This window comes from Adiantum capillus-veneris, chromosome 21 (assembly GCF_014529385.1).
Source record: "Adiantum capillus-veneris isolate H3 chromosome 21, ASM1452938v2, whole genome shotgun sequence".
NCBI lineage: Eukaryota > Viridiplantae > Streptophyta > Polypodiopsida > Polypodiales > Pteridaceae > Adiantum > Adiantum capillus-veneris.
Window position 1 is genome coordinate 106016988 of NC_140951.1, and position 72089 is coordinate 106089076.

The following is a 72089-nucleotide window of genomic DNA, read 5'->3' on the forward strand; positions in this document are numbered from 1 at the left end:
AACAATCAAACTACAAAAATTTAGAACCTAAGTGGCCGGCTAGCCCTAAGCTCCTAACCCTAAGTGGATTGAACGTAAGAGATTGGCTAACCCTAAGTAGACTAAAACAACCCAACCGCCTTTACAAAGCCAACAACGAGCGACCGACAGAGCAACATTGCTTTACCTTAAGCGATAAATTAACTTAACACTATAGCCTAAACCTAAACCTAAGCCGCTAATATGTTGTTTTAAATCAAAATAAAAACACTAATTATAAATATATCTAGATCAAAATAACTCTTTTTTTAATTGCCAAATTTCATTATGTTTTTTTGTAAATGACAATATTTAATCAAAATTATAAATAATCATTTTTTTAAATTTGAAAATGTGTGTCTGTGTGTGAATAGTTTGTTTAATTATGTTCAAATTTATGTCTTTTTTTATTGATATGCTTTTAATTATTTGCATGTGTGTGTGTGTGTGTGTGTGTGTGTGTGTGTGTGTGTGTGTGTGTGTGTGTGTGTGTGTGTGTGTGTGTGTGTGTGTGTGTGTGTGTGTGCGCAAGAGAAAGGGTACTCACATGCAACCTATATGAGCACAAAAAACTTGAAAGTATCCTTCCAAATCTGCAAATTAAAATACACACACACACACACACACACACACACACACACACACAAAAAAAAAAAAACAAAGAAATGTAGCATAAATCTCGAAAACAATCTTACCTTGTTAATGCAAGTGTGTTAGTGGATTTTCCAAGCATGGCAAGATCCACACCAATAGATTTGAAGCAAGAGAGGAGGAGGTCTCATAATAACTAATATCTAATTCTCCTAAATGATTTTCTCATGTTAAATTGATCATTTAATATGGGGAAGTGCGAGGGGAAAAATAGCTAGAATATTGGTTAAGTTGGTAGACCGGCCACAATAGGGATCCAAAGGGGGGGCCATTTGCAAAAGAGCAATGTGCAACAATGGGCTTAAAAGACCCTAAGGTTCAACCCATTAAGACTTCCAAAATGCTAAGGTTCCAAAATTCAAAGGTTGTGTCCAAAGGTCAAACACTAGGAAAATTGGATGCTTTGTGTCTGTACCAAAAAGTCTTCATGCTTCCTACCTAGGAGGGGGCGAGCCTTGCAAGTAGGGATGAGAGAGAAACACACACACACTCACAAGCCTCCTTTACACAAGGGAATGAGGGACACATGTCAGCTCCAAGAGGGGTCGACCAAGAGAGAGAGGGGGCTGATTTTCTCAAGGCATTATTGCACACACTCACACTAGTCCATGTACGGAGTAAGAAGACTCTCTCTCTCCTTCTCAAGCTTTAATGGAAAGCTTATCACGTGAGAAGGGATGCCTACACCAACAACTCTTAGCTTTGTGATGCAAATCCGACCAAGAGTCAAGATTCAATGCATGCTCATCTCCTCTACCATGCTAACATACTAAGCTAATTTGAGTGATTATGTGAGGACATGTACATCTTTCTTGTAAGACTACTCCTTCTTCCTCTCAATCTACTCTCATACCCCGCTAGCTAGCTCTCACCATCTTCAAAGGTGTGCGAGGTCTTGGGTCTGAGACCGTGAGGGAATTGATGGTGTGTTTTATAAGTGTTTTGCTTCGTGCTTAAAGTTACCATCATCATTGCACTAGCTAGTATTGAAGGAACACAAAGCATTGTATTGTAAAATGTCTCTTTTGACGGGAGAAACCATAATACAAATCCTTTTGGAGGGGGGACCAGCTCCATGTAAATCGGGTCCTCAAATGTTGTCAATAGCTTAATTTCTCTCTCTTTTGAAGTATTGTTCATGCTATCTAACTAGGTGTTATACTTTTTGTTGCTCTCTCCACCTAAGCACTCTTGTTATTCTTATTAGGAATCTATTCTAATGAAATGCTCACTATGTTCATGCTATTTTCCGCTAGATACAAGTTACCAGGCCATTAAATGTTACATTGGTATCAGAGCACAAGGTTTCTCTTTTCTTGCTCAAGAGGGAGGTCCTCAAGATAGCTATAAATGGTTGGTACTATTGATTGCATTTGAGTAAGTAGAATGGGGATTTTTTAGCCTTGCAGTGCGCTTGCCTTCGTGCAGATAACGGGGAATCTCCGTCGAGAGCTATGGTCTTAATATTGGAGTCTTACAGGGCTTGCCTACGGCTTAACCACTATTGAGCTATTAGAAGCTTGACAGGAGCCGGTGCTGTTTTGGTGTTGAACAACCCTCTCTTCTTTTCCTTGCAATTAATGGTATTCGACGAGCCACGGGTACAGTAGCTTGAGTGCTTTTTCTAAAGGGGTAAAGAGGAGTAGCAACTAGGGTTGGAAGTGCCAAAGTACACCTAAAAATTTTACACCTAAAAGTTGTTAGAATGGATGAAAATAGTAAAGAGAGTGAAATTAATGTTGATACTATTGATTTTGCTAATGAGAAGGCTACTAATGATGCCCCTACGCTTGTTAACTACCTTATTTCTAGGCTTCAACAAGCCATGGCCAATCCATCCCTCCAAAGTGAAGTGCAACGGCAAATTCGTGCTCATGGGATTCTCCAAGCTCCCCACCATGACGAGAGAGTACCTAGGAAGCCTCCTTGTGATACTTCCAAAAGAGGCCTCTCTCTGATTTAGGAAGAAGAAGAGGATCCATACGAAGGGCTCAAAAATTTTCTTCTTGATGACGCATATCCTTCTCAAAAGAGAACTCAAGAGTTTCCACTGAAGGAACGAGAAAGAAGCGAGTTTCCTGCCACCTCGACAAAGATGGCTCCACGAAGACGTCGGGTTAAATGCTCTCCATCATCTCCAAAAAAGAGAAAACCATCGCACACTTCTCCACACCATAATTCAAAGAGGGATGACAAAAAGCAAGAGAAGAAAAAGGTGAGAAAGAGGACACCCTATTCTCCATCTTCTTCATCCTCTTCCTCTCATGAAAGTGATGGTGCAGACAAAGACGATCAAGGTAAGAGAAAGGCGAGAAAGAGGTCACCCTCTTCTCCATCTTTCTCAAATTATTCATCTTCTGAATAAAGTGATGGTGCAACCTTTGAACCATAAAAAAGAAGAGGCCATAGGAAATCCTATGCCGCGTGGAAGAGGTCGTCCAAGCTCAAAAAGTTCAAAGAGGGAGGAAAGAGCATCTCTTTCCTTACCTATGATGGCACCTTTGGTGCTACAGACAAAGTCTTGGCCTTTATCCAACAATTCAATGCGGCGTTTGGAGATGAGGGCTTCACGGAGTCCTCTAAGCTACGCCATGTAGCTATGCACTTTCAAAAGGCCACCAGGCAATGGTGGTCTAGCCGATGGGCCAACGGTGAAGCTCCACGAACATGGAAAGATTTAAGAGCTTCCATTATGAAGTAGTTTTTGGCCACCAATGCCAAAGACAAAGTACACACTGAATTGCAAAGCTTGAAGCTCTCTCCCTACAAATCCATTCACAAATATGTAGACAAGTTTTGGGACCTACAACTCAAAGCCACACTCTTCAAAAAAGAGGGTTTTGGAGAGCAAAAGCAAAAAATTTGTGCAAGCTTAACTGAAGAAATGGCGAAGTATGTCAACTCCCAAAGGCCACGCACCATATCGGCGGTTATACACCATACTATGGTGGCTTCTCGAATCAATTTCCAAAGAGGGGCTAAAAGAAATTCTAAGCCCACGGAAAACAAGGCTTCCAATGAGCCTAAGGGGAAGGACAATGTCCAAAAGTCTCCTAAGGGAAATTCCAACAAAGCTAAGGAGAAGGGCGTTATCGCAAGGATAATTGATGTTTCAAGTGCGGCAAGCAAGGGCTTGCGTATCGCGCTTGTCCCTAAAAGAACACCCACCATGAACCTCTTAGAGCTACCTTGGTCAAAATCCAAGAGGAGGAAACTCACCCCAAAGGATCTCCTTTATGCCATGGTTGGGAAAGGTAAGAGAACATGATACTTTTATTCTCTTTGACCCTAGTTCTACTGACAATTTCATATCTACAAAGTTGGCCACTAAGCTAGGCATACAAGCTTACAAGATGGAAGATGTCCTACCTGTAGACGGTGCTTTCAAGGGGCAAGAAGCTTCAGTCACTCCCTTAATCGGAAAATTGAGGCTCCATGTCCAAATATATGTGGACAAAGAGGACTTCTTTATCTCTCCTCTCAAGCATTAGGATGTAATCCTAGGGGCACCATGGTTTGATTGCATGGCTGCCAATGTGAAGTTCCTTGAAAGGAAAATCTACTTTAAGTTCAAGGAAAAGCTATGTACATAGATGCTAAGAAAATGGGTAACACCATACCCATTGTACATACACAAGCTTTCAATAAGTCAGTAAAGAGCTCTATTTTCGTGTACATGATTTTTGTTAAAGATTCTCAAAATGAACCTAATATTTTAGCAAAAGAAAATATACACACTCACAAGAAAATAAAGTTATCCAATTTTCTCAAGGGGTTTCAAGATGTCTTTATTGACGATATCCCTTGTGAGCTACCTCCTAAATGAAGCAATGATGACCGTGCAATTGAACTTCTTCCAGGAAGTTCACCGCCTAATAAACCTCCTTATAGAGTTTCTCAATCTCAACAAGAGGAGATTATGCGGCAAGTGCATGAGTTAGTTGAGAAGGGCATGGTTAGGCCTACCTCATCTCCATTTTGTTCGCATGTGCTATTAGTTACACACTCGCAAGAAAATAGAGTTATCCAATTTTCTCAAGGGGTTTCAAGATGTCTTTATTGACGATATCCCTTGTGAGCTACCTCCTAAATGAAGCAATGATGACCATGCAATTGAACTTCTTCGAGGAAGTTCACCGCATAATAAACCTCCTTATAGAGTTTCTCAAACTCAACAAGAGGAGATTATGCGGCAAGTGCATGAGTTAGTTGAGAAGGGCATGGTTAGGCCTAGCTCATCTCCATTTTGTTCTCATGTGCTATTAGTGAAAAAGAAAGATGACATATATTGTATGTGTGTCAACTATAGAGCATTAAATAGGATCACTATTAAGAATAGGTTTCCCGTTCCACGGGTAGAAGGCCTATTTGATAAGCTACAAGGGTCCACCTAATTCAGTAGGATTGACCTAAAAAGTGGCTACCATAAAATAAGGATAGTTGATCAAGACATTGTAAAGACCGCATTTCGCACTACGTTTGGTCTTTACGAATATATTTTCATGCCTTTTGGCTTGACCAATGCACCAGCCACATTCAATTGCTTTACGGAGAAGATATTTATGCCTCACTGAACCTTTACTAGAGTGTTCTTTGATGATATCATCATCTAATCTAATTCATTAGACAAACACAAGCAACACCTCCAAGTAATATTCTAAGTTCTAAGAGAGAAAAAACTTTATGTTAATCAAAAGAAAAGTGAAATTTTCTTACAAGAGATTCAATATTTAGGTCACATTATCTGTCAAGATGGCATCCAAATGGATCCATCAAAATTAGAGGTAATAAAAGGATGGCCTAAACCAAGGAATCTTCATTAAAAAAGAAGCTTTATAGATATGTGTGCATACTATAGACGCTTCATAGAAAAGTTCTCACTAATAGCAGGACCATTACATGACCTAACAAAGAAAAACGTTGGGTATGCATGCTCTGCCAAGGACAAAAATTCTTTCAAAAAGCTTATCTCTCAACCTGTGCTTACATCGCTGGATCTCTCAAAGCCTTTTGAGGTCCAATGCGACGCTTGTGGTGATTTCGTTGGAGCTGTTTTGCTCCAAGAAGGGCAAGCCATAGCCTATCAAAGTCGAAGGCTTGACCCTGTTGGGCAAGCTCTAGGCATATATGAAAAGGAACTCCTCGCAGTTCTACATGCCTTAGACTCATGGAAGCAGTATTTATTGGGGACTCCTTTCATTCTTTGAATGGATCATCAAAGTCTTAAGTACTTCATGACGCAGACCAAGCTCTCCGACAAACAAATGAGGTGGGCAAATTTTCTTTTGCAATTTCATTTTCATACTGCTCACATTGCTGGAAAGCATAATCAAGTTGTTGGGTTAAAGGCCTAAATAACCCCTTTTTGTACATTTTTATACTTTATCCAGGTTCATATTGAACCTAGACACATTTTTTAAAGGTCACTTATAATAAAAGTGGGAAAACCCAAAACTCACTTATTGAGTTTTCCCCAAAAACGTGAGCTCTCTCTCTCTCTCTCTCTCTCTCTCTCTCTCTCTCTCTCTCTCTCTCTCTCTCTCTCTCTTCATTCTGCTAGCGCTTCCTCTCCTGCTGGCTTTCGTCACCCCTCTCTGCACACACACTGCACATCTTCGCGTGCTCTATCACTTGCACACACCGCCGCGCGCTCATCACAAGTAGACAATGCACTCTCAAGACGGCTGAGAGTGAATACAGTTTCCATAGAAACTCACAAAGATCTATTTTCTATGATAGATGAGTATACTATTGATCCCGATTTTACAGATGTGATTTCAGCCCTTGTACTAGGGAAGAAAGAGGAACCATTTACTTTACAAGATTGTCTTCTCAATGGCAATAGACTATGCGTTACTAACTCCCTACCTGAGAAAGTAATGTATGAATCTCATGCTCCTCCTTATGCGGGGCATAGAGGGATTCACTCTACCCTAAAGGGGATTGGAACATATTTCTATTGGCCTACCATGAAGGCAAACATACAAGAGTATGTTTCTAAATGTGTGGTATGCCAAAAGACAAAGTTTGATAGAGGGAAGCAACCTGGATTGCTTCAACCCTTGCCAATCCCTAATTCAGCATGGGAGAGCATATCCACGGATTTTATCTTTGGATTGCCTAAGTCTATCCATGGGAATACGGGAATATGGACGATAGTAGACAAGTTCAGTAAACAAGCTCATTTTATACTTGTCAAAAAGACTATCAAAGCCCATCAAATGGCAACCCTCTCCATTTCACAAATTTTCAAGTACCATGGCTTGCCCATGTCCGTAGTGTCGGATAGAGATCCTAGAATGACCAGTAATTTCTGGAAGGGTCTCTTTGAGAATTTAGGAACAAGGCTAAATTTCTTTTCAGCCTATCACGCGCAAACGGATGGCCAAAGTGAAATAGCTGACCTAACAATTCTCGATCTACTATAAGCCTATGTAACGAAAGTAGATCAAAGGTCCCAATGGAGAAGTACTTACCCTTAATAGAGTATGCCTACAATAACTGTACATACTTTCGCGGGAAAAACACCTTTTGAGGTAATTGAGGGAAGATAAAAAAGTCCCCTGCTACTTAAGGTACACGGGAAGATCTTTGTTGCAGATGAGTATAGCCGAGAACTAAAAGAATCTATTCAAAAGATTAAGGATGCTATCTTTATCTCACAGCAAAGGCAAAAGGCTGTTGCTGACAAGCACAAAAGAGGCCAAGACTTTAAAGAAAATGATTGGGTCTTACTCAAATTTCCCAAGGCTCAATTAAGGCACACGACGGGCAAGAATCCTACGGGACACCAAAAGTACTATGCTAAGTTAGCAAAAAGGTACTATGGTCCCTTCCAATTTCTTAGGCCAATCAATGAGATGGCCTATCAACTCAAGTTGCCCAGCCATTGGCTCATACACAATGCTTTCCATTTGAGCCTATTAAAGCCTTATAAAGGAGATCCACCTCAAGAACCAACTATTGAAGACCCACCGGAGATCAATGACCAAGAAGAGGTGCTCCAGCCTGAGTCCATTCTTCGACATGAAGACAAGGTACTAAGAGGCGGTAAGACTATCCGATGATATCTTATTAAGTTTAAGAGTTATCAATTTGAAGATGCTAGATGGATGCAAGCCATACAATTAAAGCTTAACCTAAACTTTGTCAATGCTTACCATGTTTCCCTAGAGTAAGCAAGTGTACAAATGTTTAAAATGAACAAAGTTTTTGTCTTATAAGACTCTCTTTTTCTTTATTGTGCACAAATGTGAAGTAGTATGCATGCTTAGATCAAGTTTGCGGAGACGGCATCTTCCAAACACCAAGTAGAGCTTGTCACTCTACTATGGAAGATTGATAGGACTAATGTGCAGACATGCTTGCGGCAGCTTAGGCTCTCAAGCACCAAATGGACTAGTCATCCATTCTGGAACGATGTCGTAGGGTAACATAGGGATCCTCTACCTGCTAGAAAAAGGACTAATGAACATGATTTATCTTCTCTACCCCATAGTCGAGGACGACTATGATTTCAAGAGAGAGGTAAAGTCATAATAACTAATATCTAATTCTCCTAAATGATTTTCTCATGCTAAACTGTTCATTTAATATGGGGAGGTGCCAGGGGAGAAAAAGCTAGAATATTGGTTAAGTTGGTAGACCAACCACGTTAGGGATCCAAAGGAGGGAAAATAGGGATCCAAAGGGGGGGCCATCTGCAAAAGAGCAATGTGCAACAATGGGCTTAAAAGACCCTAAGGTTCAGCCCATTAAGACTTCCAAAATGCTAAGGTTCCAAAATTCAAAGGTTGTGTCCAAAGGTCAAACACTAGGAAAATTGGATGCTTTGTGTGTTTTTAAAAGTCTTCATGCTTCCTACATAGCAGGGGGCGAGCCTTGCAAGTAGGGGATGAGAGAGAAACACACACACACACACACACACACACAAACACACACTCACAAGCCTGCTTTACACAAAGGGAATGAGGGACACATGTCAGGTCCCTAGCCCAGATGTCCACAAGGTGTACTTAAATCTTACTGGATGGCCATGAAGGTGGACCAATGAGAATTAGGCTAGAGTAAATCTAGTTTAATTAATCTAAAAACACTTATAAAAGAACCAATAGGAATTAAGCTTTCTAGAAGACTATTGGACAGTCTCCCAAGGGGTCCAATGAGCATTCAGCACCCCAATGGCTTGCCTGATTTCTATTGGCCAGGAGACAAAGGGGTCCAATGAGAGATTAGTTGCATTAATTAATTACCTAAAGCTCTCACAAAAGGGGAAAGGGGGACACATGTCAGAAGGCTATCACTTATGCTCCTTAAATTCCATTGGCTAAGCCTGGAGAGGTCCAATAGGGTGTGAGCATGAGCAAATAGCAAGAGAGATCGACCAAGAGAGAGAGGGGGCTGATTTTCTCAAGACATTATTGCATACACACTAGTTACTAGGCCATTGAATGTTACAGGAGGAGAGCAAGAGAGATTTAGAAAAAATGGGATGAAAAATGTAGCTAGAAGCTGTGGATTTTGGTTTTGCAAGTGACATCAATACGACCCTTAGAATAGGTGTCAATATAGAAGTCTAAACATGCATCGGTATAGCAGACGGTACAACCGTTGGTAAATGCATTTCAATTCAGAAAAATATTTTTAAAAAAACTTGGGTCTCCCTCCATATTTAGCTACACATATATCAACGCACTCCACAAATGATGGTTATTTGGCGTGGGTATTGAATTGATCTCTTGTAGTGCACCCTCAGAAGACCAGATACCCTGCTATAAGGCTATGACTAGAGGCCTACCCTCTGCCACCAGGTAGGATATTGCCCCTTCAAGACCATCTAAGGAATTCGACTTACATCAGATCGTAAGATGGGGGGAGCCCGAAGCTCCATCACCGATCACAAGGGGCCATCCACCAAACAGAACAACCAAACAAGTAGCACCGCAAATCAATTGCTCACCATATCTATCAGCCGAGAACATGACCAACAGACCATTCAAGCAAGATCCATCTAGTTTTTGCCACCCCAAAGTAGATCCGTAACTAACCACCTGTTAAAGTACCAACCTAGCCCACTTCAAACAAGATCATGCAAGCAATTAGCCCTCAAGAAGAAATTGGGTAGCCGCCAAGCCCCTTTATAGCCAAAGCACGTCCTTTCACGAGTTGTTGGTGACCGAGCCCCTCTGTGGGGGATGCTTATCACTGACAGGGAGATGTTAAAAGGGCATGATGGCACTAGGGGGGTGCCTGATCCCCTTAGTCGGGACTTTATTATCACAGTAGAGGGGAGGAAAAAGGCATCTGATTTGATTTGTATGCAAATACAACCAACCCAAAAAAGATACTGAAGCCTTTCTTTGGTGCGTGCACAATGGCTGAGTATATTCTTCATGGTGCAATAAAGAGGATCCAGAATAAAGCAAAATATGGATTCGTGATGCACGTGGAGTTCAACCCAAATGCAGTGCTTCAGAGCTTGATGGCTTGTTGCATCCACTCAATGGTGCTATACTTTATGGGCCTTCATTTGATGACCTAGGCCCTTTGGGAGTGGGCAACAACAACAACAAACAATAAAAAATGCGGTATGTTAGTTCATGGCAGTTGCAAAAGGCTAATGTGGCTTGTTGTGCCTCCGAACAAACTATGTAGGATTTGGTTATGAGAGGAGGTGTCTGGAGAGCTTTGCAATTTGCTTATGCTATGCCTTGGACACCCAAGTTTTGCCCAAACAAAGAGTTTATGGACTTCTGTCCGGTATGGGTGATGCTCAAGGGCTTTCCTCTTTGGCTGTACGACTATGTAGATTCCATTGCTACCTTGCTGGGTAAGATCAGCTTGGACTTAAAAATCTGTGTTGTGTGAAATATGACCAAGCCCATCCCCAAGTATCTAGATCTGAATATGGGTAGATTTGGTGCATTCAAGTAAGATTTAGCTTTTGCCTCATTTCCGAATGCTTGCTACAAGCGTCAAAGAATTGTCAGTTATGCTTGGGATTGCCCCAAAGTGGAAACTACCTGCAGGCCGGGGATTAGCAAAACTTGGAGGCGAGTAGAGGTCGAATCTGATGTGGAGGTATCTCAAACGTAATCAAAGACCAGTGAAAATATTGTGACTCTTGAAGAGATAGCTGAAGGGACAGACTACATGTTAGCTGAGTTTCAAGAGCAACCAGTCAAACACTCTGATGACAAGCTAGAGACTGAAAGCCCATCAGCATATGTGACTGATGAGTTGCAAGTAAAAACAAGGTTGCTTGGCAATTCGGTTGTAGAGGCTCGAGCGGCCAATGACTCTGGTATGTCTGAGGTACAAATAGGTGATGCTCAAAACCTTAAGTTTGACCTCCTCGGCCATTTGGTGACTGTATCTGGCAACATAGCTAGAACTTTCAGTCTTCTCAAATGGAAGAGAAAATGGTGAGTTTAGTTATTGTCTTGTCTCTCGGCAATATCTTTTGTTGCACCGGCTTGGTGGTCAAGGGGTGTGTTGTGGTAGGGCTATCTCCTTGGTGGCAACCCCAAGCCAGTCAAGCCTCCACTTTTGCTATTGATGACTACAGACAACCTCCCACTTAAAGTCCAATGTGGTACTTTAAGTGTGAGAGAAGCTACTATACAAGCTAATATACAAGAGATGTAGAGAAGTGATGTACTACCCTACACCTAACTGCTTGTGAAATTGCGCAAAGCTCTCTGAGGGAAGTCCTTTTGTAAGTAGATCAGCAGGATTTTCTGTGGTGTGAACTTTGACAGGCTGAAGTTGCTTATCCTCGAGCATTTCCCTGATGAAATGATACTTCACATCCACATGCTTTGTCTTTGAGTGATAAACTGGATTGCGAGCCAATGTATAGCACTTTGACTATCACAATATAACACGGGCATCTCTTCTTTGATTCCCAAATCTGTTACTAGTCGATTAAGACAAATTGATTCTTTACATGCCTCTGATGCTGCAACATATTCAGCCTTTGTAGTAGACTGAGTAACACAATCTTGTAATCTCGAACGCCATGATACTGCTCCACCAGCCAATGTAAAGACATACCCTGACGTAGACCTTCGGTTGTCTAAGTCACCTGCATAATCTGAGTCTGTAAAACCCTTTACACTTAGCTCTTGACTCTCATAGCATATATGCATACTCTTTGTAGCTTTCAGGTATCTCAATATTTCTTTCACTGCCTCCCAATGTTTCTTGCCTGGGTTTGACATGTATCGACTTACTACTCCCACTGCAAATGCAATGTTTGGGCGAGTAGCAATCATTGCATACATCAAACTACCCACTGCAGACGCATATGGAATCTTATCCATTTCAGCATGTTCTTCCTCAGACACCGGACAATCTTGTTTGCTAAGTTTCACATATGGTGGCAATGGAACACTCAATGCCTTTCCCTTCTCCATATTGAAACGTTGCAAAACCTTGTCAATATACTCTGTTTGAGATAACCAAATCAACTTCTTTGATCTATCTCTCTCAATGCGCATACCAAGTATATGACTTGCCTCACCCATGTCTTTCATGTCAAACGATTTTGCCATCTTTGACTTCAAAGCTGAAATTTCTTCCAAGTGCTTGCCAGCAATCAACATGTCATCCACATACAAAATAAGGATCAGCCAAATGCCATCCTTAGCCTTCTTTGTATATAGACAGTGATCGAACTCACTACGTTTGTACCCTTGAGAAAGCATAAACTTGTGGGTACCATGCCCTCGATGATTGTTTTAAGCCATAAAGACTCTTTAACAACTGGCATACCAAATCTTCCTTGCCTTTCTCAACAAACCGTTCTGGCTGCTGCATGTAAATTTCCACATCTAAATCACCATGGAAGAACGTTGTCTTGACATAAATTTGGTGCAACACCAAATCTAATATGGCAACCAATGCAAGAAAGCATCTCAATGTAGTCATCTTGACCATCGCAGAGAAGACTTCATCAAAGTCAATGCCTTGTTCTTGCTTTAAGCCCTTGGCAACAAGCCTTGCTTTGTACTTTGACTGACTATCATGAGCGGTGATCTTATACCTGTAAACCCATTTACAAGGTAGAGCCTTTTTGCCCTGTGGTAATTTAACTAGTTTCCATGTCTAGTTTTTATGCAGAGCTGTCATCCCTGACTGCATGGCCAATTGCCAATTCCTGGAGTCCTTCATTTGCACTGCTTCATTGTAACATGAAGGCTCATTGCAATCAGTCAACATGACATAGTTCATAGATGGAACAAACCTATTAGGAGGTCGTGTGATACGTCCAGATCTACGCACAATAGGTGGCTCAGGCTCAGCCACAACCTGTGGTTCCAATCTATCATGTCCTTGCTCCTCTTGAGCCCTGACATTTTGTCTTGCACGTGCAGGTCCATCTTCTTGGAAGACAACTCTTCTAATCTCCTCAACCCTCTCTGGTTTAGAATGATATTTGGATTCATTAAAGTGAACATCATTGTTGTGGACAACCTTTCTAGATTCGGGATCCCAAAGTCTGTTCCCCATCTCACCAGAATTACCATAGCCTAGAAAGATGCACTTTCTACTCTTTGGCTCAAGTTTGTTCCTAAATTCCTTTGGAACGTGAGTATATGCCTCACAGCCAAAGACTCTGAGATGCTTGTATGAGAGCATTTTGCCTGACCATACCATCTCTCGCATTGAATCCTTCTGCAAAACCTTGCTAGGAGATCTATTTACAAGATGAACACTTGTTGATACAGCTTCAGCCCAAAACCCATTTGGAAGTTGTGCGTTAGACAACATACTTCTGACCTTCTCTTGTATGGTCCTATTCATCCTCTCAGCAACACCATTTTGAGGAGGATTGTAAGGAGCAGTAAGTTCACGTTTTATACCTTTTGACTCACAAAAGTACTGAAAGGCCTTTGAAACATACTCTCCAGCATTGTCAGTGCGTAAGCATTTAAGCTTCTTGCCACTCTGATTCTCCACAAGTGTCACAAACGTTTTGAAAACACTAAACGCTTCATCCTTGTGCTTGAGAAAGTAAACCCATACTTTCCTCGAGTAATCATCTATAAATGTCATAAAGTAAGAAGCTCCCCCTAGAGATAGGTTAGGCATAGATCCACACAAATCACTATGAAGAAGTGCCAACTGTATATCTCTTCTACTGCTTCTATGCTTATGTGGCTGTTGTGTTTGCTCACCATACAGACAATGTTCACAGAATTCAAAATCATTAAATGAAAATCCAGGCAAATAACCAGAACGAGACAAGATTTCCATTCCCTTCTTGGACATATGTCCTAACCAGCTATGCCACAAAGAAACGTTCTGCTGCTCGGTTACATTGATTACATTTTTAGAGACATTTGATACATAAATCATGTAAAGTCCTCCAGACTTTACTCCATGTGCTACTGTCATAGAACCCTTGGATATCTTCCACATGTTCTTTCCAAAAGTGGTGACGTAGCCAGCATCATCAAGTAAACTTGTGCTGATCAAGCTCTTTGTAAGTGCGGGAACATGTCTCACATTCTTTAGCGTGAAAGAAGAACCATTCTGAAACTTCAATTGAACATCTCCAACACCTAAGATCTCACATGTCTACCCATTGCCTAGCCGAACATGATCTTTAGTGGTCACATAAGAGGTAAACCACTCCTTGTTTGGAGACACATGAAGTGATGCCCCTGAGTCTATAATCCAGTCACTCAGTGCATTTCCATCAGCTGCTGTAAGAAGAGCTGAGTCCATTGTATTCTTCAAGAAGTAGATGTCTCCTGACACTAGACTGTCATCCTCTGCAACAGTGTTTGTCACATTTATTTCTTGAATCTTCACTGAGGACTTGTTCTTCTCACCATGGCCTTCAGCTTTCTCTTTGCCTTTTTCTGCTTTCCATTCTCTGCAGTCTCTTTTCATGTGACCCTTCTTGCCACAATGGTAGCATTCTATGTCCCTCTTGCCTTTAGCATTGCGGGACTTGCTACGAGACTGATTCCTCTTTCCACCTTTTTACTTTTCTTTGGTCCTTCCCCTGACAACTAAGGCTGTTCCTTTGCCTTTGTCCATTGTCTTTCTATTGGTTTCTTCAGTAAGTAGACTTCCTTCTACACCTGCTATGTTCAAACCATCTGGAGGTGCAGAATTACTCAAAGCTGTGTGAAAAGTGTCCCAACTTTCCGGCAATGTGATCAACAGGAACATAGCTCTAACAGGTTCATCAAACTTGACACCTTGAGCTGACAACTGACTTTAGATTGTATTGAATTCATTCAGATGATTGGACATAAGTGTCCCTTCTTTCATCTTCAAGTCAACAAGATTCTTAACCCAGTATACCTGTGAAGCTGCACTCTGCTTCTCATAAAGATCACTTAGCTTTAACCATGCTTGATAAGCCGACATATCGTCTGCTACATTGAAGTAAACACTTTCTGCCAAAGTCATCATAATGGTAGAAAGTGCCAATTCATCCATTTCGCTTCATTCATCTTCATCCATATCTTCTGGTTTTATCCCCTTGAGATTTATAGGTTTTATCTGCTTCTTTTGTACCAATACGTGCCAAATCTGCTTCTTCCACAATGGGAAATTGGTTCCATCCAGCTTCTTGATATTGTAAAGAGCGGTGTCATGTGATCCAGCCATAGGTATGCTTCACAGTAGTTTACTTTCTTGGGAAAAATTCGACAGAGTTTCCCCTGTAAATTGACCTCTGAACCAATATCAACCTGTCAAACCAAGAAAGCTTCATATTCTGCAGAAATTTTGGCAAGGTCTCCTTTGTAAAATGGCTCTAGTGTACTAAAAAACAGACCAAAAGCAGCTCAAAAAACCACTATCTCTCTAACACTATAAGCTAGGGGTAAACCTGTCCTGCACCTGTACTGTCTCTCACTGTCCTATCACTGTCCTGTCACTGTCCTGTAAGCATAGACTGCGACAATGCCTCAACGGCAGTAAAGCAAAGATGCAATCCCAATTGTTTAACTCACAGTCAATACATCCTAGCTACCTATCTAAGGGTGCTCGAGGGATCGCTCCAAGACCTGTATCATCGAAAGGATCTCAACATTCGAGAATCCCCCAGCTCAATAAAACCTCACTCGACCCTCAACAAAGGCTGCAATAAATCTAGCAGTACATAGACTTCCCACAGTCATACATCCACAAATTTCCCACTGTATGTTGTGACCGCTGCGGCGGTTGTTTGCTGCGTGACTCACAGCCAACAAACCCTCAACAAACATACATCATCTCTGACAATACATCCCATGTGGAAGTACCTGCAATGTCAGGATGAAATCTGGAATATCAAGCAGCAAACACAAGCTATCTGATGAGCTAGTGGATGTCGCCTACAGTCTGTGTGTAGATGCGTCCGTGTCGTATGTGACACGCCTCCAAGAACTATGAGTCGTCCTTCGATGTGTAGACAGCCACAAATCAACACTCTGGGAGTGTCGATATCCTCAGCACCTGCAATCGTAGACCAAAAACCCCAAATTTGCAGAGTCGGATCTGCACCCGCTGAGACCACGTAGTCAAAAATGGCCTGCGCAAAACTTTGTCGAAGCCGAACGGTGGCCGAGATGTCTTTGCCTGTCGAATTTCACTCCAATCTGAGCTCGTGACTCTAGCCTCCTGCAGTGCTGTCCGAGCCTCGATCTGAGCTATGATACCAGTTGAAGGAGTATGAGCAAAAGTGCGACACGAGAGAGAGAGAGAGAGTGCGAGAGGAAGAGCACGACGATATGGTGAACTCGCTCTACTGTAATGTGTAGAGCATAGTGAGTTCTTATTAGGTTTTCACTAAAGAATATGTGTACATACCTTGCGGCCCGCCCACTTACCTGGGCGACCACATTGGGCTTTATACCCCAACAGTAAATAACTCTGTTTTCTTGCAATCAAAATGTTTGCAGTATTATATTTGTTAAATCAGATGCAAACTATTTTTTCCACATTTTGATATTGTTATAATCTTCTTTTTATATAATCCACACAATGCTGTGCATAGCTATGCCTACAAAGTTTAATTTCATGACTACATCTTGCGTCCATGTATAAAGTGTTCAAGAAAATTTAAGATAAAAAAGGGAGCAAGCAAAGAGCAAAGAGCAAAGAGCAGTTGGTAACCGACTTCACTGTTTCTAGCAAAAGGAAAAATCCATCATCATCAAATCAGCCTAGAAACACCTGCAAAACGAAAGTACGATTCACACCCTCAAAGCAAAGCATAAACATCATTGGTGGAGCTAGCAAATAACAATGAATAGAGATTGTTATTTTCAAAACCCAAACTTCTTCAAAGTGCAGAAGAGAAACAAGAAAAAATCCTCCATGCAAGCTAACCCCAATTTTTTGAAGTCAAAACCTTCAATAGATCCCAACACACCAACTATAAATGTACCATTCCGTGAAGGTGAAGAAGTCTCACCACCAACACCAAGAAAGAGCAAGAAACACATAGAACGATCATGGACAGAAGAAGACATGGCAAAGGCTCTTCAAGCTCAAGAAAATGGCCTCATTGCATAAATTCTCCCTACAATTTGGCATTAATAGAGCAACAATTTCAATTGGTAGGAAGGAAGATTCACCAAAAAGAAAACCAAGGGCCTCCCCACACAGCTCAAACCCAAAGAGGAAGAGGATTTATTGAACTGGATTTTCCTAAAGTGCCACTGAGGTCATGGTGTTTCTGTTCTAGATGTCAAACTCAAGGTTGTTGAAACTCGTCAAATGAGGCATACATTATTTTTGAGCAAAATACCGAGAAAAAGTGGGTGGGATTGTTTCTGCAAGTGACATCCAAATCTTGTGTTCAGAGTTTCGAAGGGCTTGGAATAGTCAAAAGCAACAAGGTTCAACGAGATATTTTCAAATCACTTCATGACAACCTACAAAAGTTGTATATGTGAAATAATTATCCACCCTCTAATACTTGGAATGCAAACAAAACGAGCTTTTAAGGTTTCTGAGACAAGGGTATGAAAGTGCAAAGAAGGGAGCTAAGGCTGTCTATGGCATTACATGTGATTCCTTTGAGTGGATGATAGTGTTATGCTATGCTAATGCAGCCAGTGAAACCATTCCATCCTACTACATATTCAAAATTAGCCGCATCACAAGCAATTATATTCAACAATTTGAGCCAGGAGCGGCAATGGCCATGCCAAAAAAAACATGGATGACAAGTAATTGTTTGAAGCATGGCTTGAGCATTTTGACAATGCTGTTACAAGGAATATGGTCAAGGATAATAGACACCTTCTTATCCTTGATGGACATGGAAGCCATGGGTCTCGATGTTGTGGCCAAAGCACATGATGCAAGGAATGACATTATCACTCTACCTGCCCACACTTCCCATAAGCTTCAACCGCTGGATGTGTCAATATTTAAGTCATTTAAGGTTCAATTTAAAAAAGAAGAAGACATATGGAAACAACAAGCTGCCTCAAGACAAGCAACCAAAACTGAGCTAGCTTCATTTGTGGCTAGGGGGCTATACAAATTTCTTTTTCGAAGTAAAACATAAAGGCTAGATTTCGGGCAACATTCATATGGCCACTACATTCATCTGCCGTCAAATTTGACAAAATGCCATGCAATCACATTAACCTCACAAAGGATCCAACTATGGTCATTGAAGAGGACCAATCTCAGGTGCCCATCACACCCATGCAAGACAATTTGAAGATGAGTCAATTTTCCCATTGAACAATGTGGAAACTCAAGGAGAAGCAGACAACATGTTTGCATCTCAAGGATAGATGGAGCATGCACAAGATGAAGGCATCTTTATAGCCCAAGGATAGATGGAGAAGGCAATGAGCTTTACACAACTATTGGCAGAGGAGGAAGTTTCCACTTTTGAAACTCAAGAAACATATTTAGAGACACATGCAATTTGACCTATTGATGCAAATACTTGATTAGAGAAGGCAATGGTAGATATTAATATTTTGATTGCAAGTATTCCAACCTCATTGGGGCCTTTCAATTATATTCAATCTACCTTCTTGGAAAAAAGCTTCTTTTGAGCACTGGCCCGTAAGGGTGCATTTCTTGGGCACTTAAAAATAAGTCTTGAGTGCATACTCCAAAAAAAACTTTTTACAAGGCCAAAAAGACAACGTTTTTACTCTATAATGGAGAAGCATATTCAAGCGATATCCATGTATTTGCTATGCAAGAAATTGAGGCATTACAAACCAAATATTGAAGAGGGGCTCACCATTGCAAGCTCAAATTTGATGGAGCGGAGCCCATGCAGCACGATTGACATCCATATTGCCTTCAATTGCTTTTATGTTGTAGCATCTCTCTCTCTCTCTCTCTCAACTTTGGACTCAAGAGTCTCCTCTCCCATGTCCTTCACCACCAAATTGGCAATGTTGGAATATTTCAACAGATGCTTTTTCAAGAAGGAGATTCTTTTGGAGCCTTGATAAGAGAAAGTGATTGTAATTTTCCCTCCAAAAATTTATTAGATTTTTGTTCACTTTTCATTTATGCAAAATCCGAGGCTATGAACTTCCAAGCTATATCGGGTTAAAAGGCAATTTTGTAAAGTTCCGAGGACACAAGTTTTATTATTGCTAATAAAGAGATAAGGTTTCTCTATACACGGTGAGTACCCTCTTCCTATCAAGATTTCATCTCTTTGCACAGCATTGCACAATTACTCTATCAACAAGCTGAGCCATCAACATGTTAGCCTCAAGGAGCTCTACATGTTGATATCTACATTGCAAGCACTTTGCAAGATTCGAGCATCCACTCCCTTGACCTTCCAAGTGACATATCTCATTATCCAAGCGTCATTTCAGATTCCTTTAGTTGCACTAAATTCTCAAAACTTAGGAGCACCTACTAGGTGTGTCCAAGATCAAATTCGACGACCTCTAATTTTTTTGTTGGAGGGAATCATGATTTTTTCCAATGTGAACTTTTAATTTTCTATTCCATAAATGTTTATGACCTAGTAAGGAATGTGCCTACCAAGTTTGGTATTGATCGGAATTAATTTTTTACAGGTTTTGCATGTGGATTTGTGATTGGATCAAAGAGGTGAAAGTCCATTTTTCCACAGTTAAAGAGTTCATAGATTGTTCCCACGGAGTGTATTATGTTCAAACAAGAGATTGAAAACCTCTTGGCATACCTTCGTGCCCAAGTCAAGTCACTTGCTCCCTTGGATTGACATTTTAGTCTCTCTTTGTGCGATGTGATAGATGTTGTAAAAGCCTCCCTCAGATATTGGAGACGTTGATGGGGAACAATTACCTAGATTACTGGGAACATAGTTAAATCCCATAGAGTTACCTTAAATAGATTATTTAGATAGAGTAGGATAAGAGTGGAGATCCAAGCGTCCTTGGTGATCTTTGCATTTTTGATGGCCCGAAGGATTCACTCCATAAACAAATCAAGACGCCACCTACGAGCGGACAACTTTGATAAAACCCCTATATACGTCAACTCGTATTAAAAAATATAACACCCCTTTTTACATTTATACAACAAGCAGTGAAAAAAACTATCATACCTTTATCTTACATATAAAATTTAGATCTCACGTGATCTAGTTGAGTAAAACTAATCAAAAGGTGTATAGTATAGTTACTAGCAACATACTTAATAACCACTTCTATTAATAACTAGATGTACCCTCAATGTGTCTTGGTTTGACTTTCAAACTATGTACTCGATCAATCCAATTTTTGACTCAACCAAAGCTGATGTAAATCAACCGTTGACCTAGTCCAAATCAACCCTTATTTATGATCGACTTGATGCAAAATTTGATGTGACTTGATAAAAGAATTTCCTTAAAATCATTTGAGTTCTGGTATACACCAGTGACCAATCGTTACAAGTAATCAACTTGAGTCAATCCGCCTGCTCCTATAGTCAACATGACCCCCTTTGTAATGTGTATGGATTGTAAATATTGTCAGTTTTAGATATTTTGATAGTTTCATTTATACATTGACACTAATTTCAAAATTTTGATAATTTCATCTATGAAAATGGAGACTTCTTACGCTATCCAAGGTAGCTATGTCTTAGTGCACTATGACCAATGTGGACTCCATTCATTTTTTGGGAGAGTTATTGAAAGATTCATATTTTCTAGTGTTAAAAGTTTAATGGATTCGGAGTCATTGAAGGATTTTTGTTCTCAAGTTTTAAAAATTGAGAAAATCCATGGAACATCCACACATCTCTTGTTGCTCTAGCTCCTAAGTAACTAATGTCTAATGCAAGGATGGTACTCCAAGCGGTTGCGCATGCTCCACCTAGTAGCATGACAAAGTGAAGCCAATGCTCACACCACTTCCATAACCTCTTTGCATATATATCCCTCCTCGCATGTGCTCTATGCTCATTTCGACTATCACGCGTCCATAACCTACCAATGCGTACACCAAGCTATAGCTCTCTTAAGCCTTTGTATTGCATGTTTCAAGAATCCGCCTTTCTTTTGTAGGCATTCTAAGTCCTACAAATTTAAGTGCCCGTGTATTGGTTGGGGTTTAAAGTGCTACGCACAATGTAGCTTTATGGCAAGCATTCACAAGCAAGTAAATGGATTAAAGTGATAAAGCACAACGTTTGTTGCTAGTTTCTAGCAAAACACATTCAATAGAATAGCTTGTGAGGACGTACATTTTTTTTTTAACATTTTTACATACGATAAAAGGTCATAGATACCGCCAAGTGTCCACGTATTCTACTCCCAATTACCTCCTTTAAAACTACACATGGCCAACATCATAAGTTTATAGATCAACTGTCCTGGAGCTTGTTATACCAACATAACAACCTCCACTTACAATTCAAGACTTATGCTTACAAGATTTCCCTTTTTTTTTCAAAACTCAAACTGTGAGTAACATATTAGAAAGCAAACTATTTACAAAAAGACCCTTCTCATATCGAGCCAAAGAGTCAAATTGACAAACTATAACCTATCAGACTAAACACATCAAAAGATAACCCACTGAGCAAGGTAGACCAAAGGTTGCCACTGATTAAACATGGCTTGCCACATCATGCAAAAAACACCCTCAAGCTACCACCACTTGAGCCATCGTCAAAATGTTATAATGCCAACCAAGGGAGCCACCTTGGACAAATAAAATCCTAGAGAAGAACAAAAGGCCAAAGAGGAGAAATAACGAGAATAAAGCCGAACGAGTGGGGCCCGTCGTCCCCATCACCAACAGAAGCTCCCAAAGGTGCCAATAGAATAGAGTTGCTGCCACCAACAAGCTGCTTGCCTCGAAGAGCCTCCACAAAAGCCACAAGACCCAGATTCACCAAGGCGAGCATGAGCGGACCATAATGTGAGCGCCAACAGAAAGAAAAGTCCATCATACACCAGTTGATCACCAAAGTACTACAACCAATAGATCCACCAAGGGAGCTGACTAAAAAGGGGGAGCCAAGCCCAAGCTGAGAAAACCCTTGCTGCCACCAAGACCTCCATCACCTGCCACTCAAGTGAAGGGCCCGCAAGGGCGAGACATTCACCAACTGGTTTCTAGTTCTCCTCTCGTAGGAGGCGGGAGTACAACCTCTCCCATGGTCAAAAAATATGTGCCGGCACAGGTAGGGCATGGCAAGAGATGGCAATGCACGATAGCTCAACCCAAAGACAACCACGCTTGGCAAAATCCCCACCCCTACCAGCTGGTTTTGCTCAAGAACCCCGCCTCGCCACAGAACTGCCCTGAGCCTCTTGCTCCACGGCCTCGCAGGCAGCAGGGTGCGGGAGCAGAAAGCTCTGAGAACCCTATATAGATATAAAAAAAAGAATGCTTACAAGAATTCCTACACATAGATCACTCAAAATGAAAGTGATTACATCTAAAGAGCACCAAGCAGACAATCTTGACATGCTCGACTAAGAATTCCATCGTTGTCATAGAACTTCCAAAGAAGCAACATATAAACATTTGTAATCGAACTTCCAAAAAAGCAAGAAATCTACAAACACTACAATAATTGAAAAGAGTTGAAAAAAATGCATCCGCTGATGTCTTTAAAATATCAGCCATAGTCACCTAAAACAAGAAACGGGAACAAGATCAACAAAGCCACTCGAGATGAAAACGGTTCTCATTTCACTACAACAGTTTCAAAATGGCTATATATATGTGTATTATGTATAAAATATTTCAAGCTCCCCAAGGAAACAACAAAACAAAAACGGGGAACCAAGGACTTTAGAAACAGAGTTTTCGATCCCATAGGCCCCGAAGCAGAGTTTCCTTGTAGCTATGATATCAACAGGGACACAAACCAAATCAAAGCATCAACATAGATCACTTGACTAGCCCTAAACAAGGTTGAAGTGACTGCAAGCATGGAGTGAATGCTGGACAAAGGAGTGAGCGCATTCCCAAATACAACATATAAAATTGTAGTAATGCAGCGTCCAATGCTAAACAAGTTACAATTTTACCTCTAAAAATATCGTTACATCCTTATAAACCAAAAGAATTTGGGCTACTACATGTTACACAAAGAAGAATTCGTTCTGCATTTAATCGCTAACCTTGCTCTAATTTGAAGCCGAAAAGAGATCTCTTATCTTTCTTGTTCAGGCTGGTGGAGCAAGAACTAGCTTCTTCGATATCTTTAACTTTTTGATGGAATGCCCCTTTTAAGTTTACTCTCTTCAGGGGTAGCATTTGCACCATCACTACTAGCCATCCCTACAGGATGTTGAAGGTCTGTTGTAGCTCCTTCTCGCAAGGGGAAGGGCAGATGCACTCTCTCTCTCTCTCTCTCTCTCTCTCTCTCTCTCTCTCTCTCTCTCTGATGGTTTTTTTTCTCAGTACAATAAATAAGGTTATTCTAAGTCCAACATTTTTTTGACACTGCTACAACTCTCAAACAAAAGTAGGGAGACTTCAAGACTCAAAACTAACAAATCATGTACAAATATCCCCCAACTAGCTGTCAATCACCTGTGCACTCCCATATGATGCAATATTACCACAATTTTCGGGCGATCACAATATAAGATCGATGAGCCCTATTTAAAACTCCATCAAAAATTTCTTCAGAAGAATCACAACACCGTGAGCGCAGAAAAAAAATCTCCCTAAAGAACCCAGACTCAATCGTGAAACAAAGGACGCCTGGGCCATAGCATCTTGCAATGGCTGGAGACTCCAAACACAACATTGCTCCTCGATTCCTTGAGACCCAAGAAGCTGGAGCACCAAGTGAGCTACTAACGAGCTCAGATGATGTGGCCTTGCAGAGGCAAGGAGCATTCGGAGGGCAAGAACTGTTGCATGCCTTCTGCAAGAAAGAATCCACATACCTTAACACCGAAGAAGCAGGTCTCCTCATTTGCCTCCTCTCTCTCTCTCTCATGTACGTGTGACAGACGCAAAGCTTGGCTGAATAAGTAGTAAGGAGAAAGAGAAAAAACTAAGATATGCATAAGGTCAGAGGAAGAAGACGAGCAAGGGGGGAACATCACCATGACTGCAAGGAACTTCAGTAGAATCGGATGGAGGGTCCATGAGTTACAGATATGTGCACGCCTGCAATACTTTGGCCCGTCTTGCAGTTTAGAGTTCTCCCACAAAATATGAACCCTAACAGGGTTCACTTCACACTCAACTTGGAATTTGGCGGTACTAAGTACTCAAAAAACCCCTCCGTTCCGCCAACGAATTTTGAAATTTACCTCTAAATTTAGATTTTGAAATTAAATTTTAAATTTCAATTTAAAGGCGGGAAAAGTGGACCCTTGAGCACTGTAAAAACCTTCATCTAAAATTATCTGTGTGGGTTCTCTACAGTTTTAGAAAACACTTTATATCGAGCATTGCATTGCACTACCACGATGGTGACAAGGTAACTTTATACCATGATTCTCTAGGGCTATCAGAGCATCATGTGGCATATGCAAGATGATGATGTGGTCATGAGAATTCACGATAATATTAGTAGGCAGGCATTGTTTTTTCAAAAACGTCCAACTTGGCATTGCCTTGGTCTATATCTATGCCAAATGTGGTTTATTTACTTCGAAAATCACAAGAAGTGCTTAGGCAACTTCCTATCAAAAGAAAGAGAGCGAGTCTTTCTTTTGTGACCTCACTTAGATATTGTGTGAAGAAGAAACAAGGTTGTGGGATACATGTTGACATTCATGATAGTGGATTCCTTGAATAGAACACATACTTAGGCAACACGTTAGTCACTATGTATCTCAAGTGTGATGCACTTTTATTAGATCGTAAGTCCCTAATAAGATTCCTATCCAGAATGTGGAATGCCCAACATGGGTAGGCAAGAAAATTTGAGCTGCTTGGATGCAAATTGAGGGCATCTCTTCTGATGCAATCACCTATTCTTGCACCTGACGGCATGTAGCACTCTGCAATATGAGCAAAGAAGAAGGATGTGTACCAAGGCAATAGGATACATGTTGAACTCATGGGCCATAGTAAGTTGTGCAAGTGGTTCTTCTCTCCCGTGTGCTACCAAATAGGCCGCCATAGCCAATTTCGTATGCTTTCATAAGGAGACACCCTTGGCCACCTCTTTCAACGCTATTGGTCAAGTTTATGGCTTAAGGGGATTCCCACAAGGGGCCACAAGTTTTAGGCAAGTTTTGAAAGCCTTAGAGAAGCCACCAAAGGAAGTAGAAAGGAGGGGTCATCAAATTTTGGGTTTTTGCATAATCTTTTTTTTGACTTTTTTTACAGAATTGCAACCAAAGCTCCATGGTTATAGACCTAAGCTTTACATAGGTTGACAAAAGCAGGAATTTGTGAGCAAACACAAGCAAAATTGATTAGTCAAGGGTTTCTTGCAGCCCCGCAAGCTTATGGAAGATTCCTACTTAGCCACACGACATAGAAGAGCTTTGAGCTGCTCACAATTCCTCAATGCAATATTTCCCTAAAAAGGGCAAATAAGCTTGTGTAAAATTTTTACTTAGCCATAGAATAGAGAAGAGCATTGAGGTGCTCACAATTCTTCAAGGCAATATTACCCTTAAAAGGGCATACTTGAAACTCTCCCAATTTCTAGGATTAAATATGAGTGCACACTTAAAACTCTCCCTCAAATGTGAGAGATTTGCAAGATTTTGCGCTAAAACTTGTAGAATTTCCCCTTAAGGAAAGTTCAAAATCTAGCTAGGAATTGCAGTTAAATTATGTTAAACCTTCGTTTTTCCATATTGCTTGGCACAATCTTAATTGCCAATGAAACCTTCATTTTTCCATGTTGATGAGCCTTGTAGCTGTGAAATTTGTAGCCTCCTAGAACTACCACATCGGCCTTAGTAATGATGTACATAGTACACTAAAGGTAGTTTTTTTAAGCATTGTGCAACACGAGGGTAGAGTGTTCAAACCTTAGAATGGAGCATCTACTTCTAGTGAGCAAAAGTCCATCTCCCATTGGGAAGGTGCAAAAATTATGGCCTAACCAGATGATTGCAAATTTGAAGATAGGGGATAGTTTTTATCAAAAAAAGATTTAAGGGTTTACCCCCTCCCCCCCCCCCCCCCCCCCCAACCTATGGTAGATATAAAAAATAAGTAGGTAACCTATTGTATACGCTTATGGTATCTCTATTGAAAACCCATCTTCCTTACACTCATGTGATACCATACGGAACTCAAGAGTGAATTCTCCCCCCCCCCCCCCCCCCCCAAACCCCCCCTAGATATGATACCCCCCTCCTTTATCTTTAAGCTTGGGAGATAAATTATTGGGGGCCTGCCCCTAACTTATACGCTTATGTAACTTGGTAAAAAACCCCCCTCCCTTGCACTTACGTGGTGCGGTAAGTTTTCCATGGTGAATCCCTCGGGTTTGGTGGTGAGTTTCTCGCCATAATAGCAAGTATAAGATAGAGTAAAGTGTTGCTAATAGGTTTAGAACTTGGTGTGTGGCTTTGTGTTAAGTATGGAGCCTGATTTACCTTTGTAATCTCCTGTGGTAAAAGCGCACATTTGCAAGGCCCCCATTATGAGGAGAAGCCATCGTGCGTGACGGAAAATCACTTGCCGGAAACCAAAATTTTCACGGGGCCAAAAATCAGGGGCAACTTTAGGGGCCTCGGGGACAGAAGCCCCCGAGACTTTTTTTTTTCCTTTTCGCCGGAATATTATGGCTAGACGGCGGCCGGAAAGTGGTCGAAAAACAACCGGTCGGTTGGCCGGTAGCCGATAGTCAATGACCGGTGGCCGGTGGTCGGAAGTCAATGGCCGGTGGGCCGGTGGCCGAATTCAAAAGTGGACTTGTCTTCTCAAGGGCGGCCACACATGGGCAGATTGAAGGGTCCGATTTGGACTTATCTACACAAGGGTGGCTACACATGGCTGCCTCTCATGAGAGAGGGAAACCCTTTTGGCCTATAAAAGGAGGCCATTTCTACACACATTTCATAATGTGAAGTTGATGCAACAAGATGAGTGTGAGGTGGTGAGAGTGAAGCAAGGCGGGAGCTCCATTAAGTGTATAATCCCTTTGTAAACTACTTCTTTTTTTGAAGTACTAAATCCATTGAGTGGCTGCTTTCCCGTGGACGTAGCCCACATTGGGTGAACCACGTATATCGTGTGTACTCTCTCTCTCGCTCTCTCTACTCTATAATCTCGTGTATGTAAATTTGTCTCTCTCCATTAAGTAATCTACTCAATTATCTATTTAGCTACGCCTTATTTCCTAACAACTAGTATCAGAGCAAGGTTTTATCGTAGCTAAATTATCTCAAGGAAAAGATTCCTTGAATTGAGTGGGAGTTATGGCGGAGGAAGGGAAGCTCAAGATTGAGAAGTTCAACGGCAGAAACTACCAACATTGGAAGATGCAGATTGAAGACTATCTCTACCAGAAGGACCTCTATTTGCCACTAGGCGGTCTTGCAACGAAGCCTGCAACGATGGCAGATGAAGCATGGATTGTCCTTGATCGAAAGGCACTGGGAACAATCTAGTTAAGCTTAGCGTCAACGGTGGCCTTCAATGTTTCGGAGATGAAGACCAAAGAGGACTTGATGAAGTCACTTGACGACTTCTATGAGAAAACATCGGCATCCAATAAGGTATTTCTTATGAAGCGCTTGTTCAATCTAAAGATGGCAGAGAATGGTTCAGTTTGCAGAACACCTAAATGACTTTAACACAACGAAGTGTGAGCTCTCCTTATACTATCATCTCTACCGGATAGTTGGGATAGCCTTGTGATGGTTGTAAGTAATTCTATTTCTGGCACAAATACTCTTAAGTTTGATGATGTTGTGGGTGTTTTCCTAAGCGAGGAAATACGAAGGAGAAGCAGAGAAGAATCATCAAGTACTGCACTGTCAGTAGAAACAAGAGGAAGGCCTAAGGAGAGGTTCAAAAACCAAAAGGGTCGTGATCGCTCAAGGCGGAGCAAGTCACGCACAAAGTCAATTCTTGAATGTTGGAACTGCGGCAAGAAGGGCCACGTCAAGAAGGATTGCTGGTCCAAGAAGAAGAAGGAGACAGAGTCTCAAGATAACAAGCCAACATCGGAGGCCAATGTGGCAGGTAAAGTAGAGCAAGATGCTCTAATTCTCTCATTAGACAATGTGTCTAATTCCTGGATAGTAGATTCCGGGGCTTCATTCCATGCGACACCACATAAGCAACATTTCCAAGACTACACCAAAGGTAATTTTGGGTATGTATACTTGGGAGATGATGAAGCTCGTGAGATTGTCGGCAAAGGTACAGTTTCTGTCAAAACTGCTAACAGAAATGAATGGAAGCTTAAAGATGTTAGGCATGTTTCTTCGGAAACAAACGGTGGAAGATCTCAAAGGGATCTTTGGTGGTGGTTGCCAAAGAGAAAAGGTCGGTACACTTTACTTGTATAATGTTAGCACGCAACCTTCAGCTTGTGCAGCAACTACAGAAGTTGACAGTGCGGTGTGGCACTATCAGCTTGGGCATATGAGTGCCAAAGGAATGCAAATCCTTCAAACAAAGAAGCTCCTACCAGGTTTAAAAGAAGTGGACTTAGAGTTCTGTGAAGATTGTGTTTATGGTAAACAAAAGAGGGTGAAATTTCAAAAATCGGGAAATGAAAGAAAAAATAAAAAACTTGAGTTGGTTCATTCTGATGTTTGGGGTCCTGCAAGTACACCATCACTTGGTGGCTCATTGTACTATGTAACATTCATAGACGATGCGACTAGAAAAACATGGGTTTATGTCATGAAGAATAAGTCCGATGTATTTTCCATATTTCAAAGGTGGAAAGCCTTTGTGGAGAATGAAACAGGTACCAAGGTTAAATGCCTCATATCCGACAATGGAGGTGAATATTGCAGCCAAGTTTTTGAAAGCTTTTGTGCTAGCAATGGCATTCGGAGGCAAAGGATAACCCCAAGGACACCTCAACAAAATGGGATTTTGGAAAGGATAAACATGACAATCATGGAGCGAGCACGAAGCATGCGGCTTCATGCTGGCCTACCGCTTGAGCTTTGGGCGGAAGCTGTAAGTACGTCTGTGTACTTAATCAATCGATCACCCTCAACGGCATTGGATGGGGGAGTTCCAGAAGAGGCATGGACAGGTAAAGCGGTGAATTATGCATTTCTCAAAGTGTTTGGGTGTGAGGCTTTCATGCACATAGATAGAAGCCTAAGATCAAAGCTAGATGCAAAGTCCAAAAAGTGTTTCTTCATTGGCTATGGAGAAGGTGACTTTGGGTATCGCCTATAGAATCCTGAAGATGGTAAAATCTTAAGGAGTAGGGATGTAATTTTTAACGAACAAAATATGTACAAAGATTACTTGGAAAGAAAATTAACATAAGAAATAGGTGATGAGTACATGGAGCTTGAGGACGGTGAAGACTCAAGGACTGCAAACGGTGACAATGTGCAACAACGTCAACCAAATGAGGAGCCTCAACCTATTCCCCGAAGATCTACAAGATCAAGTAGACCTCCAGAAAGGTTTGTTCCTTCCTTCAACCATCTCTTGATCGCAGATTCTGGAGAGCCGGAATCATACGAAGAAGCTATGCAACCTGAATCCAAAGAAGAATGGACGAAGAGCATGCAAGTGGAGATGGACTCACTACATTGCAACCAAACATGGGAATTGGTTGAGTTACCTAAAGGTAAGCGGGCACTTAAAAAAAAATGGGTGTACAAGGTGAAGGAAGAAGAAGGTGGGAAGAAAAGGTACAAGTCTAGGCTTGTGGTAAAAGGTTTTTCTCAAAAGAAAGGTATTGACTTCAATGAAATATTTTCTCTTGTTGTAAAAATGAACTCAATTAGGCTTGTCTTAAGCCTTGTGGCTGCTCATGATCTAAATCTCAAGCAAATGGATGTAAATACGACATTCCCTTACGGTGACTTAGAGGAGGAAATCTACATGCTTCAACCAAAGGGGTATGAAGTAAAAGGTAAGGAGAAAATGGTTTGCAGATTTAAGAAGAGCTTGTATGGTTTAAAGCAAGCATCAAGACAATGGTACATGAAGTTTGATCGATGGATGTTGGATTATGGATTCACAAGATGCAACTCGGATCACTGCGTCTACACGAAGAATTTGGGAGATGGGAAATTCATCATTCTAATGTTATATGTTGATGACATGTTGATTGCAAGTGCTAACATGCAGGACATCAAAGACCTAAAAGAGGAGCTGTCTAAATCTTTTTCAATGAAAGATTTAGGTGCTGCAAAGAGGATACTTGGTATGAAAATATCAAGGGACAGAACGAAGAAGACAATAAAGCTATCTCAAGAAGATTACATCAAGAAGGTACTAGAAAGGTTTGCAATGCCAAATGCAAAACTAGTTTCTACACCTTTGGCTGGTCACTTTAAACTAACGAAGGATATGTGTCCAAAGACACAAGAGGAGATAGCCTATATGTCTAAAGCTCCATATGCTGCAGCGGTAGGTTCTCTAATGTATGCTATGGTCTCAACAAGGCCAAACATTGCACATGCAGTGGGAGTTGTGAGTAGGTTCATGGTTAACCCAAGTAAAGAGTTGTTAAGGCGGTTACGCCGCTAGCGGAAGCTAAATAGAGAGAACTCAACCAACAACAGAATTTGTCAGACGAGGACGGAGCTTGACCCGCAGGCGCATGGAAACAATTAGGTGGGTGTCAAATCACCTACTCGACCTTCTAATGACAATCACTACTAAGGAAATCAAATCTAAGTTCTAAAATACGCAAGTGACTGAAATCCGTACTACGAACGAATGCTATACGAAACAAGATCTAGAATCATTGAATCGATCTCAAACTCAAGGGGAAGTCTATACACTAGGTAAGAACAACACCCTAAAGACTTGAACTGCAAACTGAACCTATAACCACTCCGTGCGGTAAACGCATATGAAGACAGGCCAAAATATACAGTTGACCGAAACTTGACCCCGATGGTACTAATGTGTAGCTCTACTCGTTGTGGTTCTATAGATATGCTGCACGCTCAATTCCGACACACGAGTTGGAAGAAAACTCACACCGAAGCTCGTAGGAATTTACCACACATAGAAGCCGATAGCGCGCACTCTTGGTATCTGTGCGTAGCTCTCGCCATTGCTAACACAATGGCGGTGTCGCTTCTCCAATGGTGGCTCCGTAGCTCGTGTAGCAAGTAGATAAGACTCTCTCTCTCTCTCTCTCTCAAACACAGTCACGGCGCTCAAAAACTCACTTTGATTAATAATCTCCCCCCTTAGGTTACAAAAACTTTGGCTTATATACCTCAGCCTTGGAGGTGAGAACATCTCTAACTAATTACATCAGCAAGCGAAATTACTTCGGGATTACAAGTTGGAAACTCAATTGAGTCCCGTTACTTAATGAATGGCTCAAATCAAAATTAATGTCGGAAAGACATTTATTACAATCAATGGTTACAAAATGATGAGTGTGATAAAAAATGTGGGTGTGATCCTCTGCTGGCTCAACACTCCCCCCCCTCCGCGTTCATGTCGTCCCTGACATGACTTTTATGCTTGGTCAATAAAGTTATGTCGTCTTGAGCATCTGCAAATGTGATTCGTATCGTAGGTTGCCGATGGTCAAGGTTGGGCCGAATATTTTGCTTTCGTGGGTGAAAAAGCCGGTGTAGAAAGCTTCTTCGAATGTTTGCATGTGGAAGCTAGGCAAAAACATAATCCTTTGGTATAGGAGGTGTAACACTTTTGGAGAAGGCTGCAATGAAAGATCGTACATCATATCAGACACCGTGTCGGCCGTCGATAGTAGACTCGAGGTCGTGGCTTTATCTGGCGCGAACACTTCAATGCAAGCTAAGAGAGTCCTGCAGATTTTCTTGAGCATCTGACATGAAAGGTCAGGAGAGCCAATAAAGAGCTCGATGGTGCCCGTTAGGGTTTTCACCATGTAGGCTTTACCTATTCTCTCTCCTGCCTTTGGTCCTGGCATCCTGGGATAATTAAGCCAATTTGGCTTCTTTTCTGCAATCCTGCCATGCTCTTTCCAGTTTCTGACTCTTGACACCGGGCAGAAGGTTGCATCCTCCCGGATCTCCTTTGGTGCCTCCACCAAGTAGATGAGGTAGGCTGGGTATTTGTTCAGCCAACCTTTCCTCCATCTAGGTTGTGAATCTACTATCTTCTTTGATTGTTCCTCCTTTGTGATGTCGCCTTCGTAAAGAGCGACATACTGCTCTCCTTCTAGTCTCTTTTTCGTCTTTAGCACTTCAAATTTCATCAAAGGGAAAGGCAGGCTGGGTTGCATCCACTGTTCATGGAGCACTTTTGTGTCTAGTCCCTGAAGTCTAATGGAGATTAGGAGTCTCCTCTCCCATTCCATTTCCGCCTTGGCACTCTCCTCTACTGACTTTTCTATTTGGTCATGGAGCCTTTGTTCTTCTTCTTCAGAGATTTTTGAAGTCGAGGCCACCTCTTGAGCTGGGGCTGGATCTTCAATTGTGGTTGCCTCTCCAGTTTCTGGTAGCTCTATGGCTGCTCCACCTGATTCTTCGTGTGGTGTCTCTGTCTCTCTTCTTTGTTGCTCTTGTAGATCTTGGAGCTGTTTGCGGAGGGCCTCATTCTCTGTCCGTAGTGTTTGATTTTCTAATGTGAGCCTCTCCTCTGCGGCCAATGATCCCTCCGCAATGTGCAACCTTTGCACTTGCTCTAATCTTAGCTCTCTTTGTAAGCTTCGGACCTGGTCTTCCAAAACTGGTATGATAGCTCCCTCTTGTTCGGTTCCTGCTCTGCTAGCTCTAGGGGTAGACCTGAGTCTAGTGATTTTTCTTTCTTGGAGCTCGACTCTTTCCCTTAGCTCAATGAGCTCATCCTTAGCCGCCTCCAACTCATCCTCTATCCGCTCCCTTGCTTCCTGTGCACTTGTTACTTCTCTTGAAGCCTCGGCTAGTTGGAGTATCAAGCCGTCTCTCTCGTTTTCCGCGTCATAGAGTGATGCTTTATGACTTTCAGATTCAGTCATAGCATTCTCTAAATTTCTCTGCAACTCCGCTTCCCTTTGTTTGGCTGTCTCAATCTCTACTTCCTTTGCCTTGGACCTTTCTTTTATCTTGATGAGCAGTTCATGCACCATGTGCATGTCTTTTTCATCATCATCTGTCAACTCTAAAGCTCTTTCCGCCACCACCTCCACTGGCTTTGGCTCTTCTAGTACTTTCGGTTCGTCCAGTTTCTCTTCACTTTCTTTTTTACTCTTTGTCTTTTTCTCCGTCCCTCTCCGTTCATCTTGTTTTTGTAGGGTGATCCCATAAACTGCCTCAAGGGCCTCTTCTTCGGTGTATCCTATCTCTACCAGATCCTCATAATCATTTCTCTTTTGCTGAACTGGATCTATCTTCTTTTCTTTGGTCTCGGCTTCTGGCTTTTCCAAAACATCTATGTCCACCTCTATTGTGGTCTCTTCCACAATTTTTTCCGTCTTCTTCTGGCTTGGTACATCAGTCATAGAGGGATGTTTGTCCTCAGCTTCCTTGGCTTTCCCTTTGTCGGCTTGTCCATGTTTCTCTTGAGGCTTAGTAGACCCATCTACTTTCCTTTTCCCCTTGTCGTCTTTTTTCAGCTCAGCTTTTAATTGATGTACCTCCTCTTCAGTGTATGGCTCGACAGGTTGCTGCTCCAAAATAGCCTCTGACTCCTCATAAGCTTTAATATATTGATCGTATTGATCAATGTGTGGCCTAGCCGAGCTAGTTCCAACTTTAGTGGGGTCTGGCACCCACTTTTCTTCAAAGTCACCCTTTTAGAGCTCTTTCCGCTCTAAACTGCTCCACTAATCTTTCCATTCTTGCCGCTTTCTGACTTTTGGTTTGCTTGGGAGCAACCTTCTTCTTTACTTTCTTCTTAAGTGGCTCGTCCACATCCTCTTCAGGTTCTGAAACTACTTCTAGTTTCCGGCGTGCTCTTGTGGATGCCCTCTTGGATACTTCGGGCTGTTCTTCCTCCTCGTCGGCTTCTCTAAGCCACTCATTCTGGGAGGGAGCCTTTGGCCACTGATCTCTAGCTCCAATAGCTTCATAAGCTATTCTTGTCAGAATTTCCGCTCCTCTTATGTATTTTGGCTTCTCGTTGTGCATGGCAATTACTTGCTCGTGGATGTGTTGAGCGTAATTCACCTCTTTTGGCATATTGCTCTTTAATGCCCATGTGATGGTGGTCGCAATGGCATGGGGTGGTGTCGTATACTTTTGCGGTCTTTTACTGCAAACATGAAGAAATTGGTTGTACAGTCGGCAAAGGGTTGCCGCTCTTGGGTCCTTCATATCTCCATAGGTCGCATTCTGTTTCTTGGGCCCATAGACCTCTATGGCTTCCCTTTTTCCCTGACCGAGCTCCCTTTGTTGTGCAGCTTCAATGCGTTTGCAATTAGCTGTGGAGTGATCTGTACTTCTACCTTCTCTCCATCCATGGCTGTCAATGTGGCTTTTCCATCCTTCTGAATGGATGTTGCCAACTCGTACACTCTTCTTGTATCCACACCTGATGGTCTCGAGGTGAAGAAACTGTGCAAGTCTGCCCTTTCCAGGTACCTGCTGATGTCTTTTGACCTGCTATAATCTACCAATTCCTGTGGGATCATCGGTACATCCACCGCTTGCCCTTGAGGATCTCTGAAAGTCCCCTGGTAGATCTTTATTCCCTCTTTCTCCAATACTGCTTCCTCCACCCAAGTTTTGGTTGGCTTGAGGGTTTCTGCTGGAATGTCAAATGGTTCCGCTTCTGCAATAGCATCTTTGATTGTCGGTCTTTTTCTCTTCGTTGCCGATGACTTGGTGGAATCCATGGATCTTGTAACTCCAATTTCAGAAGTTAGCGTCTTTTTAGTACCGAAAGCCGAAATGAAGCTTTTAACTATCCAAATGACTTGAAAATTGAAACATGAGCTATTCAGGGCCTAAGGATGCAAGGTAGGTGAAAAAATATGCAAAATGGGCTCAAAATCATGCTGGAGACATCATACGCGTATGATGTCTTTTGTGTCAAAATGACTTCATATTGGTTGTGCTTGTAGTTGATAGTGTATACATGATTATCATATGCTTGGATTTGAGTTTGGATCCCATTTGGTCAAGTTTTGGCCAATTTAGTCCAGTTCTGGCTCTTGGCAAAATTTTGAAAGGGAATTGGATTTTATGATCCAAATTGGATAAAACTTGGTGGTTCACTTTCAAATGGCATGTAGATCACTTCTGTTTGGTGGTTGAAGCCCTGAGGTGCCAAAATCACATAGTGAGACATTATACGCGTATGATGTCTTTTAGTGTATTTTTGGACCAAATTTCTCTATAAGCTTGGATTTGGCTTTAGATAGGCTTATTCAGTGGATTTATGAAGTTTGGATAGATTTTGGGCTAAAAATGGCTCTGGAGACATCATACGCGTATGATGTCTTTTTCATCAATTTTGCATGGGATTGGTTCTGTGGACTCCCCATGTACTAGTGAAGGACTGTTCCTACTCAAATCTCGGTTTGGACTTGAGTATGTTGGATTTGGGCCAAAATAGGCTTTAGGTGAAGGATTTTCCTTCAATTGGGCTAATGGGGTGATCCTCTTGACCAAATGGTTCCAAATTTCATACGTAGCATGTATTAGATATATATAATGGATGTATGATGACAAATGAGCAGTTTTGGCTCTGTAAGTGCAAATAGACATCATATGCGTATGATGTCTTTTGTGTCAAAATGGTGCCTTTTGGTTCCAGATAGCTTGTAGATGTGTTTAACAACAATCCTACAAAGTTTCAATGAGTTTGGAGTTATTTTGACAAAATTAGGACCAAAAATCAATTTTATGGCCTACTTTGCGTCTTTTTGGTTTTCCTTGGGTTTTCTAACTCCAATTCTCATGATACTTGGTTCATAGGATGTGATTAACATGTGGAATGAGGCTATGCACTCAAATGTTGAAATGGATGTGAAATTCATGCTGTGAGACATCATACGCGTATGATGTCTTTTCTTGAAATGTTGGTCTTTTTGTGCAAAGAATGCTTTGTGCTAGTGCCCTAAGCCCTGCTAACTAGTTTTCAACTTAAAAAGTCATTAGTTTAGCTAAAAAGCCCCCTTATAGGCATTTCAGTCTCCGAAGTCGTCTTTTTGCCTTGGAGTTGAATTTCTTCAACTTTTCTTCTCGAGAGTTGCATTTCCAGCTCATTGGATATGTTGTGAAGCCATCTATTTGGTTGAACTTGACTTTGGCTCCCCGTTCTCCATCTTTCTCTCTTTGGTTGCCCGAAAGCGTCTTTTTCACCATTGGTAAGTGAATCAGCTTTCTTTTGGGTTTTGCTTGCAAACATAAGTCATCGATAGTTACTTGAAGCTGCTTGTGAAGTTTCATTTCATTCGGTCGTCAATTTCAGCCGTTATGCCAAAATGACGCTTTGTGTGTCCGCAGCCAAATCGGTTGTTCCGACCTACTTTTTGTGATTCAAACTTGGAGATATTCTATGGTTGCATTGTCCTTGATGTGGTTGAACTTTCTGTGAAGTTTCGTTTTGTTTCGACAACTTTTTCCTGTTTGCCTCTTGCAGGCTCTGTTGACCTAGGTTTTTTCCAGTCGTTCTTTCTCGAGCTTTGAGTGTTAGAAATCCATGTTCTATACTAGGGTAACCCACCTATAAGTTCTTGCAAGGTTTGGTTAGGCGGTTGTGCCACTACCTAGCATTCTACCCCATTCTCCGTCTGCTCTTGTTTCTTGGTTTTGGTCAGTTTTCGCGACAAAAGTTAATGATAAGCATCAAAAGCTTATGGCAACGATTCTACCTCTCATGTTTGGTGTCCTCTGAGCTCTCGTGGAAGTCGTAGAAGATCTGTGCTCCTGTGGCTCTCTGCTCTTCTCCAAGAAGGTAATAGTGTGAATGAGCTTGAAAGTGATGTGAAAAATACTTGACTTCGGACTTCCTGGTTCACTTGCCACCAAATTTGTCATGTGCTCCTATCTCGTTGTGAGATGCGCTTTAGGATCTGAAATTTCCCAAATCGGACTCCGTTTGACCTATTTTCTTAGAATTCCGTCCACTTGCCAAAATTCTGCCGTTTCGGACTTTCCGCAACTTTTTCAGAATTGTACCCAATTTTTACCATGGGTTGCCCTTGTCATTAGGACCATCACCGTCTATTATTTTCTTTTTTCCGATCTCATTTCACCTGGTTTTTTTTTTAATTTTTCTTTTACTTTTATTAAGAAAATCATAAAAAATAAAGGAAAATAGCAAATTGAAGCCAAAAAATTCCATACATACACAATAAATAGCTGGTAACCCTGTGTATATGAATATACACTTATTTGTGATTTCTGGACTTGGATTACCACTTTTTTCCACTTTTTAGCTCCAAAAACACTCTTATTTAGTGATATTTACACGTCTAGAGACCCAAATTTATCATTTGATCTCTTCTTGTTGCAAAACAAGGTATATAAGGGCATAAATATTATCAATATCCGCAATCAAACATAAAAATTGCAAAATCATGTAAGACACTGCCCTTGTAATATAATTTTTGTTTTTCTTTGTTTTTTTTTTTTCCCGCTTGTAGCTGCTTTGTAGCTCCTGTATACCTGTATACCTCCCCCCCTCCTAGTCTGAGTCCTCTCGGACGACTATGAAGTGTCTGTGGGCGAAGCATTGTAGTTGTTTTGGTCATAAGTTGCCAATGCAATTGTAGAGCGATGATACAACAATCTTTCCAATAAAGATGCTCTTTGTTTGATTGAAGGATTGGTGGTCGGGTTTTGGGTTGGTTTTGGCACTTCGGTAGTAGAATAAGTAGATGGATTCTTCTTTACCTTGTTGTTCTTTTTCACAATCCAAATCTACTTCCGCTTCGCTTGTGCTTGCCACAAACTCTTTGCGACCCAAACCTGCTTTGTTCTTTGTGTTGATTTCCTCGCCTTGAAATACCTAGGATTTTCCGTGGATTGTACTGAAGGGAGTTCCTGTTTACAAATCCTTGGGATCCAAATTTTCTTGCTATAGCTTTGTGCCCTCATGAACTTCTTTGGAATCCAGATCTGTTTCACTGTCCTTGATTGTCTGGAATCACTCTGTCGTCTGGTATTGAAGACTCTGTTTTCCACCTTTGTGTTCTCTGACACAACCTTTTTTGGTCTCCATACCAACTTTGACTCCGTTTTTTCCCAAGGTTGAGCTGTTATATTATTGCTTGTCTTCCTTATCCAATGTTGAGAGTTCCTCGTCGAAGAGCAATCCAGTTGTATAGAAACTTTTGGTTGCCATTGCTTTTTCTTTTTCTCTGGTTGTTGTTTACCTTTGTTCTTGGATTCTTCCTTTGGAGTTGGCTCTACTCCTTTGGTGAACTTAATTGATTGACTTTCACCTTCGTATTTGATAAGCACTGATTTAGAACTCCAGTCAATCATTGCATTGTATTGCTTCTGCCATGGTTGTCCTAGCAATAATGGATGTTGTGTAGCTTGGTCTTCAACCACGTAAAACATATGAGGATACACATAGTGGTTAATCTGTATATGTAAAACTGTGCATCCGACAGTTTTGATTGAATTCTCAGAGTAACTCTTTAACTCTTGCTTGGCAGTTTGTAATTTAGTGTCATTTGTCAATTGTCTGTTGTCTTTACCTCTCTTATAGAGTTGATCTCCTATTAAAGCGTAATCTCTAGCTATTGTCTCTACAGATTTCTGACGAGCTTTTGACGTTCCTTCTGGGAAAGTTCTATTTGTGAGATATTCAACAATATACTGACTCCATTCCAGAGCGATCATTATCTGATATAATGTCGAATACTCTGCTGGCGGTTTTGATGAACATACAATACATACAGTGACATATTCATGTACGCTTTCTTTCATTCCTGGCCAATAGACTCCCAATTGTAACAAATTCCTATATGTGTTCCTTCTTGAACAATGAAATGCACATTCCTGAACATGTGCTTCGCACAGATATATATTATATTCCTCGGGATTGATGCATAGTCGTAAAACATGATCATTTCCCAATTGATACAACCTTCCTGCAACCAATTGAAGATTCTTGGATTGCTGAATAGCAATATGTTTATGGTTGTATTTTCTTCTATCAAACTCTCCTCCATAGGTTAATAGGCTAACGACATTTTGAGACCACTTCGGTATCATTTCTATGTTGAACAAGTACGCGTCTGGCATGTCGTCATCCACTCCTATAGGGTCTTCTCCATTCGTCAATCGCGAAAGATGATCAACTCTAAGATGTGTTTTTCCTTTCTTTACTACTACCGTGAAGTCGAATTCCAGTAAGATAATGAACCATCTCACTATTCTCGCGGTATTGCATGGTTTATTCACTAGGTAGAGCAAGGCTTGGTGATCCGTAAAAAACACAAACTTGTTGGCTAGAAGATAATGCCGAAATTTCTTCACAGCATATATCATTCCTAATCCCTCTCGCTCTGTTGTGGTGTAATTCTTCTCTGCATTGTTGAGCTGTCGACTGGCGTAACAGATAGGAAAATCCATGTTTCCTTCTTCTGGCTGAGCCAGAATGCATCCTATTGCATATGCCGAAGCATCTATATGCACATGGAATATCTTCTCCCAATCTGGTGATTTCAAGACTGGAGCAGTAATGAGTGCCTCTTTCAATTTTATTACTGCCTCTTTCAATTTCTTGAATGATTCCTCACACTCCTCTGTCCATTCAAAGTTCACTATTAGCCTGTAAAGTGGTTGGCCTATTATAGCGTACATGTAAATGAATCGTCTATAATATCCGCAATGTCCCATAAAGCTCTGTACTTGTTTCGCATTGGTTGGTCTAGGCATATCCACTATAACTTTTATCTTCTCTAAATCTGTGGATATTCCGTTTTGTGAGACAATATGTCCCAGAATTCTGCCCTGTCGGACCATAAACACACATTTCTCAGGATTGAGACAAATGCGATATGTCCTACATTTCTCAAATACTTTTCTTAGGTGTTCTAGATGCTCATCTCTCAGAAGAGAATGTACACATAAGTCATCCATGTATATTTCTAGAAACAACCTTAAGTATTCTTTGAAAGCATGCGTCATCAGCCTCTGGAAGGTTGCGGGAGCATTGGTTAGACCAAAAGGCATAACCCGATAAGCATAAATTCCCCACTCCGTTGCAAAAGCCGTTTTATGTTGATCTTCCGGTGCTATGGCTAGTTGGTTATATCTTGAAAAACCATCAAGAAAGGAGTATGCTGTTTTCCCTGATACACGCTCTAGAACATGATCAATTATCGGCAGGGGATAATTATCCCTGATTGTTGCAGCATTCACTTTCTTTAAGTTGACACACACTCGGAGTTTTCCGTTCTTCTTGGGTACCACCACAATCGGAGATACCCAATCGGTGTGTTCAATCTCGTATATGAATTCAGCTTCCATTAGCTTATCTATCTCTTCTTTGATTCGCTTAGCAAACGTATCATTATATGTGTATGGTCTCTGTCTGCTAGGCTTTGCGTCTTGTTTTAGTGGGATTGTGTGTTGGCATATTGATGGGTCAACTCCCTTTAAGTCCTTATAAGACCATGCAAACACATCCTTGTACTCTCTGAGAAGACTCAAAAGTCTCTCTTCCTCGCCTGGAGACAAATCTGTGGCTATGTACATCGGTCTAGGTGTCTCACCTGGAGCTGCTAAATCAACTTTTTTTGCATCCTCCGGTCCGTCATAAGATTCGTTCTCCTTTCTCTCTCGAATAGGTTGGGTTAATACCACCTTCCTATCCTCTATTGTGAATTTCCTGTAGTGGGAGGGAACATCCATGTTTTCCTTGATTTTGGCGTTTTCGTCCTCTCCACTCTCAATTTCTGTCGTCCAAACTTCTTTCAGAGTTTTCTTGAGCTCTCTGTACTTGTTTCTACGTTCTAACTTGGACTCCGTGTGTTCTCTGTTGCGCTTGTTCTTTTCTGATTTTTCTGTTTCAGTTTTCGTTTCATTCCTTTGAACTTGATTTCTTGAGCTTCTTTTGTCTTTTCGTAAGCTCTTTTGCTCATTGCCTCTCATTTTTCCAGAAATCTTGTCCTTAACACAATCTTCCGCCTTTACTAGCATTAGGAATTGAATTTTTCCTCTTATTCTAGGCATCGGATTGGTTTTAACCCCCTTTGTTTTTCTCTTTGCTCTATAGCGTTTCTGGCGTTGTTTAGTTTGGTTCGGAAAATCATAAAATCGGACATCCGTTATAGTTTCTTCGTTTCCGCTTGAATTGTCCGTTGACTCGTTGTCTGCTTCATTTCCCCACTCTGGATGATCGAGAATGTCGTGAAACACCTCTTCTTCATCTTCTTTTTCCAGTGTATCGTTCTTTTCAGTTTCTTTTTCGAGTATAGTTCTCAGCATGAAGTACGGTACCACGTCGTACCCGTCCTTGTCGCAAAATTTCGTTGTGGGACCATCCGGAATTGCACAAACATCTAGGGTTGCTAGAATGTGTGTCCATTCTAATGGTTCAAGCGTGTCCTCTGGAAAGGGTTCTCCTATATAAGTTTCGTCTTCGATAGCCCTTTCTAAAACATATTCTCCTCGCCTCAGACTTCCACATTTCGAGGCTCCACACATCCATAACTCCTTGGGCTTACCTAACCAAGCTGGAAATTCGGATCTTGCCAAAGTAGCTGAATCAAACTCCTCTACCGGTGTTCGGTTCACATCTTTGTAGCTATGGTCTCTCAGGTTCACACGTGTAGTGGTTTCCATATTTCTCAGGTATATGTGATCGTAGCCCCAATCCTGGACCATTTTCAAATGTCTCATGAATGGTCTTTCCAGTATGATATCATAGTTATTCTCCTTGCCAAAATCGACAATAGCAAAAGTATGTTCGTATTCAATGCCGCAAGAAGTTACTACGACTTTCTCTAATAACCCCATAGGTTTCTCCATATGTCCATTTGCTAATTGGAGTTTCAACCTAGTCTTCCTTATTGCTGGTTTCCCCCATTTTTTCCAGATTTCTTTTGTAGCAATGGCTACCCCAGCTCCGCTGTCTAGTATTGCCATCATGTTCACTCCTTGGAATTCAACTGGTAAGGTTGTATTTCCCTCTTCACCTTCGCAATACTCTCCGACCTTGTTTAAGGGTACATGCTTAGCGTTCTTTTGTGGTTTGCTCAGCTTTTGTATACCCTCTTGCAGTCTCGATGTTGGGTCTTTTATCCCAAATTTCTCCAAGTATTTTCCTACAGTGGTCCACATATGTGGTCTTAGCCTCAAAAGCTCAGCTAGAGTGATAGTGCATGTCACTGGTGTTGACAAGATCTCTATCAATCCTTGCGAGTCCATGAATTTTTTTGATGAGATTCTTCGTGAGGGAAGTGCACTAATCTCGGATTTTGCTTCATACTCTCCTAAGTATGAAGGTAAGGTATTCAGTGAATGAGGTTTTCTCTCCATTGTTCTAACAGAGCCCCCATCTCCCCAGTAAGATTGCAGATCCAAGTCCACTTGAGATCCTGCCTCAAATTCCACTATGGGAGGATTCCTGATGTCTTTTCCCAATTTGTCTGATTAGCTTGGCAACTTAGCTCGTTTGCAAAGTTTGCCTCTCTCACTTGTTTCCAAAATTCATTGTAATCCTCATCTCTTCCGTAAATCCTCTGTATGAATGGATGAAAACTCTCTATCTTCTGATCGGTTGTGTTCAATACTATGCAGTCATCCTTGTGTGTATTTTCAGGCTTTTGTGCACTGGGAGTCTTTTCAGCTACCCGTGAAATGATAGTCTCTTGCTGAATTGGGTTTTCCGTTCCACAATTCATTGTTTCTCTTGGTGGTTCTAATAAGGCTTGTGCAGTCTCGATCATTCTCTAGCACATTTCAAGTCTCTGCTTTTCCAATTCCGCGTTTGGGTATGTCATCCACCTCTGTTCTTGTGTTTGGTTGTTCTTTAACCTAGCTTCGTAAGCTCTCATTAGTGCATCCAATGGTTCGTGTACTTTGTCGACTAGCACTGATCCCCCTGAGCTTAAGCTCGTTGTTTCTTTGATACTCTTTTGTTTCGTTCTTTCCGGGCTCATCTCTCGTTTCCCGTTTTGACTCTCAAGTTTTTCTAATCTATCTTTAGTTCGCTTTAGTTCCTCAGCTAGAATAGCGTCTTCATGTTCTTTTCTCAACTTCATGCGTGCTTTTCTAGCTTTCCATGTGTTTCTCTGACTCCGCGGTCCTTGACTAACCACTTCAGTCGCTAACTTTCCATTCTCAGGTTCTCTAGTGGTTTTCTTAGCTTGAGCTCTAGTAACAACTTGCGTTGGTATCAGAGTTTCATTTTCGGACCGACTACTGGTAGAAATAGTTTCTAGCATATTCAATGTCGTCTTTTGCACTTTGCTTGGATTCTTTGAACAATCCTCAATGAAGTGAGTAACCCCACACTCAGTGCAATAAGCGTTAATTCTAATGATTTCCGTATGTGGACAAACATTCATCAGATGGTCACCTCCACACTTGTAACAGGGTCCTAGTGCTGGTCTTGGTCCCACTTGATTCGTCCTTTGTGGATAGGATGGTCTTTGTCCTGTTAACCCTCCATGAGCTATGAACATCAATGTTCTTGCGTCCAAATTGTATCTCTCTTCATCAGAAGCACTTGTAACTGTTGGTGTTCCAACATTCCCAATCATGCCCCATGGTTCTGGTTGTTTGGGTTCTTCTGGTGGGTAATACACAGTTGGAGACATGTGTGCACCAGATTCTTCATAATAGGCTTGAACAGGCACTAAGGCTTGTTCTTCCTGATTCTCTAAGGTTGGTGCATATCTAATGCCCACTGGTCTTGCTCCTGGTAAAGGTGGTTGTTGTCCCAATACCGGTTGCGGTCTTTCTATCCCCATAGGTCCTGGTACATTTCCCATTGGGTATCGAGGTACTGGATGTACCTGAGGTGGTGCTTATTGAGCAGGAGGTGCATACTGACGCTCCCTTACATACCCTTTGTTGTAATAGCACTCCTCTGTTGGATGGTTTGTCCATTTTTGTTCAATAGCACACCATTTCAGTGGTTTTGGCAATGGTTTTTGGTATGGTGCCATCCTTTTTAGAGCATCTTCTATCATTTGCTCTACATTTGGCATGGTTGTTGTTTGAACATTCTTTTTAGTGGTAGTCTCGCTCGCTACGGAGGAAGAGCTACTGGATGCAAAATCTGTATCCGCTGACACCTCTCCATAAACCGTACAGTTATCCACTAAGTACAATGCTTCTCTCGTTACTTGCTCGAAACTTGTACAAGCTTTCAAGTGCAAGTCCTTCTTGAGAGTGTCGTTTCTCAATCCTTCAATAAAGAGAACAAATAGTCCGTCATCTTGTGGTCGTTCACGTACTGGACATCTCTCAATGTATTGTTTGAAGCGAAGTGAAGCTTCCTTCACTTTTTCGTGTTCTCTCTGTTTAAAAGCATATATTTGTGAGACCGTATTGTGCTTAATCCCTCGTTTTGAGAATTCCTCAGCAAACTCTCTTACCAAATGGTCAATGTCATGGAATCCCCCTCTGTTCAGTGGTTGAAACCATGTCAATGCCGTACCTTCTAGAGTAAGACCAAATCCCTCGTATTGTGTATGGAAATCTGTTATCTGCTCAGCTCTTAAGACTTGCTTAAAGAGTGACACATGTGCATACGGATCTCCTGAACCACCATACTTCTTTGGCATACACTTGGCTACTTGAGATGGTCTCATACGTCTATGGTCTGCTACCAATCTCATTGCTCCTGTGTCCCGGCTAAAGCCTTCTCTAGCATCATGGAGTTCATGGGTTACCCTTGTCGGTTCCCCTGCCCTGAGTCTACTACTAGGAGGTAAATGTGATGGTTCCGCTTCGAACCTTGGACCTGGAGTGGTATATGTGGGGATTGGAATTGCACTACCTCGATTCGTATCCATTGACTCTCTGGAATGTAATGATCCCATTGGTCCGGGCTTCGAGTACTGAGGTTGACTGAAAGAGTCAGCAGCCTGAATTTTTTGTCCTCCTGTTGTCATTGGGTTTTGCACTTCATTTCTTGGTGCTGGTCTTTGTGAGCTAGAAGTAACATAATACTGATGTAGAGGTCCCCCAAAGTATGTATATCCTTCTAATTCTTTCTTGCCCATTGTTGAGTATTGCCTCCCATACTTGTCGTAAGCGGCAATTTTCACTTCCGATCCCTCTGTGTAGGTAAAGACATAAAGTCTTTTTTGGTCTGTCAACTCTCTAGTGTAGGGTTATTCACATCTATAATAGAGATCTTGCTCCCCATTATTATATTTTTATAGCCCCACATAGATGTTATCAGTGTTGATCCTTGTAGTTTCATTCTCTCTTCTTAACCTCGCATCAGGGAAGTTCATTATTGGTGCTTTCTCCTCAAGTTCTTCATCTACTTTGGCTTTGGTGCCCATCAATCCCCACTTGTCCACAATGTTAGGGTTTAGGACTACCAAATACATGGTACCCTCGTCATCTAGATATCTATCTCCACTATAGCTCACAGGCACTAAGTCCTTGAACTCACTAGGTCTATCTTCTATCTTTACACAATAGCGGTCCATTCCATCTTTGTAGATCTTGGCACCTTGCTCATTGTCGTACTGGTATTTTATGAACAATAGCTTCATTGTGGCGGAAGGGTTTGATGGTCCTGCTGCCATATTTTCTCTGTTGTTCAGGTTCAAGTGTTCCAAGTGTTCGGTGAAAATCTCGTAAGATCTCTCCGAAGAAGTATCAGAAACACTTCCTTCAAAGATCGGCTCTAATGGTTGCACCCAACTTTGGTTTACACTTCCCTCGGTTGATATGACACTTGCTTGTTCCCCTTGTTTTGGTTGGTTATTCTGGAGATTCCTGCCCGATCTCAAATTCATCAATTCTCCTAAAGGACTTTAACTTTTCCGTCTCGGCAATTTGTTTTCCCAAGTTTTTGTGGTCAGAATTGATCCAAACTGATTGATACTTGGTCAATTGTTTAATCTTGTCAGTTGGACAACTTCTGTTTCCTCAAGTGAGAATTTTGTTGCAGTTATGCTGAAAAAGACATTATACACGTATGATGTCTTTTTTCACAGATTTGGACTATTTTGGTTATGCTCACTCTCAGCAGCCCCCTTATGCTCTGTCCACTCACAAAATTCAGTTTGAACTCTGTTTGAGCAAGTTATGGCTAATTTAGGCTTTTCTTGGCAATTTTCTGCTTTTGACTTGTTTTGGGTCAATTGTGATCCAAATGGGATGAAACTTGAAATATAACCTCTAGACAGCTATTACAATGGATCTGTGTTGGCAAAGTATCAAAATATGTCCAAAATTAGGTCAAAGACATCATACGCGTATGATGTCTTTTTCATCAATTTGGGTCAAGACTTGATATTTATGCTTTCTACAGTGTTTGTAACAATCTTGTCAGGTCAGATATCAAAAATAAGCAGTGGATGTGCTAAAAGACATTATACGCGTATGATGTCTTTTGTCCCAGATTTTGACTATTCTTGGTTTTAAGCCTTCTCCAATGTTTATAATTGAGTTTCAAGTGTTTTTGTCAGGTTTGAATGTAAAAACAAGATCTGAATCCAAAATTTCCTATTCTTTGCGTTTCTTGGACTCCGACTTGTCTTTTTGGGTTTCTTTGAGTATTAATGCTCTTGTTTTAAGTTGAAATTAGGGTATAACCCCCCTTTTGAACACTCTGGTAAAGTCAAAATTTCTGTTTTGGTCTCTGTTTGGTCATTTAGACATCATACGCGTATGATGTCTAAAGTTGCAGATTTCCAGTTTTTTGGCACAGAATCCTTCCTAAAGCTTTCTCAAGTGCTCAGAAACTCCCAGATACACAGAAAATTTCTCTAACTTTTGTTTATTGCAAGTTTCACTACTAACTCGACGGTTTAGTGATCTAACATGCAATCAACCATATCAAGCAAATACTCCAATGATTACTAGCTCTAGATCAGGATCAAATGAAGTCCTACCTAAGCTATTCCTAATCACAAAATGGGTTTGGTAATTGTGATTTTAAAGAGATCCACTGCCACTCACGGACTAGCAAATTCTTCTTCTATCAACAACTACTCAACACCAACAAAACAACAAACAAATCTAAGCTAAACTAAAAATGCTGTCAACACGGAAGACCCAGGAATACCCCACTTCCTAGTATCTCTCGAGATCTTCGGAGTCCACCACTCCTAGATCTTTTCTAACTAAAGTATAAAAAGTAGTTTATACGACTCACCTCGTAGGATTAGTTTAAGGTCACCTACTTAGGGCTCTCGTCCCCGACAGCGGCGCCAAATGTTAAGGCGGTTACGCCGCTAGCGGAAGCTAAATAGCGAGAACTCAACCAACAACAGAATTTGTCAGATGAGAACGGAGCTTGACCCGTAGGCGCATGGAAACAACTAGGTGGGTGTCAAATCACCTACTCGACCTTCTAATGACAATCACTACTAAGGAAATCAAATCTAAGTTCTAAAATACGCAAGTGTCTGAAATCCGTACTACGAACGAATGCTATACGAAACAAGATCTAGAATCATTGAATCGATCTCAAACTCAAGGGGAAGTCTATACGCTAGGTAAGAATAACACCCTAAAGACTTGAACTGCAAACTCAACCTATAACCACTCCGTGCGGTAAACGCATATGAAGACAGGCCGAAATATACAGGTGACCGAAACTTGACCCGATGGTACTAATGTGTAGCTCTACTCGTTGTGGTTCTATAGATATGCTGCACGCTCAATTCCGACACACGAGTTGGAAGAAAACTCACACCGAAGCTCGTAGGAACTTACCACACATAGAAGCCGATAGCGCGCACTCTTGGTATCTGTGCGTAGCTCTCGCCGTTGCTAACACAATGGCGGTGTCGCTTCTCCAATGGCGGCTCCGTAGCTCGCGTAGCAAGTAGATAAGACTCTCTCTCTCTCTCTCTCTCAGACACAGTCACGGCGCTCAAAAACTCACTTTGATTAATAATCTCCCCCCTTAGGTTACAAAAACTTTGGCTTATATACCTCAGCCTTGGAGGTGAGAACATCTCTAACTAATTACATCAGCAAGTGAAATTACTTCGGGATTACAAGCTGGAAACTCAATTGAGTCCCGTTACTTAATGAATGGCTCAAATCAAAATTAATGTCGGAAATACATTTATTACAATCAATGGTTACAAAATGATGAGTGTGAGCAAAAATGTGGGTGTGATCCTCTGCTGGCTCAAGAAGAGCATTGGCAAGCTGTGAAGTGGATACTTAGGTATCTAAAAGGGACAACAACAAATGCTTTGTATTTTGGAGGAACTGATATTTTTCTAGAAGGGTATGCTGATGCAGATATGGCAGGTGACAAAGATACTCAAAGGAGCACTGCTGGCTATGTGTTCACGGTTGGAGGCACAGGAGTAAGCTGGGCTTCAAAGATGCAGAAAGTGGTTTCACTATCTACCACGGAAGCAGAGTATGTAGCAATGACGAGAGTATGTAGCAATGACGGAGGCAAGCAAAGAAATTATGTGGCTTCACAGATTCTTAGAAGAGCTTGGATTCAAACAAGACAATTGTGTCTTGTACAGTGATAGCCAAAGCGCTATCCATCTTGCAAAGAACTCAACCTTTCATTCAAGGACAAAGCACATTGAGGTGAGATATCACTTCATACGCACTCTTTTGAAAGAGGGACATCTAAAGCTAGGAAAGGTGCATACAAGTGAAAATCCTGCAGACATGTTTACAAAGGTGGTCAACAAGGAGAAGTTGAGCTTTTGCTCATCTTCAATCGGCATTCAAGGATAAGAAGCCAGGATGGAAAGCAGTCACATGTTTGGTTTTGAGATCAGTCTCCAAGTGGGAGATTGTTAAGTATGGAGCCTGATTTACCTTTGTAATCTCCTGTGGTAAAAGCGCACATTTGTAAGGCCCCCATTATGAGGAGAAGCCATCGTGCGTGAAAGAAAATCATTCGTCGAAAACCAAAATTTTCACGGCCAAAAATCAGGGGCAACTTTAGGGGCCTCACAGACGGAATCCCCCGAGACTTTTTTTTTTCGCCGGAATATTACGGCCGGACGGCGGCCGGAAAGTGGTCGGAAAACAACCGGTCGGTTGGCCGGTGGCCGGTAGTCAATGGCCGGTGGCTGGTGGTCGGAAGTCAATGGCCGGTGGCGGTGGCTGAATTCAAAATCGGACATGTCTTCTCAAGGGCGGCCACACATGGGCAGATTGAAGGGTCCGATTTGGACTTATCTACACAAGGGCGGCTACACATGGCTGCCTCTCATGAGAGAGGGTAGCCCTTTTGGCCTATAAAAGGAGGCCATTTCTACACACATTTCATAGTGTGAAGTTGATGTAACAAGGTAGTGTGAGGTGGTCAGAGTGAAGCAAGGCGGGAGCTCCATTAAGGGTATAATCCCTTTGTAAACTACTTCTTGTTATGAAGTACTAAAGCCATTGAGTGGCTGCTTTCCCGTGGACGTAGCCCACATTGGGTGAACCACGTATATCGTGTGTACTCTCTCTCTCTCTCTACTCTATAATCTCGTGTATGTAAATCTGTCTCTCTCCATTAAGTAATCTACTCAATTATCTATTTAGCTACGTCTTATTTCCTAACACTTTGTTGGCTATTAGAGCAATAAAATTAGAACTTTGCACTAGGTTGAAAAACACATATTTTAGAGTTTTTGTAGTAAGTTGTTGTTTTTAAGAGTTGTTTTATTTTGTTCTAAGAGTAGGGTAAGTAGATGCATCTCTTTATGAGGTTTTATCCACATTTTGGCTAAGATTTGTGTTAGCATGTGCTTTGTGTGAGAATTAAAAAAAGGGAGTGGACAAAAAGTTATTTGAGAGGTCGAGTTCTTAGTGTGAGAAAAGAGGGAAATTCACACAAGGAGTTCAACTTTTGTGAAAATTTGGATTTCTTGTGACACGTTATACCGAAAGTGATAGCAAACACCTATGAAAAGGGAAATCTGAAAAAAAACTGTGATTTTGCTGACTGACAAGAGAAAATCACCTTTTTTTCTCCTAGCTACATGTTAGAAAAAGAATTTTTGGTCAAGACTTGTTTCAGTGGTATGCTTTGATGCAGGGACCACCCTTATCAAGTTAAAGTTGAAAAAAGTTACCCGAAGCAATAGTAAAGGCAAGAAAATGCATTTCTTTCCCAGTTACCAGCTATAGGACTCAAAACTTGACAAGGGTTGGTACAAGGGTTCTTCTTGACCAAAGAAAGCAAGCCATCAAATCAAAATTGAATTTGGACACATATTGTGAGAGTGAGGTCAAATCCTAGCTTTTAGACTGATAAATTGCTAAAATTGGGATTAAACTCAAACCAGTCCAAACACTGTAAGTGTTTGGACTGACAAATTGCTAAAATTGGGATTAAACTCAAACCAGTCCAAACACTGTAAGTGTTTGGACTGACAAATTGCTAAAATTGGGATTAAACTCAAACCAGTCCAAACACTGTAAGTGTACTCTTGAAAGAGGATAAAACACTTCAGAATTGGAAAATGTTGCAAAACATTGCCAAAAGCAGTAGCATAGGAAAAAATCATGCTTTTCTTCCTAGCTACGTCCTACGAAAAGAATTCTTTGCGAAGATTTGGTTCAGTGGTAGGCCTTGATGCAAGGGTCACCCTTATCAAGTCAAATTTGAAAAAGGTTGTTAGAAGTAGGAGTAGACAGAGAAAATCGCGTTTTTTTTTCCAACTCCTTGAAAGAAGGAGAATTGTTTTCCAAGATTTGGACCAGAGAGGGAGCTTGATGTAAGGATCACTCTCATCAAGAACAAATTGAAATTGGGAATTTGCACATGAAGTTAGACCAAACCCTAGTCAAAAAGTGCCAAAAAAAACGCTAAAATTGGCTTAGAACATTCAAAAGGGTCAAAAGTGAACCAAAATTGGTAGGTAAGATCTACAAAGAGTGGGGAATCCAACAAAACAAAGAAAGATTTATTTTGATGAATTTGCGTTGACCTCAGAAGAAAATTATGTTTTCTTTTTAAAGGTTGTTGAAAATAGTCAAACATAGTTGAAACTTGGTGTGCTCATAGCCCTTGGTGTGAGAAATTGATTGGTCTTTTCAAAATCAAATTTGGCCACTTAGATCACAGGTTTGGCTCCAAATAGTTGAAAAGGGACTCTGAAACTACAGAACAAGGGTTTAGGGGACCTTCTGAAACTCCAAATTCGACCAAAATTGGTGAGTAGGCTATCCATAAGCTAAGGAACCTAGCCTACGTGAAGTTTTTTGAAAAAGTTGAAAAGAGAGCATCTTGAGGGAGAAAAATCGTGATTTTTTTACCAAGTACTCTAGAAAGTTGTCTGATTGGGCTCAAGTTTGGAGTACATGATGTGTTAGGTGCACAATCAAAATTTGGTGTCATCTGGACATTGAGAGTGCAAGATACAAGCTAATAAATAGTCTACCAAGACATACTAAAACTATAAGTTTTTGTGTTTTCCTTGACCAAAAAAGATCAAAACTTGACAAAACTTGATACACAAGGTATATGAGAGTGGCGAACCTAGTGAATTTAGGAAAACTGAAAAAAGTTGCAAAAAAATGTATTTCGAGATTTTTTTTTTTTTTTCCTATCCATTTGCTATAGAGGTCAAAAGTTGACAAGACCTAGTGACCTTGTTGTGCATGTCATATACATTTCAGTGACTAAGTTTGGGCCAAAAATACCCAACAAAAGCTCAAGTTACAAGTAGCCTTGTGTTGCAAGTAAAAACTAGTTTTCACGAAAACGGCCATAACTTTCACATACGGACTCCGATTGCAGAATGTTTTTTTATCAAAATGTAGCTTGAAAGTGTCTCTATAGATATTAGAGTAATGCTTGATGGTTAGGGGTGCCAATGGCAACCTCATAGTTCAATGGCTTGAAAAAACATTATTTAAGGCCTCAAATTTGCATTTTTGTTCAAGGGTGTCTGAAACTAGGTTTTTGGCATTTGTGGAAGAAAACGGTCAAAGTGTAGGACATAGTTTTGAATTTTCTCAATGTTGACCATTTAGAATAACTGAGATAAGACCTTAGGAGCAAAACAGAGTTGGGATTTCCAACATGGCTCTACCGAGAAACATATTTCAATAGCTGACAGCTGCAACTTGAAAGAAGAGCTGATTTTGCAGGTTTGCTTACCATTTTTATTGTTTGTAAGTATACGTAGATTTTACATAGGTTCTAAACAAGAACACAATATTCAAAGTGGCTCAAAAACTTTTTGACAAGTGGAAAAACAGTTTTGCAGTTTTAGGAGAGAGCATTCACAGGTAACATGTTGGCTTTGAGCAATCACTCAATTTGTTTTGATCTCATTCTTTCAAGGTTTGGTAGATTTTATAATTTGAAGGCTAGGTTAGAGAGAGAGAGAGAGAGAGAGAGAGAGAGAGAGAGAGAGCCTATGGAAGTCCTAGAACCTATCATTGAGGACTACATGACTGATACGACTTCAAAGTCTTCTGGTCTCTACAAAATGGATTTTGATCTATGCAAGAAAGGACCTGAGATAGCTAGTTCTAGCCAAAGAGTTGCAGTGCTTGAATCATGCCCATTCCTATCTTTAGAACATCTCATGCAAGTCCATTCCTTAAAAACAGAACATGCATTGACAGATGATACATCCATATCTCTCTATTGGGCATCCATAGGAGAAGATATCAACATGTGTAGAGGTAAGTACATTGGATACAAGGCGGTCATGAAAGAGAAGATCCTAAATATTTTCGCTTCAACAGCTACAGAGACTGTCTTGATCTTAGAAAATTTTGGATACAAGTTTGAAGAAGTATCAAAAAAGGATTTTTGAAAGATCACTTTTCAAGGGATTCCAGTGATTGACCATTTGACTATCCCTAGTGCTCCTAATGTAAGCCTAGAGCCATGAACCTTAAAACCCATGGAGTTGTTGAAACATTGACAAGGCTGAGAGAAGAAACAAGCATTAGAAGAGTAGATTCTACCACAAGAACAACTAGAGTGGAGGACGCTCATCCAGAGAGAACTGCACTTAGAGATGGCTCTACGGCCATTACAGGGTCATCTATGCTACACCATATTGAACATGTAATGCCAAATGTGACTATGAGAGAAGTATCAAGAGCTACACCCAAAATGGCAGCACCTCCTTATGAGGAAAATTTTTCAGGAGCTCCAAGACTCATGAAATATTTCGTTGAGCCAAGGCCCATGCGTCCATCTCAAGTCGCAAAATGCATGGCATCAATGTATAATGGATTATGGGATCCCCATGCGCATTCAACATCATTCAAGCAGGTGCTGAGGGTTGAACACATAAAAAAATTCACATTTAGTTTGAAGGTTTTGGATTAACTTTGGAAGGAAAATCCCTTACTTGGTTACAATCTTTGAAAAAGGAAAACTATGGAGACATAGAAGCACTATTGCAAGACTTTGTAGAGAATTTTTCTATGCGAGGGATTAAGCACAATATAGTGTCACAAATCCATTCTTTTAAGCAGAAAGACAGTGAGAGAGTATGAGAGGTTGCATTGCGATTCAAGCAATATATTGAGAAATGTCCACCACGAGAGAAACCCCGAGAGGATCGCCAAGTAGTGTTGTTCATTGAGGGGATGAAGAACAAGCACCGCAAGAAGGATTTGCACTTGAAAAAGTGTACGGCATTAGATGAGTTCATGAGAGAAGTTGTCTATTTAGTAGAAAATTGCACGATCTACGTGGAGGAATCACAAGAAATGAATATAACAGATGACTCACGAGCTACAACTAGTGATGCAAATACAGTGAAAATGACACCACTATAGTAAAAACTGATAAATATGGATCATCTTGTAGATGAGCTTATGAAGAGAATGGATTAGACTTTAAGAGTCCCAAGCCAGAGAATGCCATCATTGAGACATTACTTGACATGTGAAGAAGATCATTCGACAACACATCAGTGTCCTATGTTTCCACATCAATATCTTAGACAAAAGTGGTGTTCCACTGAGCATGTGGAATAACCATGCCACTAAGTAATGTAACTACAATATTTGTCAAGTCAGTGTGAAAGGCGTTATCAGTCTAACCCTCTATACTAGCCTCTAACCCACCAGCAGTGAATCCTCAGTATCAACATAATGAGCCAACACCACCACCAGCAAGATATGCTTCTAGATCAATGAATCCACAACTAGGAGTTGAAAGACTGAGACCAGTGTTGGGACATCAAGCAATGGTTATGGAGTGATATGACCATGAAAATATATCTTCATCTTCTAGTAATCCTCTATCAAGAATAGAAAGCCTATCTTGAAGCAAAGGGCTTACATTGAGCTAGGGAATACTAATTCTCATAGCCAATCAAGGAGAGTCTAAACAAAACGCGTATCCCCAGATACCATTCGCCCAACAATTGAGACAACAAGGAACCCTAGGACCTGTTTTCCAATGTCAAGGAGACCATTTAGCTAGGAATTGCCCAACAAACCAAGCTAATTATGCAAACAAAGTTTCTATTGTGATTGCTAATGCTTTGCAAGAAGTAGGCAACAGTGCTTCACATGGATATTGTGATGAATGTGGAATTAAACATTTGTACCAGGATTGCCCTCAAAACCCAAATAAGGAAGGAAAAGTGATTGTGAACATTGTAGAGTTCATGCCCTCTTCAAGTGGTTCTGACTCAGATGCAAAAGTGCCATTGAAGGTGGTAATGAGAGCACAAGCAAAGCAAAAAGTGAAGTGAGAAAAGTAGTGATGATTGTAACAAATTTATGAGGGTGAAATCAACAAAGAAATATGTGAGAGAAACAATTAGAGCCTAGTACCATAGGAAGCTAAAGGCTGTTATTATAGCTAAGCTATTACAAGCTTGAGAGCAATTACAGTAATTGACAAAGTGTTCATCAAGTGTGATACTAGAAGAAATACCCAAATCAGTACCAAAGCCAAGCGGAGTAGAGCCAAAAGTTTCTATTTCAAGAGGTTCGTTCCAAATCAATAAGAAGTTCGAGTTGTTTGAAGCAGTTTTGAAGGCGTATGAAGCAAGACTGAACAACCATCAGGTCATGGAGCATCAATGGATGACTTATCCTAATGCAAAGATGGAAAAGTTGAGGTTGGAGATGTGCAAAAAGCTAAATGGGAATACTCAAGCGCTTCTGGAACCTCCACCAAATATGCCAACTCATGCTAGGATGATACCTCAACCACCTATTGACTCTAGAGAAACTAACAAGAAAAAAAAGAGATATTAAATGACACGGCTGAACAAGAAACGGTGAAGGAAGCTGAAATTTAAGCTAATGACGAGGTTCACAAAAGAGCTCAAACAAGAAAGGTAATACAGAGGATAAAATGGAGATCCAACATCCTCAAGGGATTGAGAATGTGATTATTTGTAAAGAAGAAGCAGCCACACAAGCGGTGAAGGATACAATAGATGAATTTATTTATCATATACCTCCTACTGTGCTAGAAGTCAAAGGTGATTGGCCTGAAGAACTTTGGGACATAGCTAGGAAGGGTAGAGATGGCAGCTATCACTGGGAAGCAACACCTATTGTAGAAGTCAATCTTGACAAAGGCATGATGGATGTCGACATGGAATCCATGTATGGTGACCAAGGAACAAAGAGATCAGAGGAGGAAAGTAGATAAGACACCCCTAAGGATTTTCCTTCTTACTTAGGCCTATATGGGGAAAGATCAGATGTCATGTTTTTTTCATCTTAGAGAAGTACTCATAAGACAATCATATATTCTCAAGGATTGCAAGAATTTATGTCAATGCTAGTGACATACATAGTGACAATAGCTGAACTCTTAAAAGTCAAACCTCAAATGTGCAGAGATGTTGGTAGATGTCTCGAGAAAATGGGAATAAAAAATGTTGTTGAGACAAGAGGTCGAGAAATGGAGGATCGGAGCCAACCCAAAAAGGATGCAAAGCCAGTTCCTATAAACACAGTTGGTGATTATTGTGAAGGTGAAGAGGGGAACACCACATTTCCCATAGAGCATCAAGGAATAGAAACAATTGCTATTCTAGATAGTGGTGCAAGAGTCTCCATTTCCACTAAAGTAATTTGGGAGAAATGGGAAAAACCTACCCTTAGACGAACACGGATGAAATTAGCTGATGGCTACATTGAAAAGCCTTTTGGTATACAAGATCAGGTGGTGATGACTTCTTATGAAATTGCGTAAGAACATACATTTGTAGTAGTAGACTTTGGTACTGAGAATAACTATGATGTTATTCTAGGAAGACCATCTATGCACCAACTGAAAATGGCTCAAGACTGGGGCTATGATTATATCTACTTGCACCACATGGAAACCACCACTTGCATCAATTTAAGTGAGCACAACTATAGAGAGATGTACGGAGAACACCCGTAGAAGATTTTGATTTGGCAATTGCTGTAGAGTTTGAAGTACTTGCGTGGTTGAACTCTAAAGCTCACTTGTGGATGTGTGGAGCTTCAGAGTGTGAGAGTTAAATCAAAGACGAGCACAAGAAGGATAAAGCATTTGAAGATCTTGACTACATATATGAACTTTTCCCAGAGGAAAGAATGGAACCCCTAGAGTGGAATCAAATTTTAACCATGTTAGATGTGTGTGTCAATGAGGTCACCCCTACAAATGTTTTTGACGAGAATGGTTTGAAATTCATTCCATTTTGCATGATAATTAGGATTCAAGAACAAGATGATCATGAAAGGACATTGGAGCAGATAGCTCAAGTCAACCATCTTAAACAAATTTGGGTACCAAAGAAGAGACACGCCATGGTCACACCAACACAACACCAAACACCCTCAAGGTGACAAATATGGATACCAAAGGATACCCCAAGAATTGATGAAACCTTCATTTGGATGCCAAAAGCCCAACTACAAAGTGTTTTTGAGCAAGCACAAAGTCAACTACGATATTCACCCAAAGATTCAAAGTAAAGACGAGCAACCAAGCATGATCCGCCACTAGTCATCCATTCTCCAAAGGTCAAGAAAACACAAGTAGTCAAATACAAACAAGTATGGGTACCTAAGAACCTAGTTTTTGCTCAAAAGTGAACACACAAATTGTGGATTCCCACAAAAAAAATCATATTCATCCCATGGAGACCACAAATTCTAGAAGTGCTTCAAGACACAATAGCACTTGCCAAAATCCGAATCCACTATAATGGTGTGGCGTCCTAAACTTCCCATGCAAATTCAAGCCAAGAAGCAGTTTCAACCTTCATTGTTTCAACAGAGTTCCTCTCACTAATGTAGGACCAGGTAAACATCATCATTGAATGTCCTTAAGCACTTTGTTTAACACTAGACTAGTAACAGGACACTTTTATGTCCTTGGACACTTTTGTGTCTTGTTAAGTGACCATTTTGTTTGAATTATTTGAAGAGTATTAAAATGAATTTCTAAGTTCTATATATCCACAAATTTGCCTTATGAGATGAAAAAAACTTCGCATTTCTTTTGGAATATCAATCTCACCATTAACCTTACTCTTGCACACTATTTTTGAACCTAAACTGTGTGAAAAAACGGGTCTTGCTTTTGGCTTTTTTTTCCCAAATTTTTGCAACTTTACCTCTCTAAACTTCATGTTTGTGAGGTTTATATTTCTAGAGGATAATATTTTGTAGTTCTCAACATGGTTTGATACTTCTAAGAAGAACTAAGTGTTTAAATTGGAAGTTATGACCAAATTACAAGAATTGTCTTTTCCTATTTTCTGGCCAAAACTAGCACTTTTATGAATTTTTTGGTGTCTTTCTTGATATCCAAATGCAATTTTGATTGTGTAATTGCCATGTATAACTTAAAGCTAATCTTTCTTGATTTTTGGGGGACCTAATATGCTATATAGCATAATATATGATGATGGTTGAGTTTTTCGATTGTTGAAGAATACGAGACATTTTAGTGTTTTTTGCAAGTGTAGCTTTCTCAATATTCATAGTTTCTAAGGCCAATTGTGTGTGTTTTGTAAGTAGTAACCATATCTAACCATAAACTATAATTTGGCTTATAGATATTAAGTAGTTTCTATGGGATTCTAGAGGTCATAATGCTAAACCTAATTTTGTCATGTTTGCTGTATTTAGCACTTCATCATTGTCCCCAAGGTTCCACTTAGTAAGAGATCCATTATTCTTTTGACATGCTCCATGACTTTGTTCGGATACAAAGGTCTAAAGGGAGCTAAGAAAACATGTATATAATATCTGTATTGAGCGTGGCATGCCCCATGGCTTCTTTTGGATCCAAAGGTCCAAAGGGAACTAAGAAAACATGTATATAATATCTATATTGAGCGTGACTATAGAAACTTTGATGATAGGTTTGTAGATTGACAAAAATGCAACTTTTTGGTACCTATTGTTTTCCCCCCAAAAAAAATTGTGAGGTAAAAGTAACCATATGTTTTAATCACCAACCCATTGAAGTTAACGGGGAATTTTATCTCATGTCCTACAAAAATCCGTACTCTTATTTATATGCAATCAACCGTAAGAAATGGTTGTTTTGGGCAAAACGCACTACTCTATCAACTTTGGAGCCTTTTTGTGACCATAGTACATGAGAAATTTTACAAATTTAGCATTTTTGCCATATGTAGTAGTATTTGAACTATAAGCTCATGAAAGGATTTTTCAAAATGAGTGAATCTACTATGGTTTTGGACTTTTTTCCAAAGCCCTGAAAGGATACTTTTATGCCATGTTAGGTTACCAAACTAGTGTTAAGACCCACCTCTCCCACAACATTAATTTTTCCATGCTTTGGCTGAGTATGCATACATAGGGCCACACTACAAGGCTTTGCATAAGGAACTGCTTTCATACCCATGCACAAGACAACTCTGATGGCTCACTATCATTCAAGAGAACTCCAACTAGGAGGGGGAGGCATTCTAAATGCGGACCTAATGATCAAATGAAAAAAAGGGCATTTTTAAATCGATTTTGGTGTTATAATTTGCGCTTGATTTTTCTTTTGACAAAAAAAAACTATTTTATGCCATGAGAAGATATAGTATACCAAGAGTAAGGGACAAACGTCAAATATGAGCCCTTATGTGTGAGTACTTATGTACATATTTTTTTCACTTATTTTTATTGTTTTTCTCTATTTTCTATTGTTTATTTATTTTCTATAATTTGTTAAAAAAATAAAAAAGCATGGAAAATTGCAGGGAAAGCAGGGTACAAGTGCAAAGAGTCTATAGAGTGACACAAACTTTCAAAAGTCTAATTGGAGGCTATTTGGTCAAAATTCAAAAGAGCATAACTCGACTAGATGAGCACCAAACTTGACTTGTAGATTAAGGACATCAAAGCTACTAAATTCTATGAAGGAGTCTCATCGACAATCCTACATGCAAAGTGATGCAAGCAAAGAGGTTCTTGGACGTCAAAAGCATCAAAACCACTAAAATGTCATCCAAATGACATCAAAATGGGGTTACACTTCAGTACACAACTTCTACAAGGCTACTACATCATGTCCCACATCATACCGTGGTACCAAGCTTCTGCCTACAATCCAGGACAAGAGTCAAAGCTTCATCCACACAAAAATATTTTATACCAGCAATCACGGCATCCAAAAGACGGAGTGACACATCAAGTGTGTCTCAAGGGAGTATATGGTCATGTGGAAATAGTCACATAACTGAAAGTTTGTATATTTGTGCTAGGTAGGAAAAAAATGCGATTTTGTCTTTGCATTATTGATATTGAACAATAGCAGACATTGATTTAGCCAAAATTTTACCATAACCTAGAAACTAATGCCTATGAAGTCCCAAATGAATTGGACTTACCCAATGCCAAGAACTTGCTTGTTTCACCTTGCCAAAAGTGGTTAAAATATTCCAAGGGAGGCCACATTTACGGTACATATGGTTCAATACCCTTAACACTAGGTTGGTAATGGGACACTTTTATGTCCTGTTAAGTGACCATTTTCCTTGAATTATGTCAAGAGTTTCATGGGTTGTTTTAACCCAAGGGGGGATCATTGCTGCTAGATTTACATGATTTTTTGGACTCAAATCGGGCTGGTTGTTATGACACGCAAGTGTCCATGAGTGGATTTTGTTTCATGCTCAATAGTTCATGCATATCATGATTGAACAAGAAGTTACATATTGTGGCCACTTCTAGTTGTAAGGCTAAGTTCAAGGCAATCTTCACACATCTAAAATTGAGTATGGTTTAGATGCCTTATGGATGATTTGGGTGTTGAACAAGACACTTCCAACATCATCTACACTAACAGCCAGAGTACATTGGAAGTTGTAAAGAGCCCAATTTTCCATGCTTGCACAAAGCACTTTGAGGTGCACTACCACAATGTCAGAGAGACTCTCAGCAAGAGAGATCAACTTGGCTTATGTGCCAACACAAGACAACCTTGGAGATCTTTTGACAAAGACATTGTCTCGTGAGAATTTAGAAGCTTTAGCAAATCTTTGGGATTACTCCCCTTTGTGGACTGATCATGTCCTCGAGGCATGTCACTTCCCCTATACTCTATGTGCCAAATCTTGTTCACCACATCACTCCCGGGGGGGAGTTGTTTCGTACATATGTGGTAGCGATGTGTGAATACACTTAGGACTGCCAGGGCATTTTTTCCCTCACTAGGAGGTTTTTTACCCCAAGCATTGTATATAGTCCCATCACTCTAGAGCTAACTTATCTTTCATTGTGCACTAAGAAATCTTACTCTTTGTTGTATGCCTTGAGCTTCTTCGTCTTCTCCAAGCTGTGTGTGTTTCCCTGCAACCCTGTTTCCAGTAGATATGTACAATTTTTTGGATGGTTTTAGTGGATATAGTTAGATCAGGATGGACCTAAAGGATAGGGACAAAAAAACTTTTATAACTGAATGGATAGTGTATGCTTCCACAGTGATGAGTTTTGTTCTAAAGAATGCACCACCTAATTTTTTGAAGTTGGTCATGGAGGTGTTTGGTCCTTACCTCACTACCTTTATGAAGGTATTTCTAAAAGGAGGATCACTTGAAGAATTTGAGATTGTATTTTGAGAAATGGAGAGAGTCCAGATTATCACTGAACCCTGCAAAATGTGTTGTTGTTATACAAAGAGACATTTTGTTGGGGCACATAATCAGTAAAGAAGGGTAGCAATTGATCCAAGAAAAGTGGAAGCAATCTTAAAAGATTCATCACCAAAGATATCGAAGCGAAATGCTGAGGTTCATTGGTCACGTGAAGTGCCATAGTAGGTTCTTGAGGTACATGGCCCATGCATGCTTGACAATTACACATTTAACTAAAAAGGATGTGGATTTTGTGTGGAAAGAAGAAAAAGAAACTGCTTTTGGCCTACTCAAGAAAATGCTGGTAGTTGCACGAATATTGATCCCACCAAATTGGGAGTTACCATTCCACTTGTTTGTAGATGCCTCCACAGTAGGAGCAGTTCTGATGCAGGAGGAAGAAAAGGGGTGGTACAAACCAACTTATTATGCCAGTAGGGAGCTTACACCTATAGAGATAAATTATACAGTGATTAAAAGGGAATTATTGGGGATGTTCAACCAATGGTTATCAAGGCTCAAATCTTCAACAATTGGGCCCCACAAAGACTAGTGCCTAGCTGTCCCTTTCCAGTATCTAATTTCCTCTTTCCCCTAGAGTGCCACAATGGCTTTACAACATTTCTCAAAAAACTTCACAATAAAGCCACCTACTTGATCCTTCACTCCAGAGGGGGGAAGAAGTCTATTTTGGAGGCTGAGATTGGACCATATCCCGCCTTTGGAATTCATGCGGGCTTTCATTAACATTTCCCTTGCCATGATAGCCCAACTCTCATCAGAATTGGTAAAAGTGCAGAAGAATACTAGCAAATGGAGCTAGGTCATGAGTAATAGGGTCAAGTATGCCCAATTCACCCTGAGCTTTTGGTGTGGCAATAGCCATCCATTTACATTATTGCTAGGGTCTATCAGCAGTTATCTTATTCCTCCATAAGAATTCCTTAATTGGTTTCAAAAAAGACCTCCACTTTTTCTGGGATAATTATAGGAGTGGCGATGTGTATGTTAAATACATGATGAAGAAGGTATTAATTATCATAGCTCTTCAGTGGAAACAGTCAAAGGCAGTCTTTTGATTAATTCCTTCACCAAATGGTATCCAAAGGTGGCAGAAGATGTTGCCTCTCTTCACAACCTCTCTAGCCCAACCTGCAACATCGAAATTGTCGCCTTTTGTCAAAGAAATAAGCTTTGATTTTTCTATATTGCATTGAGACCGTGACTCTGTGGAAAACACTTGGACAATCTCCAAGGCTAGCCTAATATTGTTATCATCTACTTGTAGGAAGAGTAACAAGTCATCCGCAAACATTTTCACAATCAGTTGTTTGTCATCCTAGATTTGCAACCCTTGAATCTACCCTCTTGCTACCACATCTTTGAGCATTGCAATAAGTGGGTGAGTGCAGGGGAAAACCTTGACAAATGGTTCTCTTGACTCAAAGAAACTGACTATTCTTGAGTTGAATAGAAGCTCAAAAGAGCTCCCTTTGCCAAGAGTATTAACAGCTTGGCAGATTTGTGGACCAAACCCCAAAGTGTGTAGTGTTTCTTGCCCAAAAGACCAAGTTATCCTATCATAAGCCTTGTCGAGGTCCAATTGGAGAAGGACACATTCGTTTTTCTTAAACCTAGCATATTCCATACCAATCATGATCGCCAAGATGTTGTCGTAGATTGATCTACATTTAATAAATCCATGTTGATGAGGAGAGATAACACTAGCCAACACTAGGGACATCCGTTTAGCAATGAGTTTGGTTAACACCTTGTACACCACAGTCATCATAGTGATTGTTCTCTAGTGTTTGAGTTGGGAGCAAGCAAGCTACGTGGGATGAGTGTGTGGTAGAAGATAGTGTGCGTGCACAATTGGCAGGGATAGTGTGCGTGCACAATTGGCAGGGATCTCTCACTTATAGGGTGCATGAAAAGGAGATTAAGGTGCCTGAAGTAAAGACCCTACCATTGCCACCACCAAAAAGTATTCCTAATGCTTTTACCTTGTTCTTTGATGGAGCTTTTCGTCGAGCCACAGGAAAAGCAGGGGGAGGGCTAGTGTTGCTCAACCCAAGTGGAGAGGTGGTCATGAAAGAGAAGTTCAATCTACCAAGTTCAGCTAGCAACAATGAAGCAGAATATGACACACTACTTCATGGTTTAAAAATATGCATTGGCCATTGTATACAACGTCTCATGGTAAAAGGGGATGCACTTCTCATTGTGAAGCAGATTTTAGGCATTTGGGCATGCAAAAATGAAAGACTAAGGGCCAAAGTTCATACCATCCGTAGGCTATTTAATCAATTTGAGGAGGTGCAATTATATCATATTCCTAGGAAACAAAATGAAGATGCTGATTTAATTGCACAACAAGCCATTGCATGTGTAAAGAAAGAAGTGCAGGTCATCATGGTGGCGGCTGCTGTGAAGCAACCGAGGTACCAGGGATTGGAGTCATTGGCTCCCATCATTGGCTACATTTTGGAGGGTGAGTTTCCACCAGACTTCACAAAAGCTCAGAAGAGGAGACTCATGAAGAAGGCAAGCATGTATCTCTTCTTAGAAGTCTCCCTCTATCAAAGAGGGAAGGATAAAGTGTGCAGAAGAGTACCAACTATCGCGGAAATTCCAGCCATTCTAAAAGGTTTGCATGAAGAGGCATGTGGTGGTCATTTTTCCCAAGAATTAACTGTGAATAAGATTTTGCTTGCGGGGTATGTTTGGCCAAGTCTGCATGTGGATGTCCAACATTGGTGTAAAAGTTGTCACAATTATCAGGTAAATGGGAATAGAAGATTGATTTATGGTCCAAGGCAAATCGTGCTTGCAAATGGACCCTTTGAAAAGTGGGGCATTGATGCTATGGGTCCTCTGCCTAGGACAAAAAATGGTAAACTCTACATTCTAGTGGCTGTAGACTATATGATTAGGTGGGTGGAAGCACAAAGTGTGGCAAAGGTAAATGAGAGGACAGTGAGCAAATTCGTCTACACTCACATTTGTTGTAGATTTGGCACACCTTTGGAGATTGTTTCTGTTAATGGTCCAGGGTTTAGAAAGGGATTGCTCACAGAAGTCTGTGAAGAACTTCACATTCTACATCGTCACAGTACACCCTACTATCCCCAATCAAATGGTTTGGTAGAAAAAGCTAATGGTGTCATTGCAGGCATCATTAGAAAGATGGTGAAAAACAAGACAAAGTTGTGGGATGACTTCTTGGATGGTGCTTTGTGGGCGTATCGAACCACATATAGGGAAGCCACGGAGTTCACACCATTTCACTTGGTCTATGGTCAAGAGGCTTTACAGCCAATTGAGCTAAACATTCCAACAATGCGACTTCATGGAAAATCAGCACAAGATGATCAAGAAGCATGGATGGATCGACTTCTTACTTTAGCTGAGCTTGAGTGGAAAAGAGAAGCAGTATACGAGTGCTATAAGAGGAAAGCCACACAGACAAAGGAGAAGCTTGACAAGAAGCTGAAGGACAAAGGCATCAATGAAGGAGATCTTGTGCTAAGGTATGACAATCGACTCGATAATCGTTTTGATGCCAAATTTGAAACAAGATGGCAGGGGCCATACATAGTCAAGAAGGCTTTCAATTCAAGTTACTATCAACTTATGGACTTGAATGGGAAAGAGCACTCCAGGAAGGTAAACGGCTATCGCTTGAAGCCTTACTTGAGTCGCCTTCTACCAAAGGATCTACCAGAGCAAAAGGCAACTATCTCATGTAAGTATTGTTCCATGAAGCATGATTGTAACACAAACCAAAATTCCAAGGGGCCAAACAATGAAGATCTTGTCAAAGACTCTGAAGCACTCTCTTTGGAAAAGATTCTTTATGATGGCACATGAATATACCATCATCCTGGGGGAGGGCTAATGATAGCCGTTTTTCGGCTCTCTGTAATTGCCATAGTGAGTTATCTCACCCTATCAAATCACTCAAACACTGTGGTTACCCTCACCCTTTCACTGTATATAGGCGCGTGTGAGTTAGGGGACTTTTCCCATATCTCCTTACTGAAATAAAAAACCCTCAATTAGCTAGTCATTGGGCTAGTTGAGCCAAAAAAATAAAAAAAATAAAAAATAAAAGTATATTATGGCCCATGCGTATGTAAATATTTCTTTGTATATAGGGCCTAAATAAAAGATTTTTTCATAATTATTTTGGTATTTATTTAAATATTTCTACCTAGGTGTGTGTTATTTATGCTCTGTACATTGCCTCACCATTACCACAATTTTTCTTACCATTTTTCATACTCTTTATTCCATATAGAATTATTTTCATGTAAGCTTCTCTTATATTTGGTGTAACTCCACCCCAACAAAAATCCAAAAAAACTAGTTTTATTTATGTGTATATTTTTTCACTATTGTGATTTTTCCCTTCCTACATCTATTTTGTTTTTTTTCTAAAAAATTAGAACACCAAAAATATTTATCTTTTTATGGTAGCCTCATAATGAGAGAGATTTCTTTTGACCCCTTTATATTTTTTCCACTTATATTATTTATATTTGACATGTACATATTTTTTAGACCCCTCAATATTTGATTTTCTTAGTTGTACTATTCACTTATATCATGATCTCAACAATATCTTCAATTATAGACCTACCAAATAAGGTCAAGGGTAGGTGGCATGCATACATGCACTATAGAGGGCTCACTCTTGGAGGTATTCAAAAGAATCATCCAAAGAAGGACCCCACAAGGACTTTGTGCAATGGAAAAAAATAGTCGGTTTTGTTGAATTTTTAAAGTTCACTTGCTCTCCGAATTTGAAAAGGTGATACAAACAAAAGTTGTAGCTCGTGGGCTGAACTTTTGCCTCAAATTTTTTCATATTTTTTTGAGCTACGAACTGTGAGCTATGATTTTATTAGTGGACCCCAGTTTTTCCATGCTATGCAGCCACACTCTCTCTTCCACTTTATCATTTTCCTCTTTCACACACACTTCTCCACTCATCATCCCCACCTCTCTCACCACTCCTCTCTGCACCCTACTCACCTTCTCCTCAACCTTGAAGAATAAGAGAAACCATGGTGAACTCATACCTCCCACACACAATTCCATTCCAAAATTGACCACCTAGTCTCATTTTTCCTCCTCCAAATTACCCATATCTATCAAAAAACCACAAAATTCAGCCTCTTCTCTTAAAAGACAGCATCATGGTGGTTGATTACTCAGCTTCAATTACCTTGTCTCTCAAGGAAGGTCAAGAGTGGAGAAAAAATGTACTGTCAAAGCTAGTGGATCGTCAACAAGCGTCAAAATTGGCCCTACTCAAGACACTTGGAGCATCAACCTTGTAAGAAATCCACCTTTTCTTACCTCTTAAGAGTTTTTCTTCCTTATTTGTATCCTACATGGATACTCCCATTGTAAATATCCAATTCCATTTGTAAATTAATACTAACTCTACTAACATTAACCCACTATGAAAAGTCCTATCACCTCCATTTCTCTCCTCTCTCCCCACCAACTTCTTGATAATTCCAAGCAAAAGAAGTTAGGTAAATTGCTGAAAATCTAACCCAACCATGGTTAGAGGAGTAACCCTAGCCTTCAAAATTGCTATAAAAGGAGGGTGTAGCTAGCACAAAAAAGGAGAAGAAAGAGCACTATGCTATAGCTTGAGAAGCCAAGCTCAACCTCTTGAGAAGGAGCTCTTGAGTGGAATCTCATTGGCATTAGGCATATGTATGTGTTGTATTAGGGGCGATTAGCAAGGGAACTCTATGCCATTGTAAGAGAGAGTGATCATTCAATTGAGAGTAGGAAATCTATCATTTCTCCTACTAGTGTAAGCCCAACATTTGCTGAATCAAGGAGGGTGAATTTGGACTAAGCATGGATACCTTGTCTCCCTTCCAACGTGAAGTCATGGAAAATAATGATGTGTAAGTGTCTTGGTGTTTTATTTAAGTTCTTGATAGCTTGTCTCCGGGTATTGTTATCAATTTAGCCATAAATCCCACATGCTGTAAGAGGGCGACAGGGTGGAGAGGACTCCCCTGGCCTTAAGATAGTGATTGGGGTGGTTTTTTTCTTGTGATGTGTTGTGGTGTAATTTACTCAGGCTATGTTGAACAAATACTAATCTCACTTTGATTGGTCATGACAGATTTGTAAGAAGGCATTAGTGCAACAAGCACCTCCTTCCCCCTTCTCTCTCTTTCTTACATATATATATTTATGTTTGCTTGATCATTAACGATACACTTCAAAGCAGCCCGAGCACCATCTCTCTCTCTCTCTCTCTCTCTCTCTCTCGTGTTTTAGTGTGTGAGAGTGTTCCATTGGTGTTAGGATTAGTGTAAATTCCTTGCTTGTTTGTGGGATGCTCTAACGATTCTCCTCTTTTGCGTCCTAGTTCGCTCTTAAACTAGGTGGTGCCCCTTGTGTAGTTGGGATTTGGCTATGGGTTTGTTGTTTTGGTTTGTGTTGTGTTGTGCCCCAGCCCCATTGAGCAGCACGGGAGCCTTGAAGGGTGTCTAGAGGTTGCTCTTCTTGTTGCCCGCCCCGGACCGCTTCAACACTTCAAACCTAGATTTGCATATTGATATTGTGTGATTGTTATACTTTTTAGCATTGAATCCACTATCTTGATTGCAGATTGGGATTTTTTATTAAACCTCATCCATGAGTAGGTCCTTTCCTTGATGTTGTCCTGGTCATCCGCACCGCGAGACACCGCGGCCTTGAAGTGAGCATTTTTAAATAGATTAGGGTAGGTGATATGAAGTTTCTTGGCACCTTGCGGTTAATGTGAATCTTCTAAAGAAAATATGAGGGTTTTAAGAAGAGGGAAATGATTAGAGAGATTTTCACTGACGAGGACTTGCACAAGTCATGAGGAAGGCACCCAATCACCACTGTGAGAGAAACTGATTCTGTCAAGTCTAAATACTGATTGGGCAGATTGGAGACAATGGTAAGTGAGATCGTGGTATCCTTCCAAGGGCAAATCTACGAAGCATCCACGAGAGCCCATTTTTCTTCTAGGGATGGCCGCTTCTTACGCTCTCCCCTAGCAAGAATGCTGGAAAGACTTTGTCTATCTTATCGGGAACAAACCATATTAAAGTCCCCCATCAAATAGAACTCCCCTTCTAATTGAAGTTGTGAGAGGTCATACCATAACATCTTCCTATCCTTTGAATCGTTAGGTGCGTAAATGTTGATTATAGTGAGGAGGTTAATATATATCTTAATGACACTGCAAGGGCCCTTCTAGATGGGTGTTGCAAAAAAACATTAGGTTCCAAATCTCTGTAAACTCCTATCATCACACCATTGGATCCATCAAGAGCGGTGTCGTAGGAGAAAAGTAGTTCCCCAAGCTTTTGTTTTCTCGGCTTTGAGGCATCAAGGTGGTGTTTCTATACACCAGCAGCAATTGATATCATTCGTCCTCTTCATGAATTTCTAGAGCTTTTCTTGCTTTACTTTCATTCTTATGCCCTTCACATTCTAGACCACAACTTAAGAGCGTCATTGGGAGAGAGGGACAAATTCTTCAACATCCGACCCCTGTCCAGTCTCCATGTCCCTGGTACAAGGAGAATCCAAGGGATCTAAATTAGGGAGTTTCTTTTCTTGTAGCACTACAAGGGGACTGTGAAGCGGTACGACACACATCCCCCCTTTTGGTTGGGTGGGTGTTGGGGGCAGAGCTTTTTCCTTTCAAAGCATTTGTAGTCGCAAGCGACAAGGAATCCCTTGCCACTGCCGTTACCCTTTTGGCCCTCTTCAGGCGTGGGATTTGCATGGCCGACAAAGTTATCACTGTTGTAAACTTAGGTGAAAAACTTGGAAAATAAACGATTTTCTTTGCATGGGCATTCAGGTGCTTGCAATGTGAGGTAGAGGAAGATATTGAAGAAATGAATTATTTTCTTGATTGTTGTGAATATCTTTGGTGAGAAGATTACTGGAAGTGCATGGGTGTAAGTGTTTCTAGATGAGGGTTTGGCCATGGAATTTGTTCAAGAATAGTGTGATCCTTTTAGGAGCTCCCAGATTTGTTGGCTTTCTTTTAAGTTAATGATGCTATCAAAGCATTGAAAGTGGTTGTGAGGAATGATCTGTAGCACAGCGGGTGTAAGACAACACAAGGAGGAGGTTATATGCCCTCTTCTAGTGGCACACTAACCTATTCTCTAACATTAAGGGAGACAAAACCAAGAAGTTAAAAGGAAAAACGGCTTCGCTTCATTGTAATATGCTACTCCACATTTCTTGCTTTAGGTCTTTCCATCTGTCGAAAGCTTGAAAGCCTTGACATGATCAGCGTTGTGATGAGAGATTGAAATGTCATACACCCCAATCTTGTGTCCTTTGCATTTTATAGATCATTCATATGTCATTCATGAAAGTAGTTTTGACTCTTGGAGGGCAAAAAAAAAGGGAGGAAGAGGTTTTTTTCTTTTTTTCTTTTTGGGGGGGGGGGGGGGGGGGGGGGGGGGGGGGGTTGTTGTTGGGTTTGGTTTGGTTGGTTGGTTTTGGGGTTGTTTGTGTTTGTCAACAAAAAATTAGCAACCTTTGTTGTTGAAGGAAAAAAGATGGGTTAGTTTGTTGCCTCCTCATTGCTTTTCTTTGGTCTTTCAACCCATTTAAATATATTAAGAGCTTTATTTTATGTCGCTTGACTCATGATCATGATTGCTCCAAACTGGTATTAATTGGACCCAACTACACTCTATGGTTTGTGCACTTATATAGTAACATTTTAGCACTCACCATGGTAGGCATTCATTCACCCTTCATACAACAATAATGTTTGATTGGTGTTCCTCTTTTTGTGTAACGTGTTCTTTTTCAACACCACGCACCTCTAAAATTGTGCTAACATCTATATTATTGTATTATGGCAAAGGCATTTCTAACCTATCACATGGCATAGAGGGTGGTGAGCCATCAAGAACGTACCCAAGCCGAAGCCGATTTGAGGGAATCATGTGGTGCAGGAAGTGCGTGCCATTTTGCATGACACGAGGCCTGATAAGAATAGGTGCCAAGTTTAGGGAGTTAAATAGACTCCGGTGGGAGACTAAGAGGCCCTCTCGAGCTCTTTGTGTGTGTGTGTGTGTGTGTGTGTGTGTGCGCGCGCAAGAGAGAGAGAGGGGGGAGGGGGGGGTCTGAGTGGTGAGGAAGGAAAGCAAGGAAGAGAGAGAGAGAATTTGATGTGTGTCATGAGAGATGTATAAAGATAGACACACACACACACACACACCCCTTCAACAACTCTGCAATATACATACCGACAGCCATACCACCACCAAGAATGTTATCTGTCTAGCAATACCCTCTTGAATTCTCTCATCTATGACAACATCTTGCCCTCCCTTCTCACGTGGTGAGACAACACAAAGCTTCTAAATTTTTACTTCGTTAGCGTAGAAGGCAAAATCTCAATTCTGGCTCCACGTCCATCCACGTGGCCTTGTTAAAAATAGCGACTTTCACAATCCGTTCTCTCTCTCTCTCTCTCTCTCTCTCTCTCTCTCTCTCTCTCTCTCTCCTCCAGAAAAGCCGTCACACCTCGTCACTTTCTCACTCCACCCATTGCGCACCGTCTTGCCCCACTGTGCTGCTCGCCCTCATTGCCAGCGCAAAGCGCAGTGCCGTAGTCGCCTCCATCGCCGCGGCAGGAGCAGAGTCAGAGGAATTCAAGGCAAAGGGTAGACCCAAACCCACAGGCAAAAATAGACCCAAACCCACTACCACTACCACCTCGCCATGTGCAACAAAGGCCTTGCGTAAGCCGTCAGTCACACAATTCCTTGAATGGACATTATGGCCTTGATTCCTGAGTCTTCAAGTGAGGGCCCAAATGCCATCTCTTGGAGTGCGTTGATTGCAGGATACACGCAACAGGAGTAGGGCCGCAAAGCTCTCGATTGTTTTCAAAGGATGCAAAGCGAGGGCCTCTCTCCAATTGCAATCACATACGCGTGCATCTTGAAGGCATGTGGCTGTACACAAGAAGCCGATGTGGGTTTAAAAGTTCACCCCTGACATTGTTAGTCAGGGGTTGTTGCAGAAAACTGACGTGCTTCGCAATGCCTTGGTCGACATGTATGCCAAATGTGGTGCTCCTGTGTAGGATGTCATCTTTTGAAACACACTAATTGTATGATATGCCCGACAAGGGCCGGGCAAGAAGCTCTGGGCTGTTTCGAGCAGGTGCGAAGCGAAGGCCTTTCTCCATACGCTATCACCTACGTGTGCATCTTGCAGGCATGTGGCTCTATGCAATGTGCTCTTGAAAAGAGATGGCGTGCTTGGCACTATGAGACCTACTACTTACTCTTGCACCTTGAAGGCCAGTGACCTTATGCAAGCGGTTGACATGGGTGAGAGAAATTATTGAGACCCTACGTGGTCCAACGCTCTTGGGGAAGCATGTCATGCTCTAGGCTGCTTTTAGCTGATGCAAAGCAAGTGTATCTCTCCCAATTTAGTCATCTATATTTTTGCCTTGAAGGCCACGCTTACATCTTGAAGGCATATTGCTCTATGCAAGAACTCAAGGAGGTTTCTTTTTGGAGTGTGGACTCTTGGAATACATTGATTCCAAGATTTTCCTTGTGCAACGTGCTTTGCATTGTCTTGGTCGATATGGATGCAAAGCGAGGGCCTCTCTCCAGATGCAATTACCTACGTATGTATCTTGAAGGCATGTAACTCTACACAAGATACTGATATGGGCACAAAAATTAGCAATTATATTGTTAGTTAGAGGTTGTTGAAAAACGATTTCATGCTTGGTACTCCCTTGGTCGATATGTAAGCCAAATGTGTAATGCTTAAGAAAGCACAAATAG

General features: G+C 40.9%; 1 protein-coding gene across 3 annotated transcripts; it reads right to left on the bottom strand.

Moving 5' to 3' along the window:
- Positions 1 to 21392: 21392 nt before the first annotated feature.
- Positions 21393 to 24313, bottom strand: LOC147431476 (uncharacterized). Of its 3 annotated transcripts, none has more exons than XM_086494075.1 (3): positions 24167 to 24313; positions 24005 to 24083; positions 21393 to 22462 (listed from the first exon to the last, which is right to left on the bottom strand). In XM_086494075.1, exons 1-3 carry the CDS (start codon positions 24207 to 24209, stop codon positions 22156 to 22158), a joined length of 429 nt encoding a protein of 142 aa, XP_086350201.1. In that variant the 5' UTR covers positions 24210 to 24313; the 3' UTR covers positions 21393 to 22155. The 3 variants fall into 3 exon arrangements, 2 of the variants coding, with proteins under 2 accessions (XP_086350201.1, XP_086350200.1); XM_086494074.1 differs by adding an exon at positions 23228 to 23387 and having other exon boundaries at positions 22328 to 22462; positions 24005 to 24304; XR_015185705.1 differs by lacking the exons at positions 21393 to 22462; positions 24005 to 24083 and adding an exon at positions 23511 to 23982 and having other exon boundaries at positions 24167 to 24297.
- Positions 24314 to 72089: the final 47776 nt, after the last annotated feature.

Excerpts from the sequence above, each read along its gene's own strand:
- LOC147431476 (XM_086494074.1), bottom strand. The coding sequence starts at position 24,169 with ATGGTGATGTTCCCCCCTTGCTCGTCTTCTTCCTCTGACCTTATGCAT. Across the intron at positions 23,388-24,004 it reads CCTGCTTCTTCGGTGTTAAG|GGATGGCTAGTAGTGATGGT; the intron begins GTATGTGGATTC and ends AACATCCTGTAG. Across the intron at positions 22,463-23,227 it reads CGGCTTCAAATTAGAGCAAG|GGTTCTCAGAGCTTTCTGCT; the intron begins GTTAGCGATTAA and ends ATATCTATATAG.